The following is a 72,089-nucleotide window of genomic DNA, read 5'->3' on the forward strand; positions in this document are numbered from 1 at the left end:
GGGTTGAGGTTCTGTTCGGGCTTTTTAATAAACAGCACCATGTCATCAGCATAGAGTGAGATAACTACCCTATGATTAAAAAGTAGGATGCCCCTGTCTATGTGGACCTCTCTAACCCTCTCCACTAATGGCTCCATCGCTAGGGTCAAACAGTAATGGGGACAGGGGACATCCCTGATGCATACCCTTCTTCAGTGAATCTGAGTAGTGAGTTGCCCATTCACCTGTATCTTGGCGACTGGTGACTCATATAGTAAATGGGAAGGGATGTGTAGTGGTTCCACACTCCAATTCTGATTAAAACTGCGAACAGGAATGGCCATTCTATCGAATTGAATGCCCTGGTGGCATCAAGTAGTGCCGCCACGACATGGTCCTCTCGGCCCACCGACGAGATCAGTCCAAACATCCGGCGAATCCCCAAGGAGGTGGAGCATCCCGGGATAAAGCCAGCTTGTCCAGCTCTCACCATTGTGTTAATCAGTGGTGCCAGTCTAGAGGCCAGTATCTTAGCCAGGATCTTATTGTCCAGGTTGATGAGGGAAATTGGCCTGTATGAGGCACAGTCCTTTCACGGTTTACCCGTCTTGGGGAGGACTGCCACCAGGGCCTCCCTCAGAGATTAAGGGAGCTTCACTTCCAGGGCACAGTGATACATTTGCAGGAGGTGGGGCCCTATCTTTGCTGCATAGTACTTAAAATATTCTGCTACAAATCCGTCCGGCCCCGGGGCTTTCACAGAGGGAAGGGACCTGATAGCTGCATGTACTTCTTCCAGAGTTATTGGATGGTTAAGTCCCTCCCTTTCATCCTCTGTGCACCAGTGTAAGGCAATCTGGTTCAGGTATACCCCCAGGTCAGCTTGAGTGGCATGAATATGGGACGTATACAGGTCTTCAAAGAAACAACTGAACTCCTTCATGATCCCATCGTCATCAAATCTCTCCTCCCCTTCTCATTTATTATGGACACAACCCTCTCCCTTTGTGTGTCCTGTCACGCAGCCCTCGGCAGTAGTCTCCCTGGCTTCTGTCCCTCCCCATACTGTCTCATTGCGGTCCTCCACCCCAGCAGTTTCACTTCCCTGTGTGCCAGGGTCTTAAACTGCTCCATCAGTTGTTTAATTTCTGCACGTGGACTGTCGGGGACTAAGTTACCCTCTTTCTGGAGTGCCCCTAAGCATGCTTCCACATCGCTCAACTCTCTTCTAATCGGTTTTAGCATGTCCACTTTTTTAGCTATACATTCATTCCGTATCACACACTTGAAACTTTCCCAGAGGGTGCAGGGTGACTCCACCGAGGCAGCATTGACCTCAAAAAAGGCATCTATGGATTCTGATAGGCCGTCCCAGAACGCTATATCCACCAGATTTTTGAATCTCCATGGTTTCTGTCCTCTGAACTGATCCATCAGTTCTATTTTCAGTAGTACCGGGGCATGGTCCGAGAGTGAGCAGACCAGAATAGTGACTTCTGTCGCGACTCCCGTAAGTGCCTGGAAGATCAAAAAGAAGTTCAGGCATGATGCTGAATTGTGGACCGATGACTGAAAGGTCTTTTGCCTTACCCCAGGATTTTTAAGTCTCCACACATCTTCTAATTCCCATGTCTGGGTCACATCTACTAATCCTCTGCGACCTTTAGTTAAAGGACGACACTGACCCGCGGTGCAGTCAAAGTATGGTTCCATCAACTCATGAAAATCCCCAGCCCATATTATATCTCCGGTGGGGGCATCCCCTAGGTACAGGTCAAGCTACTCCAGTGTAGCTGCCGAATCCTGGTTAGGACAGTAATAGTTTACCAGGGTGTATAGGTGGCCCTGTACCGTGCCCCCCACCACTAACACTAAGCACCTCCCCTCCCGTTCCTCGTTACGGAAATCGTGTTGAACCCAGCTTGATTATGGATGAGGATGCCAACCCCCCCTCACTAGAATGAGTAGGGCGAGAAGTAGCGGTGGGTCCCCAAACTATTACCAAAAAGCAGCTCTGTTGCCAGCATTAAGTGCGTCTCCTGCATGAACGCAATTTCGACTTGGTGGCACTGCAGATAAAGGCGAACTCTACAGCACTTTGATGGGCAGTTCAGTCCCCTCACATTACATGTTAGACAGCTAATCGATCCCGCCATGTTCTAGGGTGGTGCCTTGCAAATCCCTGACCGTCCCGGGGACCCACATGTGTTGTGATCTGTATATGGTAACCCTTCCTTTTATGTGAACCGTACTTGCCAGTTTGATGTGATGCTTCTCTTCCCTTCCTTCCTTCCCCCCTTTCCCACCACCGCCCCCACCAACATCCCAAACCTGTCAGTCATTAAACAATCCCTCCTCTCCCGCATGCTGTCTCCCCAACATGCCAGCATTTAAACAGTTGGGTTGCTTTTGCTTGGGTAGACAGCTGTGGCCTGACCAGGGCTCCACAGACACCTTCATAGATACCGTTCTCAGTCATTCAGTGTTCTTAGTCCCCATTTGGCGACAGCTGCCGAAAATGGTGGGCGTACAGATGTTCAGAACTACTCAATCATTGTTACCTCTGTGTCGCAGGTTTTGGGGCATCTGTTCAAGGAATTTGTTCGCTTCCGTTGGGGTGGTGAAGAATAGAGTCTTTCCCTCATGCTCCACCCACAGCCTGGCTGGGAACATCATTGCATACCGGATTCCTCTCTTCTGCAACCTTTTCTTCACATGAATGTAGGTTCTGTGGGATGTCTGGACATTATCAGAGAAGTCCGGGAAGGTTTTCAACGTGTCGCCTTTATACTGCAGGTCTCCCCTCTCTCTTGCTTTACGGAGGGCCAGGTTTCTGTCACGGTAATTTAACATTTGAGTAATTATGGGTCGTGGGGAGGTGTCAGCTTCCTACCACTGGGGATCCTGTGCACCCTCTCGACCACAAACATATTCGAGAACCTCTCCTGCCCCAGGATTTCCCCCAGGATCTGCTCTACCTTTAATTCCATGATTCTCTGGTTGACAGCTTTAGAAACCCCTATTATGTGCAGGTTATTCCTCCTTCTAAGTCATCCTGCTTCTCAGTCAGTTCTTTCAGCGCCCTCTTCATCTGTTGGAGGTCTTTAGACATCGAAGTCGCTTCATCCTCCACTGTTGAGATCCTACCCTCCACCTCGTCCAGTCTTTCCCCATGTTTGTCCAAGCGGATCTGCATGTGATCCACTTTGCATGTCAGCGTGTCCATCTTCCCATCGAGGAACTGAATGCTGCTTTGAAGCTGGCTGAACATTACTTTTATGTCATGGAATGCTGTGGCATTGTCCTGGGCAGATTGTTGGCGGGTCCCTTCAGGAGGATCCATGGTCCCTATGATTTGGGAATGAGAGGCAGCTTCAAATTGGAGCTTAGACTGTTGCTTTTTGCTCTTGTATGCCTTGGCCATTTTTGTCCAGCCTACCTGCCCCGGTGGTCCACGCGACCCCAGTCTTGACTACCCCACACATTATGGACTTCTGGCGTCCCACAACACCACCCCCTTCCGTGTTGTGCAGAGCTGAGGAGAATTAAATGTACAGAGGGGACCTCGAGTCCGTCAAAGTGGTCCCACCGCTCAACCATGGACCACTGCGCAGTTGGCCCGCATGTAGTCACCGGACTCACGTTCCTAGTGTGCAGTATGGGCCAGGAGGAGTGCACTATTGATCATCCCCTGCTTTCCTCACGCAGCTCATCATATGGTAATGTTCCCAGGTCTGCAAAGGGTTATGGCCTCCGGATCTATGGGGTTAGGATTGCTCCTCAGGGGCCCCGAACGGGTCGTGGCGTTAACCATCAGTGATTGCTCCTCCGGGAATGGCGAGCATGGGACCTTGCAGCAATTTATTCAGCGATTTGAGGCAGCGCAGAGACTGGGCACAGGTTCTCGTCCCAGGGTCATGCTGACCTTATGTGCTATCAAGTCTGTAACTGATACCCCGATGTCCTTTGGAGGATGGTTCCCCCTGCATTGATATCAGAGAGGGGGAGACCCAAGCGCTGCATATGTTGAGCCAGGGCACCGGGCAGTCGGCTCCAGTGGTGCCGCGGTGCCCGTGGGCTCACCAAAAAGGGGGATAGGGGGGGCCAAATGCCGGAGCAAAGGCTGAGCAGCTATTGTCTGCAACACCGCCAGCCGCCACCAATGAAGCCTCAGGCCCCTGCTCAGCTCCAGGCAGCCAACTGCGCTCTTGTGTTGTGTGCCCACTGATCAATTATAAGGTTGCCCAGCTCTCCATCGGTGCATCATGAAGGATCCCTAATATGGTAACTACCATGCACTTCCCTGGGGGGTACATTTGGAGCAGCCCCCCCACTGGTGGCAGCCTCCACCTGTACCTTATCCGTTTGTGTCCCTGCTCCACTTCTGCAGCACACCTTCCGTGTGTTTCCGAATGGCTCACGGGGGAGTTTCACCGGTGTAATCCCTTAGTTGTAGCTGGGTGTGCGAACTGGATCGTGGGCCCACTCTCTCTGGCATCTCGCAGGACTCACCAGCCACTCTGCGCCTGCCGCTCAAGCACCTGCAGCAGTGCGCCTGAGGCAGCCGCAATGGGAGGGAGAGGGCTTCAGACATGTAACGGGTTCTGGGGTGGTCCTCTCTGTCCCTCCAACCCGCCGATGCCACCCAGGGCCGGTTTCCTATGTGGAGGGCAGTATGGACCACTCTCCGAATTTCCACGCTGAGCTGTGCCCCATCGCTGCAGTCCTCACCAGTCCTCGGGACGGGTCATGCAGCTCGGCGACACCAACCAGCAGCACCTCACTCCACAGTGGCTTGCCGTGTGGCTCTCCGCACCCAGGCAGCGGGGTCGTCTCTTCGAGCACCAGGTCTGAAATGTACTCTAGGTCCCCCTATATTGTCCCATGCCACTGGTCTGAGACGGGGACTGGCCTCAGGCACGCAGCGCCGTTTCTGTCATCTGACAGATCTCCTCACTGCAGGGCTCCAGGGCCTTCAGATTTTGGGCGATGTGCCCAAGATGCTCCGACACCCTGGCGCACCTCCAATTATTATAAAATGACCTGATGAATGGCCCGATAATGTTCCGATATTAATGTGTTGTGGCGAGATCACAGGCCTGCGGCCATCTTGGTCGAGCTCTCTGGCACCCCCCTACCAGGATAAAGTTGACATATTTAAAAAAAGGTAGAAGGAAGGGGGACTGGTAGCATTTGTAAATAGTAAATATTGTTAGGCGAGAGAATCATTTTGATTGTTTCAATCCACCCCACCAAGACAAGTACAAAGGTGACCAAATTGATGTTGATTGACTAAGTATATCTAGGAGGACATCTGTGTTTAGGCAGAAGGAGTTTAATGTGAGAATCTCAAATGTATCTTTGCTTATACCCCGAAACCAAGGAAAAGGAGTCTAATACTGCCAGTACTGCCAGTAAATTTGTGAGATGATCCTTAGGGTTTTTTAAGAGAATGAGAATGTCGTCTGCATAGGCAGCTATCTTGGATTTGAATTTACCACATCCTATAACCCGGATACTTGTATCAATTCTAATATATTCAAGTAATGGTTCAAGGGATAGGATGTATAAAATTGGGGCTAAAGGACAGCCCTGCCTAGTACCCCTCCTAAGAGTAACAAATGCTGATGATTGCCCATTGATATGGATAGAGGATTTAGGATCAGAATATAATAGATTAACAAGGGACACAAAACCATCATCACACCCATGCCAATGTAAGGCCCTAAAGAGATAGTCCCAGCTGACACGATCAAAGGCCTTTTTTAGGCATCTAGAGCAACTGCCGCATATCCACGCCTGTCTGTTTATTCTTGGCAACAAGGTGTACAATATCAAATAACAATCTTGCATTGGAGGAAATAATCCTCCCTTTCACATATCTTACTTGGTTAGATATTATTAGTTTTGGTAGAAAAGATGAAATTCTGTTTGCTAAAATTTTGGCGAAGATCTTGCATTCTACATTAATTAATGAAATAGGTCTATAATTCTTTGGAAGGTCAGAATCTTTTTGAGCTTTGGGGAACAGAATTAATAATGTTTCAGTGAATGTTGCAGGCGAGACATGCCTGTTACTGAAACAAGAAAACAATGCCTCTAGTTTAGGGGAAATAGAATTAGGGAAGTAGTCAAAGAATTTGATGGATAAGCCATGTGGGCCGAGGGCCTTGCCTGTTTGTAAGTGAGAAATCTTATGTGTCATCTCAAGTATAATAATAGGATCATCTAGGCCTTTAAGAATGACTTTGGATTATGAATCCATTTTAATGTTATGGAAAGAGGAATCCAAATCTCTTGATGCAGTATTTGATTCCGGGGAGTATACATTTGAGTAGAATGTTTTGAATACATGCAGGATATCATTAGATTTGGTGACAGTAACACCATGCAAGTTTTTAATATGTGAGATTTCAGTTTTCTCTTTTTGGGCTTTGAGATACGAAGCAAGAGCCTTGCCCGCTTTATTGGAGGTTTGATAGATTTTAGAATTACATTTCAATATAGTACCAGACACCAGTTCAGTTAGTTTCTTATTAATTTGAATTTGCAAAGACAACACCTCATGATGTCCTGTTTTGGAAGGGGATAGATAGTATTGTTTCACTGCTTTATTAAGTGAGTTAAATAATATATCTAACTCTTTTTTGTATTCCTTTTCTTTTTACTCACGTAAGCTATGACATGTCCTCTAAAGGCTGTGTTAAAAGCATCCCAGTTTTTTGGCGTTGACGTTTCATCATCCTTATTATCCCGTAAAAACTGCTGCATAAAACTAGTAACTGTCTGCGTAAAGTGTTTTGTAATAATATATTGTTGAATCAACTCTCTGGTGGGGTGTTTTTGAAAATCAAGGGAATCAAATGTCATTATTACGGGGAGTGATCTGATATAATAATATTGGCAATTTGGGAGTCGATGATTGTAAATGACAAGCCTTTAGCAGCAAACATATAATCAAGACATGATAGAGTGTCATGTGGGAGAGTATGAAAGGTATATTTAGCATGTGTAAGGTGAGAGAGCCTCCAGGTAGCTAGCAGGCCCATTTCAACAATACACCAGATGAATGAGTCATTGGATTTGGAGCGTTTAAAGATGTATCTAGACCTCCTGTGGAGGAACGGATCAAGAACCTTATTAAAATCACCACAAACAATAAGGTTGTTAAGATTAGACTGCAATATTTTTTCTTTGTAAGGTATCCCAAAAAACTGGATTTGGGGCCGTTGGTCCATAAATGTTCATTATGGAGATTACATCAGGTCCAATTTGCAGTTTTACCCAAACCCATCTTCCTTCATTAGCCATGCCCTGATCTAGTAACTTATATGGAAGATTGTTGTTGATTAATATAGCAACCCCATTGTTTCACCAAGGGCAGGACAAGAGATAACCTCCTGAACCCAAAATGACTTAAAATGAATCTATGAAACGGAAGTTTCATAGATTCCATTTAGGACAAATGCAACTCTTGAATGCAGGCTACAGAAGGATTACATTTCTTAAGGTGCGCAATTATTTTATATCGCTTGATTGGGTTATTTATACCATTAACATTCCATGGCACACAACAGAATCCCATCATAATGACTCAAGAGCAATTAATGAGGCATATAAACATCACAGAAAGAAAATTAAGCAACAAATGATGAGAAAAAGACAATTTAGAGATCTGTACCCTTGCAATTGTAAAAAGTGCACCATGACGGGAAGGGTGGACCAAATGGGGTAGACACAAAAGGAAGGGTGAGGAAATGTAATAACTTGACCTTAATGTAATAGATATAAGAGGCGGATACGAATATAAGGAGGCTGAGTGAGGAGAGACAATGTAGGAAGAAATAAACACATCAAGTTTACAAAAGAGGGAAGTATAGAAAATAGCAGAAGACTGTGTGACACCAAGAAGGACCAAAAACAGATCCAGTAGGAAGATGACTACCCAGACCTCGTCCCAACCCGTGAACTAGAGAGTTGTTGATGTAACCGCAATGTAGATAAATAACAAAATATGAGGTGAAGTGAAACACCTTACCAAACTCATGTGCCAGAGGCAGCATGATAAGGAGGCAATCAAGTGTCCATCTTGTGATTTTTTAGGGATCTAATAAAAGCCTTTAAACCAGCCACATCAGCGAAAACCGAATTCTTCGGTTGATGATAACCTTAAATGAACATGGATGGTAAAGGCCATATCTCATGTTGCGTTGTTTTAACGTGGATGATACGTGAGGAATTTCTTTCTCTGCTGGACAGTCAGCTTCGCTACATCCTGAGAGATAAACATTCTGTTGCCTTGCCAAATGAGGGAGCTATTTTCTTTGGCTTTGGTTATAATAAGCTGTAGTTGAGTAGATTCCAACAATAAAAAGTACGTGGCATGGGCTGAGCAGACTGAGAAGATCTCACAGGTGTCTTCTAAGACTATCTAAAGAATGTACAATAGTAATACCTATCTCACTATCTAGCTATCCATACATCAAGCTGGTTAGGTATCTATCTTAATATTTATGAAAACCAAACTTGCACCCCAAAGAGTGCTGTGGCTCTGAAAGGGCATGCTATGTGCAGATTGTAACACAGGACTGAATGTATAACAAAACAATAGTGTTCTACAATGTTTTCTGAATTTAAAAAAGGTTAGCCTGCTTTGCGGTGGTCCAGAGGAAGGAAATCCTGAGAATTCATGTACGGAAAGAAAACTCAAAATATGCATATATTTTTTTTAAAACCATCAGCGATTATGTAGCAATTCCATTATTGATTTTTTTTCAATTTATTTATTTGTAATGCGCCGGTAACTCGCAAGTTTCGGGGCGCAGAAACATGGACACGAAGACCAACAGAAATGGGACGAGACAGTTCCTAGAAATCAAAGGTTTAGAGGGTCAAGAGTGGCGAGGTCAGTTAAAGAGATACGTTTTCACTAACTTACGAAGGCGTAAGTAGTTGGGTTCTTTCCTTATGTGGACTGGCAGATTGTTCCAGATACCTGCTGTAATGACTGGGACAGATTTTCCAAGTCCAGATTTACGTTTGTGAGGCATTACTGTGATCCTACTTTGATCCGAGGATCTTAAGGCGCGGCTTGGGGCATAAGGACGTATTTTTGATTTTAGATAGCCTGGTGCCTTCCCGTGGATGCATCTGTGGTCTATTGTAAGAGCCTTGAAGTGGGTTCTGCTCTCAACTTTGAGCCAGTGTAATTCCTTCCTGGCTGTACTGATGTGGTCTGATTTGGATTTGCCTTTGATTATCCTGACTGCGTTATTTTGGATAATCTGGAATGCCTGTATGCTTTTTTTGTTGGCTCCTAGCATAAGTGCATTCCCGTAGTCTAACCGAGAGAGGATGGTTTCTCTGGCCACTGTGGTACAGTTGTTCTCTGATAGATACGGTCTAATAGCTCTGAGGAGTCTCAAGTAATAGTTGCATGTTTTTTTATGTATTGAGTCTGGGCTTCTGCTCCTAAGGATGCTTCCATCATCATGCCCAGGGTTTTTACTTTCTCAATTACTTTAATGTTGATGTCTTTGATCTTGAAGTTTGTGTAGTCGTGGGGCAATGTGTTTCTGGCTTGGGTGGATCCGAAAACCATTAGCTCGGTTTTGCTGCTGTTCAAGCACATCCAATTGGAATCCATCCAATGTTCTATGATGTTATAAATTCTGTTTAGATGGTCATTGTCATTGTCAGTTTTATGGTCCCCGCATTGTAACAATTCATCTACAGGAATAGCAGGCCATTGCTAAGTGGGTAGCTAATACTGTACACACCTACCTATTTCTGAGAATGTGTTAAATATATCTTCCAAGGCAAACATAAATGATTAACCACCATAATATTTACAGTTTAATGCAGTGGTATTCAAAACATGTTTATGCTGCTCCCCCCACCCCCTTGAGTAAAAATATTGTTGCTGAGCCCACCTTGAGCACACATAGGCCTTCATTACGACCCTGGCGGAATCCGCGGTGCTAAATGCACCGCGGAGCATGGCGGAAAGCCGCCGATAGCGCCATGGGGGTTGGCGGATTTACCACCCCATGCCGACCTTGGCGGAGCGGTAAATCCCCAATCCCCATTTTACCCTTCCCCATTCCCATTCTTGCCCCATAGGGTATAATGGGAGTGGGGAAGGAGTTAATTACGCCGCCGTAAAGTACGGCGGCGTAATTAACAACGAGGTCCCTTAGCGCCATGGTTTTCTCTGCCCGGTAAAACCAGGCGGAGAAAACCTCCATGGCGCTAAGGGAACTCGTAGTACGGCGGACGGGTCCGCCGCGATTAGCGCTGGCGGAAACCCACTCCGCCAGGGTCCTAATGAGGCCCATAGTGTTTCCACCACCCAGATGCCATATCTGCTTATATTGTCTATTGAAAGCAATCACAGTACTAGCCCCCCTGGCCATCCTTCAGACCACTCTATGGGGGTAGGAGGCCAGCCTCACAGTTTGAAGACCACTGGTTTAATTGAGGTATTATTTTAGCTCTCAACCATTTGTCTCGCAAAGGCGGGTGAAATCTCCCGATTTTCTTTTTGGCGGATGAGACGCCCATTGGAATGAATGGGCGTGCAGGAGGCTTGGCGGGTGAGTCAGCCCTTTGCAAGGCGGGTGACACCCGCCAAAAGCGGGTGAGTTGAGAGCTATGGCTGCCATGCACAGATCTTATCTAGGTGAAAAAGTATAGGTTCCATAATTCCGAAAATGTGTGTGCATCGTGCTCTATTGTCAAATCTATGCTGTTAATTTTCCCTGTTTATAATTTGAAAAGCAACTAGCTGAAATGCCCTGCTTGAATACTAATGACATAGGGAAGAGGTTCTTATAAATCTGCCCGGTCCATGGTTAGCTTTACATCTCCTACTACCATCGCCAGAACATGTTATTTTCCTCCTCTCCAAACAGCATTTACTTTCTAATTAAGCAACCGAAAGAATGAGGAGTTCTGGGTGATTGCCTCATTTCCTAACCCAATTCCTTCACTGCACATTTAAACAGCAGAAATAATTCTCAGCCTGTTTAATGCTGGAAGTTTGCACGCATGCTCTCCTAAATGGCATTCTACGTGCTTTCCCGAGGACTGGTCGAGATAATATGATAACATTTAATTAGCAATCTCCAAACTATTCTTTTCCAGAGCAGACACGCCTGCTATCATCGAAAACGAGAGAGTTCTGCCCGTCATTGAGAGCATTTTCATGGGGCACAAGAAGGCATTTTAACGAATGTGTGATGTTTCCTTATGATTATCGATTTTTCGGTGCTTGGCCTCTTTATCATGCTAACTGCATGAGACTCTGCATGCAGCGTGTCTATCCCGTGCCTCTGGCAGTACACAATATCAATAACCTATTCACTGGTTGCCTGTCATGATTTTTTTGTTTTGTAGCAGCAATTCCCTTATGGGTCTAGCATGGAATTTCGTAGAAATATTTTGGGGCTAAATCAAAAACAATTATACAGTTGTTGGCAGGCCACCTGCAAACGTAGTAACACGCTGCATTCTTACATTATTTGTAATTCACAAAAGTAAAAGCACTTGCCTTTCCTTGTGTATATTGACAGTAGGAAAGGGGGCTTTTGCATCTGATGTGGCTCTTTTATTGACACGTCCATTATGTTCCTTGGTAATGTAATTTATTGCGTGTGGAGTGTTTACTAAATTCCATCTAGATATTGAAAAAACAGCCTTTTGTGCCTAAGGACGGCTGAATTAAAAATAAGTATTTTGCCATATGTCTACACCTCCGACGCTAGCAATGGGCGCTTTCCTTTTTCATGAAAGAATCGGAAATCATTGTGTTGAAACCCTATGGAATGTTCGAGATGGTGAGCTATTTGGCTGACGGGCAATGAAACTAAAGTCCTCGTTAAGTTATTGCTTACAAGAACATGATTTTGGCTCACCATTTCACTCACACGCCTAAATCCGGTGCTGGCATACAGTTTCATGGGTGGAAGAAGTATTAGCTCCTAATTAACAACTTTCAGATTCAAAACAGAACTAGAAAATCAAAGATTCTTGATGGAATGTTCTATTAAGTTGGAAGATTCAGGTTGGACATTGCTGGTAAAGATATATCAGATTGTGCCAAGCACGCCCATGTGCAACCATTGCCTTGTGAGTTCTCAGGGCTGTTACTGGACCTGCCTGCTTCCTAACAGCTAGCAAAGTGTATCATCGGGGTACTGTCAGGTGTATGCGGGCGCTTGCGTTTGAAAGTATGTGCTTATCAACTTGCAAGTAAGTGCAACAGCTGCAGACGCTGGCACTGCTAGGCTAACCCCTGCCTAGAAAAGTAACAGACACCGGAACTATGTGTGCCAGTATCAATGTGCTTGTGCAAGCAGTACAATGTGTCAGCTAATTATGGTGTCTGTATAAACTCATACATTCACGGTTAACCCAATAGACAAGTGACCATATTTTATTTTTCACCCTTGCAACAATTTGCCCTTTATGCCAACACGTGTTTCGACCTCTGCGGTCTTTTTCACGGCAATATACAAAATTGATAACAGACTGTTGCTCAATATAGATCTCTCGGGGTATCGAGCTCCCAATATGCCAACGGATGGCTAAGTGCCAATGCACAGTAAAAAGTCTGTTCAATCACCAATCCACGCGGACGCCAGGCGGAGGCCGGGTCTTGCACTGTCAGGCACCCAACAGGAAGGAGAGACTCATTCCAACAGGAATTGGACGATGAGGAATTAACTTAGCGGGAAGCTCGCATTATGGGGACAAACCACAACATGAACAAGGACTTGAACATACTTTTTACTGCGCATTGGCACTTAGCCAAACAGCTATTTTGTGTACTGGAAATCGGTTTGCACATCGTATGCAAGCCCAACCTACTTTAAAAAACCTGCAAACTTAGATGGGTAGCATTAGGAAAGGTAAGGGGAGCTTGTCCCTTTAGTATTCCTAATGCCGATATGCAGGCGAGCAGACAAACGGGGAGTGAGAAAGAGGAGCATCTGCCTGTGAGGTAATTTGTGGGTGAGGAAAGAATTGAGTCATCTTGAGGGGGAAGAATGCAACAGATACAGGATGGGGCATTGGCTAAATCTCAAAATGGCAGCCAAATGCTATGAGAAAATGTGTCCAGTAACTGCTAGATTTCACCTATGTTCCGGAGTTTTATCAATGGGTGGAAATCTGGCCCACTGTTGCTTGACAGAGAATCCAAGCAGAGATGTCTGCTCTCATTTCTGCTTAATTTGGCAATGTGCAACTGTTGATTGTGATCTGCTTGCACTCTGAAATGTACATTGATTGAAGTAGACTGCAAAGCAATGCTTATGCTTCTGTTGCTATACAAACTCCAGCAACCTATTCCAGCTTTGCCCAATTTGGCACAGGATGTAAACATTCTTGCAGGATACAGAACAGACTTGGACAAATCCACACTCATGCCTTTACTTAGTATTACTTCTGGGAGTGATTTCAAGGATTGGTCCTTTAAGTTGGCTGGCAGGAGAATCAAATATGTGGCCATTCTCTTCAATTTAAACCTGCATCATAAATCTACTCAAATCAGTGTAAACTGTTGACACATCTGTATTTACAGTCTGAAAGACAATAAACCTAATGATCCATTTAGGCCTAAGATCATTTTTTGGAGATGGCTAATTTGTTTTGATGTATGTAAATACTGAATAATTAATTAACCTGTGACACACCTAGTGGGGGATCTAACATGATTCAATAACTAAACATTTTTATACTGAGCCCCTTCAATAAAAATATTTGTTGCGCCCCTACAAGCTAAAACACCTTATATTTTAAATACAATACAGTCACTGTAATTCCTTTTTAAAGAGCCTTGCCGCCTACCCAGACATCTTTTGTGCCCCCCTAAGGGGGCAGCTCCACACAATGACCAATGGTCTAAGTTAAAGGACAAGAAATCCAGAGCCCAATCCCTTATCTAGTTTACAACACAAACTCCTAGTCATCCGGCCAGGGCAGTATTCAGCAAGCCACCCACAGTATCTTGGTTTTGAGTGTCCCGGCACACTTCTTTCACAAAGACTTAATTCTTGTGATAGCTTGGCTCTTTCTCAAGGCTGTGGTATTTGCCTTGAATTAGTCCTGGATTGCAGAATGGGACAACACCCTCACAGAATGTAGCTTGCACAACCGGGTATGGGTGCCCTCTTGCACTAGGAGTTTCTATGCAGATAAGGTGGGTATGTATCGTCACCCACACCTTGAACTTGATACCTGTCTATACTCAGCCCCGCCTGGGTTTGAAAGTGTTAGCAAGAATTCCTTCTTTAGACTTGCTGCTTTGTGACCCCTTCAGGGTCTAGGTATAAAGCTCAGAGCTAACGGCACTCTCTCTATTTCATGTTCAGATCATAGGGTTGCCACATTCAGGTCCCAGCTAAATTGGCCTCTCTATCAAGTCTGCCCCTTCAACCTGGATTCCTCTAAGCTTTGGTACCACCTGCTTAGCCAACTGCCCTTCTCACTGTGCACATTTTCTTGACCCAATTGGCCCTGCCATCTCAGGTGTCCCTCTTCTTGTTCTCCTCCTTGCATTATTCTCACAACTGAAATATATTGGCCAACACAAGTTCTTCTCTCCTGCGTCAGATCTCCTCACTAAAGAACCACTTCCTGTCAGGGAAAAGGTTCTATCACCCATCAAGTCACGTGTCTTCTCTTCTTTTTTTTTTATAAAGGATCTGGAAAAGTGATTATTACTATGAGAGCTCTGATTCACTGCCCCGTTTTGCCATTCACTTTGAGGTTCCTGACTGACCATGGCTTTATAATTCCTTCTCATCCTCAATTATGTCATCTGTGTTTGCACTTCCTTGTAGATATCAAACATGTGTTTATAATGAGGAATGGCGTGTGCCCCAGATCCGTTGGCCCAAATATAAAAATACTCTACCATGTTGAAAGTATGTGATATTAGCATGTTGTCTATGGATCAGAAGATCCAGATTCCCTGCTTACCCGTGAGTCTCTCGCCAAAGATCAATGCATTATGGATAGCAAAAGAAACTCATCTTGTGTCCGATTTCCCGCCAGAACGGCCAGGGGTAATAGTAAACAAGTAAGGCCAAATAAACTTAGCTAATTCGTCCATACAAGTAATGAAAGATCCTGTTCCATAAAAAAAAATTAAAATAAACTCTTCCCGGATACTGTCAGTGAGATGATATTGTGGGGCAGGCGCTACAATTTTCATTTCCCTCCCTCTCACATGCTATGTGGATAGTCGTAATTGTGCGAAGTAACATATTTTCCAGATGTTGTGTCCATGGCAAAATGCTTAACGCGCTGAGTGGAAAACCTTAGCCGAAAACATATTGAAATGTAACACAGTTATATGACCCTTTTGGTACCTCTGTGAAGCCAGACAAGGTCTGACTTTGGAGAATAAAAAGAAAGCCAAGAAAAGGAGCAGGTTGTTTTAGCTGGGGCATATAATCTTTACCATACCACTGGTACCTGTGGCCATTCTCGGCCTCGTTAAGAGCGAGCGTTGCATGCGCGACTTGAATCAAAGCTCTTGGAAGGCAGGCTATGAGTTAATAACAGTAAACAGGGCAGCAGCAGTGTTATTCTTTCATAAAAAAAGATCTATAAACTTGCATTTAGAGCACACCCGTGAATTGACATGGAAATCCGTGCAGATGCGTCTCTGCTCTGCCTATTCCCTGTTGTGCTTTCCAGAACACCTTCACATATGGTTTGACTCGTTTGCGGGAAAGTGCTTGTTGTTTATGTCATGCATGCAGCACAGATTGAGTTTACTGTCCGTGCAGCCGAGGAATTAGACTTCTCCACAAGAGCACACCTGCCCATGTGCTGCCGCTGTCTCTTCCACGACATTTTTACAATTTTGGCAAGAGCCACTTTACGGCCCATTGACTTTGACCCTGTGCTGTCAAATGGCAAAGTAGCAAAAATGCTGGCATTGTACGGGAAATGGTGGGTTGCACATGGGGAAAGTGATGCTGAAGATCAAAACACATACACTATTTTAAAACGTGATTTGTTTTTGATAAAATGAAGGGAATCATTGTGTAGGGCACCTGGCCTACAGGATCCAGGTCTAAATGTAGGGCAGAGATAACTAAAAACACAAGGGGATCGAGCCACGATGCTTTTGCGAGTGTGACTCCTTTTATGTGTGTTCCTAAAAAGCACAGGTTTTGTACATGAAATCTGTGGGTTACTCACAAAATGGAAACAGAAAGACAATGGGCCTAATTTGCAACAGTCTTTTCTTATGAGAAAAACCCCATGGGAAAACGATATGTAAATCAGGCCAGTGTGTGCAGACATTCTTGCACTTCATCTGCACGGATATCTATGTGCACTTAGTGAAGAGGCACACGCATGTATATGTTACTTTATGTGCTGCAGTGGCATGGTCCTCCACTTAGCCACAATTTGTTTATGCAAAACGGGAAGATTGGAGCAAAGACCACGCACAGGCTGTGCAAACGAGTGGCACTCCTGCAAACGCATGTACAACAAGCCGATGTTCAAAAAAAGGGAAAATAATACTTGATCCTTTTCTCGCAGGTTACAATTTGCACGGGTACCGCACTAAATAGGATACGAATTGGGAACACCTAAAGGACTATGGGCCTCATTACACGGATGGCGGTAGGTATTTAAAGTTACCGGTAATGGAATACCGGTAACGTTAAATGCCCATGCGGATTACGACCCGGCTCACCGCCATTAGCGGCACCGCTAATTACGGTGCCACTAATAGCGGTCAGTCCGCGTGCGCGCAACCTGCCAACCCGTAAATAACGACATGCTGCTAATAGCACACCATCACAAGGCCATTGCACACGGCAATAGCGCCATGGTAAATACCCCAAAACCTCTTACCGGCATGGCGGCAATACCGCCATCGCGAACCAGCCGTTAAAAGAACTAAGCAGTGTCAACATCTGCCACAGGTGGCCAAAACCAGCACAGGTGGAGGCAATGGAGACTGTGGCTGCTCAAAAGAAGCACACCACACCCCTTCCCGCACCCCTTCCCACACCAAGATGGTTCCAATACTGGGAGCATTACATGGCCTTAGGACCTGATTGCAGCGCTGTTGCTACAACAACAGGCTGCACAGAGGAGAGGCAGGAGGAGGAGGAAGACCAGACAGGCACAGCAAGCACCACCACGCCACCTAATCATACCACAGAGGCACCCACCAATTCCCGGATCAGAGCCAGTCCATTTAACCTAACACCTGAGCAGATACACACCCTGTACCGTCTGGACCGGGACACTATCACCAGCATCGTGGACATGATACACAACGACATTGTGAGCCTCATAGATATCCGAACTGCCATCCCCCCTTTACTCAAGGTGGTGACAGTGCTCCACTTCCTGACCACAGGAACCTACCAGCATACAGTGGGGCAGATGCATGGCATCTCCCAACCAGTATTCTCACCCATACTGAACCAGGTACTCGATGCCCTCCTGAAGCATGCACCTGAACACATATCCATGCCACGGACTGCCCAGGAGATTGCAAACACCAAAGTTGGCTTCTATTCACTGGCAGGCATCCCAAGTTGCATTGGGGCCATCGACTGTACACATGTGGAATTGGTCGTCCCACATCACAATGAAGTAGTCTACCGAAACAGGCAGCAATTCCACTCCATCAATGTCCAAATGGTATGTGACGCAAACAAGATAATCACACATTGCTGTGCCCGATTTCCAGGATCTACCCATGATTCCATGGTCCTGCGGAACTCAACTATCCCCCGCTACATGGAGCGACAAATGGGACAACGTTCGTGGCTACTTAGTGAGTTCCATGCTAAGCACATAGCAGTGTGATTGGGGGGGGAATAGATAGATACTCCAACTGGGTGTGCATTGGGGGGGTAGATAGATACTCCAACTGGGTGTGCATTGGGGGGGATAGATAGATACTCCAACTGGGTGTGCATTGGGGGGGGGATAGATAGATCCTCCAACTGGGTGTAGCCTGTAGTCCGTCGCCCAAATGCACATACAGATGTACGCCAATGGGCATCTGTGAGGGCAGCAACGTACTTGGGATGAACGGACATGCAAGTATATGCCACACGACAGAGCTGACAACCCAAATCTGGTGACATCAAACATCAATCCTCATCCACATTGCACGACACTCCACGCCACGAAATACACAAATGTCATCCATGCCGCCAACATAGTCATGCAGCGTTCCTACAGCACAACATCAACAATGCATTGTGCCCTTGGATGCATGCAAAGGTATACCCCCTAGCTATGGCAATGCATCACAAACCCATGGCACCACTGAAGCGTTGCCTCTCAGCATGGCAACAGCAATGTCGGAAGGACAGTACACCACCAGTGTGGTACCAAATGTGCCTGCCCACAGGGACACCAATGACCTGGCCTCACCCAGGACATAGCAGTCACTGTTGGAGGCATCCATCGGGCATGTCTACTTGCATGCTTGTGCTCACCTTTGCACAAAGCAGTCACACAGACCATATTCATTGATGCAGTTGAATGTGTACATGAATCAAAATGATAGGCCAAAGTATGTGACATGAACAGGCCACACATGTGTCAAAAAAATAACAGGAACCCATTCCTCCCCCCATGTAGGTGATGCCGGCTATCCCCTGAAGAGGTGGCTCCTCACACCTGTACGGAACCCACAGAACAGACACGAAGAAGAATACAATCATGCACATACCCGTACCCGCCTCGTCATCGAGCAGACTTTCGGACTGCTGAAGTCACGGTTTAGGTGCATTAGCAGGTCTGGTGGCGCCCTCCTGTATGGCCATGAGAAGGTTGCAAAGATCACCATGGCATGTGTCATGCTGCACAATATGTGTATGAGACGGAATGTGCCACTGCCCCCTGACGTTGAAATGGAGGCACCTGATGAGGATGATGACGGGGATGAGGATGGAGGTGAAGGGGATGCAGGTCATGCAAGAGGGGATGGCCAGGAGGGACGTGCTGTGAGGCAGCATTTGATTAACCAAATATTCTGAGTGACATGTAGTCATACTGTCACCTGTATATGGCTGGTGATGCACTGGTGTCTGTTTGTTAGCTCACAATGGACCTTGCCGTCAATAAATTGAACACACACAATGAAGGAGTCAAGGCCTGTGTTTTGCTCAAACAACAGTGTATTAATGAACAGAAAAAGGAAAATGTGCAAGGCCCCAACAATCCCGCCACCCTTCCCCCACCCACAACTGTCCCATCACACCCTTCCCCCCACCCCCACAACTGTCCCATCACACCCTTCCCCCCACCCCCCACAACTGCCCCATCACACCCTTCCCCCCACCCCCACAACTGTCCCATCACACCCTCCCCCCCCGAACTGCCCCTCATGAGTCTCCAACAATGTATGTGTCCAGGCATGCACAGAGGCCAATGGATATTCACGCCCTATTGTTCATTGCCAGGGCCAGCATTTGGGGGCTGGCTGGAGGTGCACCTGGTGGTGCGTGTAGAGCGTCTGATTGGGCTTGTCTGCCACAAACTGGTGGTCGAAGAGGTGGCAGACTGTCCTGGTGGAAATTGGCGCTCCATAGCATCTGCGATGCGTGTTAGCACCTCCCGGACGCGTATCAGCTCCCCACACAGCCTGTCTGTGCACGACTCCATTCCCTCCCTGGAGTGCCTGGATGTCTCCCCCAGGTCAGCCCTGAGACGGGCAACCTCCTCCACATGTTGACCTACGAGGTCTGTGAGAGCCTGCTGGCGCTGGATGACGCTGGCCAGGTCAGGGGAAGTGGCGGCCTGTGGTGGTGTGTCTGCTGCGCATCCTGATGCTGGCTGGTGTGCAGATGCCGCCTCTTTGGGGCTACTGAAGGCCTCCATAGACTCGTGAACGGTGACGTGCGAGCAAGGTGTGTGTAGGGGTGATTGCTCGGGGGTTACAGCAGGGCTTGGGGTGTGCATCGGCAGATCGATTTCCGTGGGCTCATCCACGTCGGACAATGGGGCAATGGCTGCTGCCTCCCCTGCCGAACTGGCAGCAGCTGAGGGTGGACCCTCGGTGGCAGTGATTTGGGGGGGGGAGTGGACCTCCACAGCCGGGGCAGTAGGGTTTTGCGTGGCACTGGCAGTGGCGCGCAGGAGTTGTTTTGGGCGCTGCAATAGGGGCCTTGGCCTTTTTCCACTTGATGTTGTTGGTGCGTCCTCGCTGGGCTGTGGCCTTTTCTTCTTTTGCACAGGGGGTGCCTGGGGTGCTCCCTCGCTGTCTGTATGCGACCCTGTCGGGGACAAGAAGGGGGATGTCATTGGTTATGTTCGCATGTACTCAATGCAGGCTACATCATGAATTCATTTGGGGCCGTTTGAACTTCATTGTGGATGAAGCAGGTGAGGTGTCATTTTGGTGCCTCATCCATGCAGTGTTGTGTGTGGCACTTGGCTCTGTTGATGTATGCATGTGTGTGTGTTGGAGTCTGGCGCTGACATGCGCAGGGTGGGATGCATGTGTGGATGCCGGGCCATCCATGCAGTGATCCAGGGCTGCCATTTGTGGGGACTTGTACATTCACATTGCATGCTTGCATCAGTGCACTTACCTCCATCAGAAGTGCCCGGCACGCCGTGCTCCATCCTCCCGACTCCCTCATAACATTCTACCCCGATGAGGTTTGCACATGTTTCCTCCCACTCCTTCAGCTTGATCGGTGACCCTGATCCTCCAGCGGTGGCAGTCTTGTGGTTCTCGGACAGGATCATCCTGACCCGGAGTCTCAGGTCGTCTCATCGTTTTCTGCACTCGCATACAGTGCGCGTGCTGGTGCCTACAGCACTCACTTTTGTTGCCACTTCAGCCCAGATTGATTTCTTCTTTAGGAGGGTCTCCCGCCGCATGTCATTTGCGAAAACCACTTCTGCATTGTCCGCTAAGGTTGAAGTCAGCATCACTAACTCCTCGGTGGAGAACTTCTCCTTTCGCTGGCGGACTGTTGTTTTTTTTAATGCCTTGGGCATGGTGACAGTGTAGCAATGGGTCTCAGGCAGCAAGGTAACACAAACAGGTCCAGGGGGCAGAGGTTGGCAATGGATTGTGTTTTTAAAGATGGCCGCTGTGCTCTTTCCCGTTCCTGTGCGATGATGCTATTTCCGGTTCCGGTATTTAACGGTCACCACTATTAGCGGTGGCTGCTATTTGCACGATGCGTCAAGGCGGAGTCGCTATCTGAACTGTCGTGGAAGGCGGTAAGTGACTTTTGGGGGAGATTAGCAGCAAGGCTGGAGGGGCATTACCGGCATGGCGCAAAGCTCGTGTCCGCGTACTCGTAATGGTACCCTATTAGCGCACTCCTACGAGGGCGGACACGTTAAGGGCGCCATGCCGGTAATTTGCGGATTTTACCACACAACGTGTAATGAGGCCCTATATCTTCTTATTTCAAACAATTTTCTCCAACATTGTTTCACTTCCCTTACTGTCTGACACCAGTTTCATTTAACTTTTACTCTTTTCACTTCTCGTCTTCAGATTTGCCCTGTGAATTTGCTCTTTTATTTGAAGTCATGATGCTATTTCTTGTAAGCAAAACATGCATCAGGTGCATATTCTTTACTGTTGATATGGGAATCGCCATGTACCCATTGTTTGCTCAGAAATGCAAATGTAGACCAGAGGTCTTCAGTGGCGAACCAAGAAAATGATAATCCAAAAGGAGGGTACACCCTGCAAGAAAAAAAAACAGCTTTATTGAACAGTCCACTCGGAGAACTAACAGCTCTGTGGACCTGAGATGTATACATTTTCAAGTCTGCCCAGATGTACTACAGTATTTGAGCAAGAAAATCACTCATTAGCATAATTTGTCAAGGAATACAATTTTAGGGATGTGCTAATACATAATTGATGGTTCGTCACATGACCCCTATATGTTCGTATACATTACATGTCCTGATTGGGTAAAAACATTTCGTGGAACACCACCCTCAACACCCCTTAATGAGGTCATGACCCTTAAGCGTCCCTCCCCTCAATTACATAATTATCTGCTGAGCTGCAGAAACTCTGGCCTGCCATTGGTTGGCATCTGTTACTGTACAAGTTGATACATCCCTAAATGCGATTGGACCCCTTTGTTGGAGACAGCGCGAGCCACAGCATCCGACCAACTCACTTCAATAGAATTATGAGGGAACAGCAACACGGTCAGGGGCATCGTTACATCCTCTGAAACATCCATATCCCAGCCCCCTGATTGGTTCCCGTCTTCCCTCACCCCCTGTACCTGTACACTCCTTGTCTCCTGTACCAGCTCCAGGTAGAAAAAACTGTGCAGGACACCGTTGGTGAAACTGAATTTCTCCAATTTAATTCTCTTTTGCTATTGTAATCACTGCCTTGGACCCAGCCTGATGTCCTTCAATTTATCATGTGGGACTGCACTTGGCATCTGGCTGCAGTTCTCTTCCCATGAGAAACATTTCCTTCTTGAACAATTACTTAGCTATTGTGGGCTTCTTGATGTCTCACCCTTGGTGAGCTGATCTACAATGTCTGCAAGTATCAAGAGAACTTCGATTCTACTGTGAGCTGTGGCCTTTCAAACCACAACAAAATGGCTTCTGTTTAGTCTGCCCTGGGCCTACTAAACTATGGCCAAAGTGTTATACTGTTATTCATTTATATACCTAACCCTTAGACTCATTACACTTCTAAGTTACGTTTAAAAAGTTGTACAAATATGACTCTTGCTGTACGTGTACTTTTTATCGTGGCTGCCATGCTTACCTATGCCTAGTTACCTACCAATTAAAAATACATATAGGTTCTGTGTTTTTGTGCATGTACTTCAACGCGCAACGCCCTACTCCTAAACGTGTGGCACACTAGCTGTAATGTAGGTGTGATGTACGTGCGTGATGGCATCCCCCTTCACGTTACTTTTGGCATTACTGCTTTAACTTATAAGTGCGCCCCCCCTTGTGAGCATTGGATCTGCATATTCACATTCGCCCATTTGATCAATGCATTTATCGACACTTCTTTGTCCTTCCTGCCCAACTTCTTCTGTGGTATCCAAATTCTAGAGACCCCCCCGCAAGTACCCTCCTGCAGCAACATATTTTTCCATAGTGCATCCTAAAAAGCAGCACCCTGCATCTCCATAACAATCATCCCAGTGGGCGGTATCATTTTCCAGATCAGAAGGTGGCATGGAAAGTGTCTTCTGGGGCCACAAATCTCCTACCCCCTGAGCCATATCCCTTTCGAGAATGGTTTGTGTTTGAATGTGTCTGGTCAGGGGTATCGCTTCCGTAACATTCACCATTCCTGGCATCATCATATATTTCCGCCTGTTTCTCGCCCCTTGGCACCAGGTCAATCCCAACTGACATGCACAAATGGCACTGAGAACCAATACGAGAATCTAAACCGCTATTTTCAAAGGCACTAATAACCATGTGCGTAGCCAAGCAAACATACTCTTAAACCATTCTTGTTTGGTCACTGTGCTCTTTTTTTCGTGAACCATAGTCCTGTGGAGGGTGTGCAAGGCATTGATTTCTTCTGACAGTGTGCTTTTTGCAGTGTCATTTGTGGGCGCATACAAGCAGCAACTGCTCCCTTTCTTTCCACAAAGACCATCCTCCATGGCAGTTAACAAATCCAGTAGGTAATTATTCTAAAGAGCAACTAACCTTAATGCCCTAATTCCTCCTTTACTCCCTTCAGCTCTTTCTCTGTCCCATTTGCCAATTGTAACAGCTCGTACCTTGTTATTTGCAGGCATTTGGTGCTGGCTGCAGTCTGAACACTAGCGGCAAGCAAACATGTAAAGAATATGACTGCCGTACTAAATAACCTAAATTCCTTTGGGATAGCACCCAGTTGGTCCTCACTGTGATGGGACCAGTCATTTTTCCTTTTTCTCCTGCGCAAGTTCCACGACCTTCTGATGCATGGATTAAATTTTTCTGTGATGCATGGACTTAAATTTGCAGTGATGCGTGGATTCAAATTCACAGTATTTATATATCTCATAACATGGGTGAAGGCCCCATTTTGTAGGGCCAAATGATCATCAAATGGCACAATCGCGGAACAGGGCACCTCATGGGCTGGGGAGTGTTGTCTGACCAAGGTATACTGGCCACTCCAGTTCAGTGGTTATTGGGCATATGCTTGGTACCCAGAGGCCCAGAAATAGTGGTTAAGGCCTACGGTTCCGAGCCATATCTTCGGCAGCTCAAGTGTCATATGGCAGGCAAGAGTGGTCCCAATTGGTTTGACCCCTTTGTTCCCACGAATCTGAAACATAAAGAACATCATGTCAGTGCCTTTATGTGCCAATGGCTGCTGTCAATCATCTATCCAGGTGAGGGCTTGGATATGAGAATTCCAAATAGTGTGACATTTATCATTCATCATTCATCATCACTGTTACTTCTTCAGTGAATCCTACCAATCCCTCTGCGCTACACCATGTTAGCTCTTCCCCAATGCTCGTGTGGAACACTGAGCCCTCTATGTGCAGCTGGGGCAGCATCCTGCACCCTGGTAACGGGTGTCCTGTATCATTCACACATGAGAGTGTGCTGTGTAGTAAATAGCTGCTCCCCCTTCTCTGGCCTTCGGTTTGGTATTCTAAAACAACATGTTTAGTTTCTTATACCTCCACTATCTTTTAAATCTTTATATAATTGATTGGGTCTACTTCCTCCACCCATTTTGCCTGTACTCTGTGTCCCTGAAACAACCCTTGAAGCTTGCAAAATGGCAGGTTTATAAAACAATGTGCCATTTCTATGGGCACTTCCTGTGGGAGGAAGAACTTGAGTAACCCCTTGGCATGTGGGATGAGAGAGCACACGTAACATGTGTCATTTGCCCTCTCTCGGCTGACCATCTTCAAATGGTTATATCAACCACTATCAGAATCAGTTGAATGCTACTTCCCCACACTGTCTACAAACAGGCCTGGATTCAATACTTCCCTGAGGTCTGGCCATTTCCTTGTTAAGCTCTTCATGAAAACTGAATAAAGTGGAAGCTGTAACAATAAGTCCTCTTCCTCCTGTAGGGGTGGTACTTCTCCTGCGGTGGTGGCCAGCCAGTTTTGACGAGGCTGTAGCTGTTGTGAAATATATTTCATGGAGTTAGTAAGCCATTTAAGATAACATTGAAACTCAACCCCAGAACCTGCACAGCGCTGTGCACATCAGAAATAGTATGTGCAAGAGTCAATGGTGCCCACATTCTCCTGCCTGTAACTATTTAATGCAGGGTGAGATGGTGGTCAAAGCCAGGCGTGTTATGTGATGCAAATAAAGCAAGAGGCAAAAAATGAAGACAGCTTTTGTGAAGTGAATCACAATGTTTTGTGACATGCTGCTTGAACAGGCCATTTAAGCGCTATATAACACTGTTGGGTTGAGGATGGTAAACAGAATACAACTTGTGTTTGATGCCCAATAAAGATGTTATTTCTCTGAACAGGTCATTGGTGAAGTGTGGTCCATTATCAGATCTTAATTCCTCACACACTTGCCACCTTGGCTATACTTTGCACACTAAAGATTTGGCTGCAGATTTGGCATTGTTATGAGCGCATTGATCCACCTCAAGCCAGTGTGAAAATGGACTTGCAACTACAATGACATAACAATAAGAATTACACCTGGGTGTCATTTCTTTGTAATCTATGTGTAAATGTCGAAACAGTCCTGATGGACCGATAATGTAGCTTTTATTGTCTTGAAAGTGTGACCTGTGTTATAACGCTGATAAATCAGACAATTATTTACAAATTTAGTAATATGCTCCTGTAAATTGGGTATGAACCATTGCTCTTTTATTTCTGCAGCATCATATTCCTTAGAGGTGTGCACTGGGTAATGAAATTGATCCAGTGCTTTGTGGAGCAGTGCCTGCAGCATCCCTGTTTTCCGTGTACAATTCTGACACTATATCAAATCAGTGGGTGATAGGTAGCACCCTCTCCTGGTCCACAGCTCCCGTTTCTCTGGAGGAGCATGCCCCTGCACATCTATTAGTTGGGTCACAGACAAAGGCCCTCATTACGACCCTGGCGGAAAGTAACTGACCCGACCGCTATAGCGTAAATAGCGTTTCCGCCATTGCACGATGGAGTAAAGTGCGGCTAATTCTGACCCATCGGGCACGAGCATTACGCCATGGCGGAAGTGCAAAGTCCGCGATGGCGGAAATCTCCCCAAAACGCCCCTCACCGCCGTCGTACGGCGCCCTAGGTGCAATACCGCCACCCATCATAGCGGTCACCGTAATGAGCGCTAATCGCAAAATACGGTGACCGTAAATATACGGAAACGGAAGTAAAAACATGGGGCCGGAACGGGAAACAGCACGCCGTACACCTATAAAATCAGAATCCCAACACAACCATTAAAAATCCGACCCTGAGACACATCCCAATCCGTTAGCCACCCTAGTTAAAACAATCAAAATGGGAAAAGTTGCCAAAAAAGCATGCGACCGCAAGCGGCAGGTCCACTTCTCCCATGAGGAACTCACCGTGCTCACAGAGACCCTCCAGGAGAATGCTGGCGTCGTCTTCTCGACGCAAATGACCAGGACGGCACTTGCGAACAAGAAGGCCATATGGGCCCTGGTGGCACAGCGGGTAAGTGCGGTGGGGACCGCACCCCGCAACCCACAGCAATGCAGAAAGCGATGGGACGACTTGCGGATACGCGTACGGAGCATACTATCAGCCAACCGTAACATTGCCACAGCTACCGGGGGAGGATCGGAATCACCCATCAAGTTGACCCCATGGGAAGAAATCTGTGCCTCCACCATTGGAATGGAGAGTATAGAGGGAGTCGGAGGGATGGAGAAAGGAGTGCAGACATCCGAAGAATCAGGTAGGTGGGCCAAATAAAACAATGCTAAATCCACAATGTCCAATCATGTGAAGTACCATGTGTCCACATAGTGCAACAGAAACACATGTCCAGGAGAACGTCCACATACATAGGCCTGATAGCGCACTTCAAAAGTCACATTAAAAACATAAATAATTGAAAATCCTAAAAACACCCTCTACACGTGCAGCATTCACACCCTAACTGCAGGCTGCAAAACAACTGCATCCTCAATCCACACAGAAATGAAACCACCTCCAAGGCCCTGACCCAAATCACCCTCAGGTACCACCCCAATGCATGTGACACATTGCCATTCCAATTTCCACAGACCCATAAATAACGCTCGCCCTCCTTTACTCCACCACAGGGTCCGAGTCAAACGACGAGCTGCAGGACACCCCTACCAGCACACCTGCAAAGAGGGCCAAGACCAACGGCCAAAGACCCTCCACCTCAGCTGCACAGATCAAGACACGGCAGCAGCACAAATCAAGTGGCAGCACACAGGAGGGGACTTCAACAGGCACCCCAGCAGCCAGCATGCCCACACCAGCAGCACTACAGGTCCCCCCAATGGATGCCACAGAAGGCACTGCTTCTGATGGCAGCAGCACCATAGGTGACACTGCATTAATGCCAGCATGCTCCGACACAGACAACGGTGCTGTCGATGTAGGACCCATCCATGACCTGTCACAATCCCCCTGTTTGTTTCATCCCGTACACCATGAGGATACCACGCAGGGGCACCCACAAGACGACGACTGGCCATCCCCCACAAGCCCTGTGGCAAGGCAACATGAGTTGATCAGCCCCTCTGTGACACCACCGCAAATGGCCATGGCCCAGCAGAGGCAACAGTCCCTCGACCAGGTGATCGTGCAACAGCAGCAACTGGCCACACTCCTCAAGGAGCATGCTGATGAATGTGGGGCATCTAAGGCAGCCATAGAAACATCTACTGAGACACTTAGGGCACAAATGGAGCGAAGTACAGAGACACTAAGGGAACAAATGGAGAGAAGCACCGAGAGCCTGAGGGGGGAACTGCATGCGACGTCCAAAGACGTATGTGGTGAACTTGCCGCTGTGCGCCGTGTGCTCACTGAGCTCTCACAAACCCTTAGGGACATGCATGGGCGTGAGCAGGCAGAGACATCATCCGTTGCAAGTTCCGTCCAGGGCAGCCCCCAACGTAGATCTGGGAGGAACCTGCGCTCCGCAGGCAGGGGTGCCCCTGATACCCGGAGAGGGGGCTTGCAATAGCGTCTGCCCACTGACAATGAGCATCTTTGGACACTGGTGTTCGGGGAGGAGGTAGGAGGGTGGAGGGGGGGTTTTGGGCTTTCTTGGGTGGCGGGTCAATGGGGTGTGTAACATAATTTCACATATGCTATAAACATTACATAATCATCCAATGAGATGTGTGGACATTGTTCCTTGTGTACGAGGCCTTTATAGGCGTACAGTCCACATTGTGCATGTTCCCGACACACACAGTGCCACATGTCCCGTGTCCATGCATCAGCCACCAGGCGTGAGTGCTAGAAGCATGAATCTATGATATTCTGACGAATTTCACGGGCCTCCTGTGCCTTGCGGACTCCTTGAGGTGCTGCCACATCCCCAGCCTCATCATGACCATCTTCAGGTGCTTGCAGTTCTGCGTCAGGGGGCATGGGCACATTTCTACGTACGCACATGTTGTGTAGCATGACACATGCCATGACTATCTTTGCAACCTTCTCATGGCGGTACAGGAGTGCCCCGCCAGACCTGCTGAGGCAGCGGAAACGAGCCTTCAGTAGGCCGAATGCCTGTTCTATGACTACACGGGTACGTGAGTGGGCATGGTTGTAGTCCTCCTCATGCTGGTCCTGTGGGTTCCGGAGTGGTGTAAGGAGCCATCTCTTCAGTGGATACCCGGCATCACCTGTATGTGGACAAGAAAGGATGTTTGTGGGATGACATTGCTACGTACGCATCCCCCCCCTTCCTGCCAGGTCATTGCCGCATCACATACCCCACATTATCATGCATGGATTGAGACTCACCGAGTAGCCAGGATCTGTTCCCTGCGTGTCGCTCCATGTAGCGTGGTATTGTAGAGTTCCTCAAGACCATAGAATCATGGGTTGATCCAGGAAATCGGGCACAACAATGTGTAAAGATCCTGTTGGAGTCACACACCATTTGTACATTAAGAGAATGATATTGTTTCCGGTTGCGGTACTGGACCTCCATGGCATGTGGGACAACCAATTCCACATGGGTGCAGTCGATGGCACCAATGCAACCCGGTATGCCGGCAAGTGCATGGAATCCCACTTTTGTGTTTGTAATCTCCAGCTCCGAGCGTGGTAATGAGATGTAGTCGTCTGCGTGCTTCAGGAGGGCATCGAGCACTTGCAATAGTGTCCGTGAGAACAGTGGCTGTGAAATGCCATGCAACTGTCCGACTGTGTGCTGGTAGGTGCCTGTGGCCAGGAAGTGGAGTACAGACACCACCTTCAGTAGGGGTGGGATGGCGGTTGGGCTATCTATCATGCTGACAAGGTCAGCGTGTGTCATGTCCACAATGGAGATTATGGTGTCCCGGTCCAAACGGTAGAGGGTGTGGATCTGCTCAGCAGTGAGGTTGAACGGATGAGCTCGGAGGCGTGGGATTGCGGGCTGCCTGCGTGGTGATAGTGGCTGTGCTGGTGGGCCTTGCTGGCCCTGCCTTGCCCTCCTCCTCCTCCTGCGTCTCCTCTGTGCGGCCGGTTGTTGTAGTAGTTGGTGTTCGTCTTCTTCTTGGAGTTGGAGTACTTGCAGTGCTATCAGGTGCCCCAGGCCCAACATCGCTAGTCCTGCCGGTAGCATTTTGGAGTGGGTGTGGTTGTGGGAGGGGGTTGGGTGTGCAATTTATGTGTTTTCAGGCTGTGTAGCCTCCACCTGTGGTGATTCATTCCACCTGTGCCAGCTGCAATCCCCTTTGGGCGAGCACTGTACCGAGGTTCACCGACGGGCGGTGCGTCCCATTTGTGAGTGAAGCCAGTTGCCATTTTCACACACTGCCGCACTACATGGATGAATTTGTGATTTCAAGCGGTCACGGATGCCTTTTCGACGTGATGTTGCAAATGAGGAATTCGAAGGACAGCGCTTTCGGTTTTCAGCTAGCGGCGAGGAGACGCCCACAGGTCTGACTGCAAATATAACGTTCTATTGTTTAATGTCCTTGGGACAGGGGCCATGGCGAGAATGCAATGATTGATATGAATAGTATGGGATGCGCAATAGCGTAGTGGACGAATAGGTAGGACGTTCCCACATACATGTTACTTCACAACACTATTATTCCGGCCTGGAGCACAGTGGATTTTGCAGGCTGCATTACGCACAGACTCAATGGAGATTTCAAATGTTATGTGAGTAAATAATCAGGCGTTTTAATACCGGGATGAGGGAATGATGTATGGATGCATGGACAGATGATTTAATTGAGAGTTTGCCATGTACATGGCTTATTGGAATCTATCCCCTTCCCCTGTGCTATGTGATGCAGAGCTGCCATAGTGGGACCATCGTCTATCTGCCCTTGTTGAACCCTCCCAGTCTCGACGAGCCTTCCAACACTTGTGTCTATGCACGTTACTAATCCCATCTCATGGATTCTGTTTTAACAGACGCATGCACACAAACACTCGTTTGTAATAGTGTTTTCACCTCGATTTATATGGTTATGATTGGCAAGTGATTTTTGGGTGGAAATAATCCTTTTGAGTGGGCTAGCATGCATATGGCTGTAGATTTAGTGTGATCATTGAAGTGAGTAATACTAATGAAGTTCTGATGGCCATACAAATCTTTTTCATTTCATTTGGGTGACAGGTATCTCCTCCCCTTTTGCCGCTGCCATCTGTATGCCACTCCTGCAGATGGCTTTTCCTCCCGACACCTGCTGCTTCGAGTTAATCAGTGGAGCACCATTACGATCTTATGGGACGATCGCCAATGGGCCACATGCCCTTACGCAGTACTAGTGGCTAGGAGCAACATATCTACCTTTCAGCTGGACTAGTGCCTACCTAATGGGACGGCCCTGCGTTTCTAGGCGCTTCCATGTTGCCTTTTTGAACGTGAATGTAGCCCCTGTGTACCATGAAGGAACAGGGCGTCACACAAGGAGTAGCTGGTCATTTATTGCGGATGCAGCCCACAGTAATGTAGATATTTTGGGGTTTATGACCTAATAGCTGTATGGGCTTGGTGAATTTGATGTGCATTAAAATTTTATTCTGATGTTAACCGTGTAGCGTTATTCTTTGCAAGTAATGTAGCATATTCCTATTTGTGGAGCGATGTATTGTGAGTAGATCTGCATTGGGTTCCGGCTTCTGAGTATAGTTGCGTGGTAGTGTACTGGCCGTGTTTGCCTACGAAGCCCACTAAGGTCAGGGATGGGGCTGCCATTATGACTGTTTTAATGATGTCATGCTTAGGGGCGGGGGATTAGCTTTTGTGTAACAGATGCCGGTCAGCCAGGTGGATTGGTGGAATGACGTGATTATCAAAATATGGCTGGTCACAGGTGCCTGTGTTTGCGTGCGTTTCTTGGAGGGAGACTGAGGTCATGTCCATTGGAATAGCTTCTGTATTCGTGCCATCTGTGCCCTGCAGCTCCCATTGGCCCCTCTTGAGAAGAGCCTGGCTGCTCAGTCACTCTGCCAACTTGTGTGGTACATGCTTATGCTGATGGTTGGTTTGTTTACTGGCATGTGTACAGGGCTGGTGCAGTCTGCCTCGGGATACTGCTTTGAATGTTGCCTTACACTGGTGTCAGGCGATGGGGGCCTGTTGTTGTTTTGTCTCATCTTTCAGTTCATTTTGCTGTACTTGAACCTTCACATGCCTGTGCTGCATCAGTACGGCAATGGTGACATGCCAAATATGGATGGCCACTCACAAAGCACTTGGAGCCCCTACATTCATTTGTTCGTTGGCATGCATGGGTGACTTGTGCATTTCACTGGTTGCATTGTGTATCTTCATTGCACCTACGAGGAGTTGTGCAATGTGGCCAGGGAGTGGTGTACAGGCACTCAGTAGGGCCATTTACGGTTGGTTCACGATGCCGTAATTCTCACCATGGCGGAATGGTACTTTCCGCCTTGCTTGATGGCGTTAAGTAAATGTCCGCTGGGGTCAGAATTCGCGTACCGTTGCGCCATGGTGGTAATTACGGTTTTGCATGGCGCGCGTGCGCGTACTTGGTGCAGTTAGCGTTGGCGTTCACTACGGTGTCGCTAATGGCATCGTACTTTACGGTGACGGGTCATAGTCGCACCGAGCGGTATTCGATGGCGGTATTACATTTCCGCCATCGTTTTTCGATTTCCGCCAGGGTCGTAATGAGGGCCAAAGAGTTGTAGTACCCTGTCTGTGGTTTGGGTGGGGATGTTGTGTGTGCAAGCATTGATACTTTGTGTGGTGAGGTATATGTTCTCTTTTGTCCAATAATGTATATGCTGCTTTATTGGCCACTGCATTTGCCCTGTCGTTCCCTTTGGAAATTGCGTCTGTCCTGTTGGTATGGGCAGTGCATTTCACCACCGCTAATGCTACAAAGAGAGGCAGTGCCTCTATCAGTCTTGTCAATAATTCAGCATGTTGTACTGAGGAGCCATCGATCCTCTGGAATCCCATCCTTTTCCATCTTGCTAGTCCTGAATGTACTGTGGACGTGACATATGCTGCGTCAGAGTAAATGGTCAAACAGTGACCCTCTGACATTTCCACTGTTGCTATTAGCACCACAAACTCTTCTGCTTGGGCAGAAAAAGTGCATTGGCAACCTTATTTGTGCCCCAATCTTGAAATCTGCCTTGTGGTGAAACACCACCGCTGCACCCACATGCCAACACCCCAATTTCTGATCTATCATTGATGACCCGTCAAAGAAGAGCATGTCTCCCTCCCCCAAAGGGTCTTCATGAACCACTTTGTCCCCTTCCATGTTGTCCATATATGTAGTGGAATCATGCATGCAATCTCCTTCTTTAAGTGGTGGTGTTATGAATGTTTCTTGATTCACGAGATGGCACCTCACAATTTGTATAGTGGAATAGGGGGATTTGAAGCACTGTTGGTAGTCAGGGTCAATTTTGATTTGTCCAATATGGCGAACACTGCATGCTCTACATAGAACATCACTGAACATCCCATTGTAACCATGGCTGATTTCTCTGTTGCGAATGCTGCTGCTGCAATTGACTGTTTGCATGAAGAGTGTCCCTTCATTACTGAATTTAGGGGACTGCTGTAGTAGGCCAAAACAGTGGACCTCATTATGAGTTGGACGGTATCCCCACGAATACCGCCCAACTGAATTACTGTTACCACCACTAGGTCTGGTGGAATTACCGCCTGATTAAAAGTGGAGGTGGCGGTGTAATTCGCCATTAATTTTGAATCCATTGCACCCAATGGGGCTTTCTTCGTGGACTTACGGTGGGGGAATTTGTGCCGCAGTAATTCCGTAGATTCTGCCGATATTTCAGCAGTGAGTGGCAGAATTTACCTCCACTCCAGGCCCAAGCTCATAATTTGGGATAGTGGTAAAACTGGCTGTAACTGAGTCTCTGCCAATTTTACCACTTACCACCACACTCATAATGAGGCTCACCTTTTAATAATCTGATGTTGCCAGAAAGGGGGCAGTGAAAGTGACTCTTTTAATTCCCTGAATTAATAAATCATCTCCTCGTTCGAGAGCAAGGGGTCTTTTGCTTTCTGTGCTTCCTTAAATCCCTGGAGAAGGGGTTTAGTATACATGTAGTAGTCAAATATCTGCAACCTACAGTAGTTGCACAATTGCAGAAATTGCAGCATTTCTTTTACTGTGTTTGGTTGTGGGTTTGTGCTATATTGCTGCTGTCCTTGTTGGTGTAACCCTCCTACCCGCTGCTGATATTATCTGTCCCAAATAAACAACACTTCCTTCTGACAATATTATAGTTTGCCCTTATCCACTTTGTATTCCTTTCTGCCAATAATGTGAGTAGTGCAACCAAATCCTCCATACATTGGTCCTCTGTTGGATTGCACACCAAAAGATCCTTAATGTATGTGTCACTGTCCTATGCATCTGTATGTTACTCAAGTCCATTTGAAGCACCCTATTAAACAGATGATGATTCACAATATCCTGATTCACAATATCCTTGTGGTAAACATGTGTGTTGGAACCTAGGCCATGGTAGGTAAACGCAGAGAGATACTGTTAATCTGGATGTAATTGAATCAAAAGTAATGCATTTTTTAACTCAATCACTGTAAAATGAACTGCTCCAGTGGGGATTTTACATAAGATGGTGGCCAGATTTGGTACCACAGGACCCTCTCCCCCCACTATGTTATTCAATGTTATTCAATGGGTGGAGATCCCGAATCATCCTCCACGAACCCACTTTTACTTTTTTTGAAAGGTTCAATGGCCGTTTTACATGGGAATTTCTGAAGTCTTGATAAGGCCCTGTCACCACAGGGCCAATATTGTTTTTTATATTGCCTCATCTGCCTCTCTTGACAGGGTGTACTGTTTTGATGGGGTAATATAGCTCTTTCTTTTAACTTTATCTGGACTGCCCTATCCCTTTCAGCAAACCTACATCGTGGGAGCCACTGGACAGTATTATTGCTGGTACCTTGCTCAAATCTGCTTTTGTGTGTGTGTAGCTATAAGGTCCATAATTTGTGTCTTCTGGGGGACTTCTCTGTATTCTACCGTCACCTTGTATGGCATGCATATTTGAAATATAAGTTGCCCCTCCTTCTCATAGTCTGCAAAAGGTTTGTCATCGGTCCAGTCAGTCAAATGTTGTGTTGGCTCAATGCATAAAACCATGCGCCAATCCATTCCCTTGTCATCTTCCCTTGTAAAAGTACCATGTCCTTCCTCATGAGTGCTGCTTCTAAGTGTATGGTGATGACGGTACCTGATACTATTTCCATCTGTGCTGCTGGTCGAAGTACAAATTCTGCAGGCTGTTGAAACGTGGGATCCTTGATCTGTGGCATCCATCCTAACATACTTGTACCCCATACAAAAATAGTTGTGGGTAAAATTGTCTGCCTCGCAAAGTGGTATGGGCACAGCAAGCTTGAATGAGTGCTACAACCCGTTTGTAGTATATGCCTGGAGTGGAGCACACTATGCCATTCTCAGTGAATAAAATGGACATGTTCAGTTTGCTCATACTGTCTCTACCTTATATGTTGATGACCGTGTGCTTTGAGTATAAAGCTACAATGTGTTGTGTGCCTATGATAAGAGGCAATTGTTTAGTTATAGGAACCATTAATATAGCCTCAGAGAATCCCTGCATGATCATTACTTTGTCTGACAGGGGAAAAATACATTTCTTAATACCCTCCTTGGTTGCTCCCGTGTCGACCAGAAACAACACATTGTTCTGGTCTACCTTCACTGCTACCTTGGCTTCCTCCTCTGGGTCTGCAGTTACGGAAATAACTGGGCACACCAGGGCTCCCTGTGGACTGGCCTATTGGGTATTTGTGGTTGACCCCAGGAATGGGAAGGGGTTCACTCCGAACACTGCCACCTCTGTGTAGTGGGGTACTATATTCTGTACTAACAAGTTGCTGTCCAAATGCTGTGCTTTTGCGTGTGATTATGCCTGGGCCTGTAGGGTATTCAGTTGTGACTGCCGGGGCACCTGGTATTGTAGAGTAACTGTCTGTGGTACCTGGGAAACAACAGTTTGCTGCAGCATTCCCAAAAAATGGTGCTTGTATCTGCATCTGTTGTGGTATTTACGTCTGAGCATGTGTGCTCTGCATGAGGGTCTAATACACTGAGTGCCCACCCTGGCCATCACTACATTCTCATGCCATGTGTCCCATCTGACTACAAATAAAAGATGGCCCCATGCTTGGTCTTGGCTGTCCATATCCGTATCCCACCTCCCTTCCTCTTGGTGAATAAGCCCTGTGTGGAACTCATGGTGGCAACAAGTAAGATAGACAGAAGTGATCATAGTTCAAGGGTGTTTATTGAACAATGAATGCTGTATGCAGGTTGGAAAAACACCAAATCTAAACCTAAATCTAAGGTAAGAGCAAGCGTCAACCATCAAACAAAAAATAAGGCAGTCCTAGTGGTGTTGTGTCAAAATAAAAAAGGCCTATACTAAGAAACCTATTGCCAAACCTTACAGCTACTACAAAAAGGGTTGTGGGTTTGTTTTCAAGAAGTGTTTTCAAATAATATATCAGGATGCGGTAGCTTGGGTCTCCCTTCCTCACGTTTTGAGCACGGGGCAAGGTGGGATCTTCGAGCACAGCACAGTCTCGAGCTTTCCCCAGCACGGGACGACAGTTCCGGATTTAACTTCTCAGAAGCTCAATGGCAAAGTCTCTTTTCAACAAAAGTCTCTTGCCTTCGAGGGTCAGTAAAATAACAAACAAACACATCGTTCCTTTTCTACAGTTCACGTTGGGTGATGGCTTCACCCCTGGGTGCCCTCTTCTGGGTTCTGATCCCTCACATATTGCACTCCACAAATCAAATAACAATTCCTTCATAGACTTTGGGTGATGGCTTTTAACCCCTGTATCTCCCTCGGCTGGGCACGGACCCCAAATGACAAGCAGGATACTTTACTTCTCGTTGCCTTTCTATGCCATTTTTAAACACAGTTTACTGTGAACCTCCCCTTCTCGGCTTCACTTGATTAGAGTGATAATGGCTTACCCCTGGCTCCCCCTCTTCTGGGCACAGACCCTCTCTCTATTTTCAGCCACCCTCTGCCGGGTTCACTCTGGCTTTTCTTGGGTGATGGATTCAACCCTGGATCTTCCTCATTCTGGCTCATACCCTTCTCAAATGTCAATGGGCCTCATTCTGAGTTTGGAGGTAATCATGGCACTATTTGCGCCATGACTACCTCCAATTCCGGAATAAGTCCACCCTGGTTCATTGGGGACTTAACGGTCTATTCCAACCTTTGCGGGACCGGTAAGTCCCCATTGAAAAAGCCATTCCCCATTCCCATTTCAGCACCCATAGGGCTCAATGGGCAGGGGAAGGCGCTAATAACGGTACCACAATTTGCGGCTACCAACGACCGTACATTCAGTAAGCCGCATTTTAAGTCAGCCTGCTGTTTAACAGGAGAAGGCATCGTATGGGGTGGTGTAATTATAAATCCCATTAGTAGTTTGGTCTCAGGAGGGGCCAGTGAGCTTAGAGCAGATCTTTCCCATGTGCGTGGATGTATAGCAGTGACCTGGCGCCCATCCAGCACTATTCGTGCAGGTTGACGGTGTGCCTGCTGCGCCCGTCCACTGCGCAGGCGGACTCCTCAGCACATAGATGCCGGTAGGTGCTCGGAGCGAGGCGGGGGACCGCCCATTCAAGATAAAGAAAGAGGACTGTAGAACTGTTGGTGCACACGTTCGTGAGAGGGGAGAATCACTTCCCGTTCTCTTGGTACGTGTTCCAAAACACCCCTAACCTAATCACAAAGAAGTCAGACGTCTTACGCAAAAGTCATCAAGTAAAATCACAGCTAAAATCATACAAACAGTAATTAAAAAGTCTCAGGTCCATCAAATAAGAGGGTTTATAATGGAGATCCCGCAAGGGGAAGACCTCAACCCGCTGCTTTTGTCCTTCTGTTGAACTGCCAGTCTGGATTAGCTGTCCCCTCGTGCATTCGGTCTTGCTCATTGTGTGCTCTTCTGCTCTGTCTTTTATCCCTGTGGGAAAGGTAAAGGGCCGCCAGGTGTGTGTGGTTCTGGTCAATTGCCTAACTATGCCTGACCCTTGTGTTCGGACATGTCAGGTAAACGGCTCTGCTGTTAGTCCGTTGTCTTTCTCTGTGTTTGCGTCAGAAGAGGGGGCTAGAGCTTCTAAATATCCTATGTGGTTGGATGGGGAAAATGTGTCACAGGGAATGGGGTACCGTGTCTCGCCTGTTGATGTCCCACTTCCACTCCCTGAAGACCCCCCATCCATGTGATCCTACCCCATTGGTCCACCCCCAGGAACTTGATCCAATAGTGATGGCAGTTTCCTGGCCACCTGGACCGCAGACCCCCGGGGACTAGTAAGTGAGACACCTTCAGGTTTCTCACACCACTTTAAGCAAAATCTTTCCCAAAGACTATGCGTCTGGTGTAATTATAGTGCATCGCTGCGCCTCCCTTTTCTGCGCTGCCTTTTCTACTTCCTTCTCCACTTCTTTTAGCATTTCTTCAATCTGTCAGCGTGTGCCTTCTTCTGCCACAGGATTCAGACTTTCAGACAAAATGGAAACAACCACATCAGTGGCTCCTAATAGCTGGCAGGGAAGTGAAAGTGCAATAGTTTGTCTCTAATTGGAGCATACATGTTTATGAAAAGTGTCATGTAGGGATCACTATGTCCTAAAATCACCCACAGCAATGCCATCTTTTTACACTGCCCACCAGTGTGCATCATGCTTGCCCAGGAAGGTAAGAAGGGATCTTAGACCTTGCCCATGTGTTAGGAAAGATTTCTTAATTGTAGGTAATTTTCCTTCCATGTGGCAACCCCTAAACATTTTGCTGTTGTTTTCCCCCTGATCTAGATTTTGCCAGAGAAGTGCAGCCTTCCGCCGCACTCCTCTAGGCTTTCGCTCCATTATTACAGGGAAACTGACATGCCCTTAAGACAGTCAGTACCGGGAAGCGTTGTTTTACGTAGTTCTTTTCGCATGTTGCAGCTTTCGCGCAACATGACACAAGAGTGCACCGTAACTTACATTACCGCGCTCTTGGGTCTCTAGTCATTCTACAGGCCCTAGAAACTCTCGATGGATTTATTACGAACTGAGCAAGTATGTGACGGACGGGACTGGTGGCAGCGATCGTTTCTTTGTGTTTTTGAACTCCCTTTTGCCCTGTTAACCACGCTTCTCGCGTTTGGCCAAAATGGGTGGCCTGGCTTCCAAAATGGCCATGCCACGAGGTTCTTTGTCCTGTCCGTTGTCCGTGTTGACCCTTCACCTTCCCCAGGTCGAGGCGACCCGGGGCCATCCTTATTTGGGCATGTGCTTTCCCGCGAAATACAGATGCTTTCGCGGGCTCCTGCATGCCTTGTGTGCGCCTCCAGGATGTGGGCTGGGACGTCTGGTCCCAATACACATCCTGGGTGCAAGAGAGTCTAGTGTGTCTTGAATGCCTTGGACCACCGTGGTCCATGATAGATCCACGTATGGTGTGAGTGTTTTGTGAGCAGATCTCCCATTGGGTCCTCTCCGATTTGGCGCGAAGAGAACTCTGGATAAGAGGAGGATGGAAACAACACTACCATGTCGATCTCCTGAGTTCTCATGAACGACGGATACAGGAGCCAAGTATCCTACAACTAAGAGGCTGAACCGAGGAATCGCTGGTGACCCGCTGAAGGACGGCTCCTCTGCACTGCTGTTGCCCTGTGAAACCATTCTGCCCCTGATCGAACGAGAAGGCCTGTACTGGTACTTCGACCCTTTGGAATAGTGGGAACAACTATTCTCGGCATCTTCATCATCTCCTGCACGTAAGCCTTCGGAAGCGTCTCTGGGCCATCCAGTGGACTGACCAGCTTACCCAGGAGTCTTGCCCTGCAACCACTGTCAGGTTGCTGCTGTATTCCGAGTCCTTGACACTCTCACACGATTCGTACACTTGGCATTCCCAGGTCTGAAGTGAGAAGTGTATATTGGGCTGAAATACACACAGCCGCTTCGTTGCCCTGCTGTGGTAACAATCTGTGCGGGTTCACTGCATTTGGGACATCCTCAATTCTAACTTCTGCTGCCGCCGAATCTACACGACGCCGAGACATCCTCTGCTCGTATCTGAACCTGCCAGCACTGAAACTGACGTGGAGAAGCCTGGGTCTGCCTGCATCGGGGACCGGTGAGTAGCAACGCTAGGAACTGGTCGCCCTCCTGCAGTAGCCCATAGCTTTTCCTCGCTGTGTTAAACAGCACACCTTTTTCGCACTCGCGCTCTGCTTCTGCCCGCAAGTGGAGGCCGTGCTTGAGTAGCGGAGATCTGTTCGCCCTCCTTTGTTCACCACTCTGAACTGCTTGACTTCCTTGAAGAGACTCCCCTTGGCCCATCAGCACCAGCGTGTGCAGATACTTTTGAGCACAAGGCTCCACTCTTCGTAGGGCTCAGACTTCCTTCTAGTTAGGTGGCCTCTGAAGGCGAACTGGGACTAAACGATTACTTGCACTGCCTGTTTTCCTCCCCATCTAGGTGGTCTGCATATTTCGTGCTTCGAACTCTTTAGACCCTTCGGTAATTGTATATATATTGTATTTGATTGTGATGTATTGGTTTACTTGAGTTTTATCGTGATTCTTTGCTATGGTCAATATTACAAAGGCCTTGTAATAAATGTGTCTATATTTTTAATATAACACCTGCTTGGAGTAATTTGTAAGCGTCCTTGCTTTGTGTGCTCATTGCAGGCTTTCAGTCACCCTCACCCCTCTTGAGACGGACAGGGTAATTCATAGAAATTCACACAAAAGTGGCGCACGCGACTGGGGCACAGCGTGCCCGTGCGAATGTCTGCGCCAGCTGTGTGCACTAAAATCGATTTCCGCGCACAGCGTATTCATGGATTTTCGCATCCAAAACCAGCCGTGGCGCAGCGTGGCGCAGCGACCCTGCAGCAGCGCCAGTTACGCCCCCAAGAACGTCCTCGCGCAAGGAAAAGCCTTCAAAATCCCCAAATAATCACAAAGGGCTGCGCTAACCCTGGACCAGTTCACAGGGCTGGCAAACAGCAAACGCCAAGCGGGGAACATGTATTTCAGTGGTTCGCGGGAAGTTCCACACGCGATTGTCCTGTGTACGTGTGCATCAGGGGTGCGCGGGAAGTATCACACGCAAAATCAGCAGGGTACGTGTATTTCAGGGGTGCGCGGGAAGTATCACACGCGATTCCAGCAGGGTCCTGTATTACAGGGGTGCGTGTGAAGTTCCACACGCGATTTCAGCAGGGTACGTGTATTTCAGGGGTGCGCGGGAAGTATCACATGCGATTCCAGCAGGGTACGTGTATTACAGGGGTGCACGTGAAATTCCACACGCGATTTCATCAGGGTACGTGTATTTCAGGCGTGCACGGGAATTTCCACACGCGATTGGCCCCGTGCGAGCAGCGTACGTGTATTTCAGGGGTGCGCGGGAAGTTCCACACGCGATTGGCCCTGTGCGAGCAGGGTACGTGTATTCCAGGGGTGCGCGGGAAGTTCCACACGCGATTTCAGCAGGGTATGTGTATTTCAGGGGTGCGCGGGAAGTTCCACACGCAATTGGCCCCGTGCGAGCAGGGTACGTGTATTTCAGGGGTGCGCGGGAAGTTCCACACGCGATTTCAGCAGGGTACGTGTATTTCAGGGGTGCGCAGGAAGTTCCACACGCGATTCCATCAGGGTACGTGTATTTCAGGGGTGCGCGGGAAGTTCCACACGCGATTGGCCCCGTGCGAGCAGGGTACGTGTATTCCAGGGGTGCACAGGAAGTTCCACACGCGATTTCAGCAGGGTACGTGTATTGCAGGGGTGCGTGGGAAGTTCCACACGCGATTGGCCCCGTGCGAGCAGGGTAAGTGCATTTCAGGGGTGCGTGGGAAGTTCCACACGCGATTTCAGCAGGGTATGTGTATTTCAGGGGTGCGCGGGAAGTTCCACACGCGATTTCAGCAGGGTACCTGTATTTCAGGGGGGCGCGGGAAGTTCCACACGCGACTTCAGCAGGGTACGTGTATTTCAGGGGTGCGCGGGATGTTCCACACGCGATTTCAGCAGGGTACGTGTATTTCAGGGGTTCTGGGGAGTACTACACGTGAATTGGCCGTGTGGGTCCTCCCAGGTGTTCGCTCTACAACCTCCCTACTACCCCTGCAGGCAGCCCACACCACGGGAGACTACCCTGCACCCCTGCTCATGTCCCGCAGGCAGCCCATCCACCATGGGCATGCCCCCCAGCCAACCCACATGTCACCTTGCACTACTAATCAACAATGCATGTCTCCCAGCAACCCACCCCCCCCAGCAGTCAGGGGCACCCTCCACCAGGCCCCCACTCATGTCCCCTATTACCCCCACCCCCCAGCAGTGCAGGGGCAGCCTCCACCAGGCCCCCACTCATATCTCCCACCACCCCCACCCCCCAGCAGTGCAGGGGCAGCCTCCACCAGGCCCCCACTCATGTCCCCTATTACCCCCACCCCCCAGCAGTGCAGGGGCAGCCTCCACCAGGCCCCCACTCATGACTCCCACCACCCCCACCCCCAAGCAGTGCAGGGGTAGCCTCCACCAGGCCCCCACCCATGTCTACCATCGCCCCCACCCCCCAGCCACCAGGGGCAGCCTCCACCAGGCCCCCACTCATGTCCCCTATTACCCCCACCCCCCAGCAGTGCAGGGGCAGCCTCCACCAGGCCCCCACTCATGTCTCCCACCACCCCCACCCCCCAGCAGTTCAGGGGCAGCCTCCACCAGGCCCCCACTCATGTCTACCACCACCCCCACCCCCCAGCCACCAGGGGCAGCCTCCACCAGGCCCCCACTCATGTCTTCCACCACCCCCACCCCCCAGCAGTGCAGGGGCAGCCTCCACCAGGCCCCCACTCATGTCTACCACCACCCCCACCCCCCAGCCACCAGGGGCAGCCTCCACCAGGCCCCCACTTATGTCTCCCACCACTCCCACCCCCCAGCAGTGCAGGGGCAGCCTCCACCAAGCCCCTACTCATGTCTACCACCACCCCACCCCCCAGCCACCAGGGGCAGCCTCCACCAGGCCCCCACTCATGTCTCCCACCACCCCCACCCCCAGCAGTGCAGGGGCATCCTCCACCAGGCCCCCACTCATGTCTACCACCACCCCCAACCCCCAGCCACCAGGGGCAGCCTCCACCAGGCCCCCACTCTTGTCTCCCACCACCCCCACCCCCCAGCAGTGCAGGGGCAGCCTCCACCAGGCCCCCACTCATGCCCCCCTGCACCCCCACCCCCCTACAGTGCAGGGGCAGCCTCCACCAGGCCCCCACCCAAGTCTACCACCACCCCCACCCCCCAGCCACCAGGGGCAGCCTCCACCAGGCCCCCACCCATGTCTACCACCACCCCCACCCCCAGCCACCAGGGGCAGCCTCCACCAGGTCCCCACTCATGTCTCCCACCACCCCTACCCCCCAGCAGTCAGGGGCACCCTCCACCAGGCCCCCACTCATGTCCAACTCATGTCTCCCACCACCCTCACCCCCCAGCCACCAGGGGCAGCCTCCACCAGGCCCCCACTCAGGGCTACCACCACCCCCTACCCCCCAGCAGTCAGGGGCACCCTCCACCAGGCCCCCACTCATGTCCAACTCATGTCTCCCACCACCCTCACCCTCAGCCACCAGGGGCAGCCTCCACCAGGCCCCCACTCATGTCTCCCACCACCCCCACCCCCCAGGGGCAGCCTCCACCAGGCCCCAACTCAGTGCTACCACCGCCCCCTACCCCCAGCAGTCAGGGGCACCCTCCACCAGGCCCCCACTCATGTCCAACTCATGTCTCCCACCACCCTCACCCCCCAGCCACCAGGGGCAGCCTCCACCAGGCCCCCACTCAGGGCTACCACCACCCCCTACCCCCCAGCAGTTCAGGGGCAGCCTCCACCAGGCCCCCACTCATGTCTACCACCACCCCCACCCCCCAGCCACCAGGGGCAGCCTCCACCAGGCCCCCACTCATGTCTCCCACCGCCCCCACCCCCCAGCAGTGTAGGGGCAGCCTCCACCAGGCCCCCACGCATGTCTCCCACCACCCCCACCCCCCAGCAGTCAGGGGCACCCTCCACCAGGCCCCCACTCATGTCTCCCACCACCCCCTACCCCCCAGCAGTCAGGGGCACCCTCCACCAGGCTCCCACTCCTGTCTCCCAGCACCCCCACACCCCAGCCACCAGGGGCAGCCTCCACCAGGCCCCCACTCATGTCTCCCACCACCCCCACCCCCCAGCAGTCAGGGGCACCCTCCACCAGGCCCCCACTCCTGTCTCCCTGCACCCCCTACCCCCCAGCAGTCAGGGGCACCCTCCACCAGGCTCCCACTCCTGTCTCCCAGCACCCCCACCCCCCAGCCACCAGGGGCAGCCTCCACCAGGCCCCCACTCATGTCTCCCACCACCCCCACCCCCACCCCCCACCAGTCAGGGGCACCCTCCGCCAGGCCCCCACTCCTGTCTCCCTGCACCCCCTACCCCCCAGCAGTCAGGGGCACCCTCCACCAGGCTCCCACTCATGTCTCCCAGCACCCCCACCCCCCAGCCACCAGGGGCAGCCTCCACCAGGCCCCCACTCAGGTCCCCCTGCACCCCCACCCCCCAGCAGTGCAGGGGCAGCCTCCACCAGGCCCCCACCCATGTCTACCTCCACCCCCACCCCCCAGCCACCAGGGGCAGACTCCACCAGGCCCCCACTCATGTCCCCCTGCACCCCCACCCCCCAGCAGTGCAGGGGCAGCCTCCACCAGGCCCCCACTCATGTCTACCACCACCACCACCCCCCAGCCACCAGGGGCAGCCTCCACCAGGCCCCCACCATGTTCCCCTGCACCCCCACGCCCCAGCACTGTGGGGCACCTGCCAGCAGGCCCCCACTCATGTCCAACTCATGTTCCCCTGCACCCTCACCCCCCATCACTGTGGGGCACCTGCCAGCATGCCCCCACTCATGTCCAACTCATGTTCCCCAGCCAACATGTCATCACAATCTAGATCCCCGGTCCCTATGGTCAGCCTCCAAATGCAAAACACCCACCCGAGTATTGCATCCACCCACTCAGAAATGCCAATAACATGATAGAACTGCAATTGCAAGTTTGGAAACGAACACATGTCCCTCACATACACCCAATGGGTGTCAGTGAATCTCAAAACCCATATCATGATATGCATGAAACCAATGAGATGATACTACACATTGAAGTTTGATCAAAAAATATGTATTAAAGAAAACATGAATTGAATCAAAAATAAACTAACAAATGGGAATGTAAAAAAGTAAAAAGAAGCATGTCCATAAAAAAATGCAAAACCAAAAATCTGAATCCAAAGGAATGGTGTCCAAAGTCCCAGTCCAGAAAAGAAAATCCAATGGGAAATTATAATTGAAAGCCATTGCTCCATGGGTAACTTGTAAAAAGAAAAGAAAATCCAACAGTGAACTATGTACAGGTGAACAAGCCAGGGTCCATGATCCCAACAAAAGAAATGAAACCTATCTAACAACACTACCTAATAAAAAATAACTATATACAAAAATGTGGCCCATTGTCCAAAAGGTCTAAAGAAAATGCAAAAACAAAGGGAACCTAACACTAACTACATAACTATTTACATGGGCAGCGGGCTAGACCAACGGCTCACTGGATGTTGTCATGGGCCAGGGCATCATCAAACTCCTGTTCAATGGCTTGGAGGCGGGCATGTTCCCTGGCCCCGAGGTGACGCAGGGATAAAGCAGTGTCCAGCTCCAACTCCCTGCGAAGACCCTCGAGGCACTCAGCCCGCCTCAGCGCCCTCCGCATGGAGTTCTCCGCCCTGACCATTGTGAGCCGTTCCTCCTCTGCCCGCTGCCGCTCCGCACCTATCTGCTGGCCCAACCGCTCCCACACAGAAGCCACTCCCATTCCAGGGTTCTCCTGCCCTCCAGCCGATGCCTGCACCCCTGATGTTGATGGCTCCGAGTGTCATATATCGCCCTTGGAAAGTATGGAGCAGATGGGCGATATGGAAGAAGGACTAGAATCCGAGTAACTGCAAGGTGCGGTCTAGTCTTTCTGTTGTACTGCCTACAAACACCTGTGCGTTGCAACTTTCTTGCTGCCGACTTGAGTACACCTCGCTTGTGCTCTGCCTCCAGTGGTTACTCTGTGTTTCCTGTGTCTTCCTTACCTGTTAATCTGCCCGTGTCTTTCCGTTACCGCTGTTCGCGGTTCCTACTCCCGTATGTTCCGCTTTCCTGTCTATCTGCTTCCGCTGCTTTACGCGCTCTGCGCTGCCTTCTAATACTCACACCTGCTTCAGCGTCTTATTATCCATCGGACACCTTTTTGCTGGGAACTCTTCGTTGTCCAAGTTCTTTGGAGTACTGTACTGTTTGTGCTGTTCCGCACTGGACCGTAATACCTATCCACAAAGAACATTTACTAGTGCATGCTGGTTATTGAAGTACGGACACACGCCAACAACTTCCTGCCAGCTACAGCTACATAATCTTCCAGGGTTTTTCGGCAAGGCTTTTCCCTGGTTTGGAGTGGGCTCCCCGGAGTTCCCCGCTGCCGGGTTAATTGCTTATAGGCAAGGTGGCCTCCGGGGGATCTCGCTCCTATTTCGTCAAACAGAAGAATAAGATCGTCAAGACAAAGACAAAGACAGTCTGGAGGGAAAAGCCGGAAAGCTCATCAGACGAATCCGTAAAGACCCCAACAGAATCATCAGGTGAGGAGTGGGCTAGTGGGAAAGAAAGTGCGAGTGGCAAATCTACAGATTCTGAGACCGAGCCATGATGCCTCCCACGTCGAGCCTGCCGCTGCCTCCGACGCAACTGCCTGTGCCAGCACGACGGCATCCAGGCTGATGGTATCCACCGACACCGTCGTGCACGTGCCCTGCCCAATGATGCCGTCACATCCTCCATCTGCTGGGGTCCAGTTGCTGGTGTGTCCACCCCTGCTGGACCTCCGACTCCCGACTGTGGCAGGGATGGGATCCCCACCGAGCCGGCTGCATTGGTCGGGGCAGGTCCACAGGGGGCCCTGGTGGCATCTGGGCCAGAATACGGCATGGAGAACGACTGGTGCATAGTCTCCACAGAGGAGAAGAGGGTCGCCAGATTGGCCGACACATGTAGGAAACCCCCGACCATGGCCGTTCCCAACTGGGCCACGTCGGCACGGTGCTCTCCGTGATGACGTGCATGCTCCTCCTGGGAAGCACGCACCTCATCACGAATTGCACCTGTGCGCAACGCGACACCAATCAGGACCTTCTCCATACGGCCAGGGGTCCCTTCGTACGCAGGTGGAGGGGAGTCAGATGACATGGACATCCCCCCTACCTGCGGACGGGCCTAGGATGGGGCATCCCTGCTGGTGCATGGTGGTGCAGTCACAGTGTCAGGGACAGTGACATGCACAGGCCCCTCCACGGCGACCTGTGCTGCCTCCTGCCCCTGCCCCTGGACTGCAACACTTGCACCAGCAGGGATGCCCCCACCAGGCCCCATGTGCGCCTCAGTAGCGGCCTCCTCCTCCTGTGTGGAAACCACCAACCTGGATGGCTCCACCCTGTCTTCCGCCATTGCAAGCCCCTGTGGGGGCTCACCCACCCCTTCCGCTGCACCATGGGGGCATCCCCACCGCTTTGCTCCACAGAGCCGTCTCCGCCCTCTTCTTCACGTGGCGCTGTGTAGAGGGAGACATAGAACACAAGCATCAGGGTACTGTACAATGGTCCCCTAGACAGGAAGCAATAGCAGATGAGTGGCACTGTCAAAGATCACTTCCATCATGTCCCCCCACAACACATGGCTCAGTGCAGGTAAAACACATGCGGTAACAGGCATGGCGCATGCTATGGACATTAGCATACATGTCCAAGTGATTCTTGAAACATACACTGTTGTTTTGGAACTCACATGCATCATGTGCCATGCCTATCACATGCACACACTTCACCCTAGTTTCATCCATCTGGCCTCGTACACCACAGACACAGTGGATACAAGGATGACTAGGCTGCATCAGTGAACCTGAACATTGCGACAGACATGTGTCATGCATCCCTGGCATTCACAAGTCACAGACACGCAGGTCAGACACACAGACCTGGACAGCATACATGTACATGGCATCAGCACCCATCCCTCACCCATGTCCAGGAACAGAGACTGCCATGCTTTCATGTGGCCATTCCGCATAGGGCAACCCATGTTGCATTTGAACACATGCACCAACCGTGTGGTTCACACATTACTCGTCTCACATGCATGACGTCCCTGCACACACACATGCATACATGGCCTATGTCACACATACAGGCAAGTATCAGACAACCAGCACACTGCAACATGCCCTGTCTCACACAGCAATGCTTGGCCACTTACCGCTCAACTCCAGACGGGTCTGCCTCTCAAGGATCTGGGCGTGGAGCGCTGGGCCTATGCATTCCAGGACCCTCATCTGGATGGTACTCATGCGGCCCCGGCCCCCCTCCACGAGGCGCCGGGCCTTCAAGAGGGTCCTGGACCTGCAGTCATCCCAGCGCTTCTTGACATGTTGGTAGTCGCGGACTGCCACCCCCTCCGGGTTGATGGCAGTCACGATGTCCGTCCAGATCCGAGTCCGTCCTTCCATGTTGGCGCGCTTACTTCCCAAGAGGGCATCATACTGCCCCAGGACTTGCTCCACCAGGACACCAACTTCGGTGGCAGTGAAGCTGGTGCCCCTCTGCCTCTCTGGCCGGGGGACTCCCAGGACCCCCCTTGTTAAATCTGCATATTTAAGTAACTTTGGGTCTCACCCTAAGTTACTAGGGGAATCCAGACGTGGACCCCTTGCTCACTATTCTTAGAGAGGCACAGATCCACCCTACTGATGAGGTCCAACCAGACCGAAACACGTGTCTGGGGTTTCTGTTGGTACTCTTGTTCAGAGGAGAATTGCCTCGCATTTCGGTGCTGGACTGCCCCAGGGCAGGACAAAGACTGATATGTTTGGGATATTTCTTCTCTGTGAAAGATAGTGAGCTAAAGACTCTGGGTAAGTCTCTCGTAACCAGGACTAATGTCTGGCAGAGGGACTCCCAGGACCCCCCTTGTTAAATCTGCATATTTAAGTAACTTTGGGTCTCACCCTAAGTTACTAGGGGAATCCAGACGTGGACCCCTTGCTCACTATTCTTAGAGAGGCACAGATCCACCCTACTGATGAGGTCCAACCAGACCGAAACACGTGTCTGGGGTTTCTGTTGGTACTCTTGTTCAGAGGAGAATTGCCTCGCATTTCGGTGCTGGACTGCCCCAGGGCAGGACAAAGAATGATATGTTTGGGATATTTCTTCTCTGTGAAAGATAGTGAGCTAAAGACTCTGGGTAAGTCTCTCGTAACCAGGACTAATGTCTGGCAGAGGGACTCCCAGGACCCCCCTTGTTAAATCTGCATATTTAAGTAACTTTGGGTCTCACCCTAAGTTACTAGGGGAATCCAGACGTGGACCCCTTGCTCACTATTCTTAGAGAGGCACAGATCCACCCTACTGATGAGGTCCAACCAGACCGAAACACGTGTCTGGGGTTTCTGTTGGTACTCTTGTTCAGAGGAGAATTGCCTCGCATTTCGGTGCTGGACTGCCCCAGGGCAGGACAAAGACTGATATGTTTGGGATATTTCTTCTCTGTGAAAGATAGTGAGCTAAAGACTCTGGGTAAGTCTCTCGTAACCAGGACTAATGTCTGGCAGAGGGACTCCCAGGACCCCCTTGTTAAATCTGCATATTTAAGTAACTTTGGGTCTCACCCTAAGTTACTAGGGGAATCCAGACGTGGACCCCTTGCTCACTATTCTTAGAGAGGCACAGATCCACCCTACTGATGAGGTCCAACCAGACCGAAACACGTGTCTGGGGTTTCTGTTGGTACTCTTGTTCAGAGGAGAATTGCCTCGCATTTCGGTGCTGGACTGCCCCAGGGCAGGACAAAGACTGATATGTTTGGGATATTTCTTCTCTGTGAAAGATAGTGAGCTAAAGACTCTGGGTAAGTCTCTCGTAACCAGGACTAATGTCTGGCAGAGGGACTCCCAGGACCCCCCTTGTTAAATCTGCATATTTAAGTAACTTTGGGTCTCACCCTAAGTTACTAGGGGAATCCAGACGTGGACCCCTTGCTCACTATTCTTAGAGAGGCACAGATCCACCCTACTGATGAGGTCCAACCAGACCGAAACACGTGTCTGGGGTTTCTGTTGGTACTCTTGTTCAGAGGAGAATTGCCTCGCATTTCGGTGCTGGACTGCCCCAGGGCAGGACAAAGACTGATATGTTTGGGATATTTCTTCTCTGTGAAAGATAGTGAGCTAAAGACTCTGGGTAAGTCTCTCGTAACAAGGACTAATGTCTGGCAGAGGGACTCCCAGGACCCCCCTTGTTAAATCTGCATATTTAAGTAACTTTGGGTCTCACCCTAAGTTACTAGGGGAATCCAGACGTGGACCCCTTGCTCACTATTCTTAGAGAGGCACAGATCCACCCTACTGATGAGGTCCAACCAGACCGAAACACGTGTCTGGGGTTTCTGTTGGTACTCTTGTTCAGAGGAGAATTGCCTCGCATTTCGGTGCTGGACTGCCCCAGGGCAGGACAAAGACTGATATGTTTGGGATATTTCTTCTCTGTGAAAGATAGTGAGCTAAAGACTCTGGGTAAGTCTCTCGTAACCAGGACTAATGTCTGGCAGAGGGACTCCCAGGACCCCCCTTGTTAAATCTCTGGCCGGGGGTTGCCAGTGGTGCCAGATGTAGCAGTGCCCGACATGGCAACCCCAGAGGCAGGAGTGGGTGGGCAACTGGGTCCTGGGGCTGGGCTGTGGAGCGATGGTATCCCAGTCGGGAGTCTTCTGTTCCAGCAGGGGTGGACACAGCAAATGGACCCCTGCAGATGGCTGATGTGCAGGCACCAAATGGCAGGGCACGGTGGCAGCAGGCAGGCAGGCAGGCAGGCAGGCAGCAGCAGGTGGCTCATGGGAGTCTGCTCGGGTCTCTGGGGGGCAGTAATTTGGCCTTTTGGGCAGGAGCGTGGTCTTCCGTGTGCTTACGCGTGGCCAGCTTGATACGGAGTGATTTGGCACGTGAAAATCCTGCACGTCTGCGTGTAAATCGAGGAAAGGCCCTTAGCGCGTATGCACGTCAGCACGCATATGCGATTTCATTGGACCAAAGGCCCTTAGCGCATGAGCGCGTCTGTGACGTGAGGCGCGCGGGTGTTTCCCTCATTACACGTGATGACAGAGCACACGTGGATTTCCACCAATCGCCTGTGGAACTTCCTGCGCACCCCAGAAATACACGTACCAAGGCCAATCACGTGTACGCTCACTTCCCTCCGATTACACGCGATGACACTCGGACGTGCAGTTTTACCATGTGTGCTCGCATATGCGATTTCATTGGCCCAAAGGCCACCATGCGCAGCTGTGACATCACGCGCATGGCCGTAGAGAATGGCGCGTGTAAAAATGAAGAGATACACGTCCGAGTGTCAAAGCGCGTAATTGGTGGAAATGGCCTCATTGCGTATGCGCGTCTGTGACGTGTGTATAAAAGGTACGTGTAGAACGCCATTTCCTTGTACGTGCTTTTCGTGGAGAGCGACTGGGTGAAATCTGTACTTCTTGTCAGTTCACACGTGATTTACTTCACGGCGTTTCCAGTTCGTACTCCCTGTTACCTCTGCCAGCTTTTTCTCTTTTCTTCTTTTTCCTGGGCCTGTTTCCTCAAACAGCGTTCCCTACTACTGTTGTCCAGACTCCTCAGACAGCGTACAATTCTTCTTTTGGCGGGGGTGTTGCCAACGCGCACACGCGCATATTTTTCACGCTTTTGTTCCTGGTAGACGGTGAGTCGCGCACGTATTTAACATCTGTGCTTGCCCCGTGTGTCGCGTACCACTTCAGAGGTCATTCTAGGCTGCGTGTGACACGCATACGTTCATTCTTGTGTTCCTGGGTGCCACAGCGTAGTGCAGGTTTATTTTTCCACGCACGTGGTCTAGGAGGGTTTGCGTGCACCTTACTTCACTTTTTTGGGGTGCCTGTGCGTTGCGTGACCCGTCATCTTTCCCCAGGGGTGACATACAGCCTTGCTAGAGCATAGGGTACGATTACCATCTGACCCCCAATTGCCCAGGACAATAGCTCACATCGACTCCCATACGCACAATAACATCAGTGCCATGGCTGGGAGGCGAACAAGCCGTAAGGGTGGCAAAGGTGGCCGAGCCCCAAGTGGTGGCCGTGGTCGATCCGGTAGGGGACGTGGCCGTGACTTGCAGGGTGCCCCTAGCCCCCCATGTGTGGAGGAGCAGTCAGGGACACCCATGCCCCCCCCCTGGTTGAGGTTACCGTGGCTGACACCATCCATGCTCAGCCCTTGTTGGACCAGCCCACTGTGGAACCAGACCTGGCACAGCGTGACTCCATAGCTGACTTCCAGGTCAGCAGGTCTAGGCCACGTGCGCCGGTGAACGTTGGTGTCATCAGGCCACATGGATCAGGGGAAGCTAGGTCATCTGCTGCCCCGCATAGGCAGGCTGGGGAGGCTGCAGGGGCAGCTGCGGCTCCATCCACCCCACCTCTCACACACCCATCCAGGACAGTGTCGGTCCAAGTCCATCATGCTGACATTCCCCCTGACACCATCACACTTGAGATAATGCCTGCACCAACTCCCATGCTGAGTGTGCAATCCCACGCTCCTGCCCCTAGTGTCCAGAGCGGCGCAGGACACTCCGGATCGCCACCACCTTCCAAGCAGAAGAGGAAGAGTGCTCCTCCAGTAGAGGCTGATGCCCCAGACACGGCTACACAGTCCGGCCCGTCAAGGAAGCCCAGCTTCAATGAGGCCGAACTGAATGCACTTGTAGAGTATGTGTCCGCACATGACCGCGAAATGGTGATTGTTGCAGGATCCAAGACCACACCTGCACAACGTCAGGCACACTGGCAGACCATTGCAGACATCATAAGTGCCCTTGGAATCGTGAGGCGCACAGCTAATGAATGCTGGAATGACCTGAAGCGCAGGGCAAAGAATAAGCTGGCCTCAAGTCATGCCGCAACTCTAGTGACTGGAGGTGGGACTCCAGCAGACGACATAGAACTCACTCCACATGAGCAGGTTGCTGGGACCTACGTCACGGAGGAACAGATCCAAGGCGTGGGAGAAGTGGCAGATTACGAGGCATTGTCCAGTGAGTGCACATGCATGTGTGTGTCATCCATGTGCATGGTGTGTGTGGGAGGGCTTCTGTTTGGGTGCCTGGGGAGGGTGTGTGTGCCTGAGTGGTTCGGCTCACCCATGTGCCTCTTCCTATACATTCTTGGCAACAGCATTTGGGTATAGCAGCATCCCTTCGGCCAACATTAGACATCCAGCCCAACACCACGCCAGTTGCCCTTGGAGTGTCATCTTGCCACAACACTGTTGCTTATTTGCCTCTGTTTATTCAGGCAGATTGTTTGCATACCACCACTTTTACTCAGGATTTCTCAGTCCTATTGTCACATGTCTGACATGGCTATGGTACAGTGGACTGGCTCAGTTTCGTGGACATGATTAGTTTGGACATGTCCCTGTGCTATAGGACCATTTTTGACTGGCAGCTGCAGGTTAAACATTTGGACCATTACAATGGCCCTCATTAGGACCCAGGCGGTAAGGGGTTTACGCCGGCGTAAACCATGGCGTACCTTACCGCCTGAGTATGAGTTCCCTTAGCGCCATGGTGATTTTAACGCCTGCTTCCAGCAGGCGTTAAAATCCATGGCGCTAAGGGACCTTGTTGTTAATTACGCCACAGTAATTTACGGTGGCGTAATTAACGCCTTCCCCACTCCCATTATGCCCTACGGGGCCAGGAATGGGAATGGGGAAGGGTAAATGGGGATTGGGGACTTACCACCCTGCCAACCTCGGAATGGGGCGGTAAGTCCGCCAACCCCCATGGCGGAGTTGGCAGCTTAGCGCCATGGACCATGGTGCAAATTGCACCATGGTCCTCCGCCAAGGTCGTAATGAGGGCCAATGAAAATAATCAATTATATGAACAAACTGGACTGAATGAACAATTGGTGACCTCCTCTCCCTCTTCACTTCATGGCTAGGGTACATGCCATCTGTGTGATGGCATGTGTATTTGACCTGCCAATCACTGGCCAATGTGTGATGCCACTGCAAGGCAGCATGCAGCAAATGTGTTCATCTTCCATCTTGGTGTCATCAATGTGTGCCATCTGCCTCCCCATCACACGCAGTGACGGTGCATGCATGTGAGTGTTTTAGTCATGTGGGACATGTGTCAATTAAGTACTGTTTCTGTAGCCTCTCAGCCCTAATTGTGTACCATAGTGCTAATGCCTGTTTCCATTTGTTTTCTTTTATGTCTTTGCAGGGGAAGACGCACTTGATACTGCTGGGGTTGTGGAGATGGTGCAGACCCAGGAGGGGTCTGAGGGCCGACCGACCACCAGTGAGGGACGTGGTGTGGTGGTGGGTGAGAACCCACAACTGCTGCAGGTCGTGCTCTCAAGGGGTGTCTCTGGCTGCACCTCCCCCGAGCTGTACTCAGGTGTTGATTCGGATGAGACCTACGTGCCGTCGCAGGTGAGTGTTCCTGGGAGGGATTCTGTTCTGTCCGACCCACCTGCACCAGGGTTAGAACCCTCAATGGGGATGTCAGTGTTGGCAGGTACGCCTTTGGTGGTTACCGATGCAGGGTCACACTCCGCGACATCTGATCCTGTTCCTGGGCCAGCAGATCAGAGGGGGAATGCAGTCCTGCAGCCTCAGGCAGTGCCGGCACAGCAAGGCGCAGTTCGCCTTGCCCCAGACAGGTGTGGTGCCCGCCGATGTGGTGGCCGTACGCCACCTGGCAATACCGCATGGGAGCAATCCATTTACGGTATGGCAACCCAACAGGCAGCATCATCAGAGATGATGGCTCAGGCCATGGGTAGGGTGGCCACTTCCATTGTCCCCCCCGAAAGGCTGATGGAGCGACTACAGCAGGCAACCGACTCCATCTGCCAGTCACACAGGGAGGACATGTTGGCGTCCAACAGGGACAGGCGGGCGGCACTGGCGACTCTGCAGGAAGCCATCTCCATAGAGTCCCAGGGCCACAGGGAAGCCCTGAGGCTGGAACTCCTTCACCTCAGGACGACTCTTGTTGAGCTTGATGCTTCAACAAACCGAAGGACAGAACAGCAGCTGGAGCGTCTCACCCGTGCACTCTCAGCTGAGATGCAGGCAACTAGGGCGGAGGTCCGGGCATCCTGTGAGTTGTTGCATGGGGACCTCCGCACACTTATCCTCCAGAACGAGACCTACCACACCCGCATGCTTGCAGCCATGGAGGAACAGACTAGGGCTTTGCGTGGGCTGCCTCCCACAGTGCCACCACCTCCGGATGCAGCTGCAGAGGGTGAGAATAGCGACAGCAGTGATACTCCCACAATAGGGTAGCCGTGTAGGCCATGAGCCCATGGAGGTGTTTTTTTTCCGCAAGATCCACACAGGTGGGTTTTGGTGTGCACCCTGTCCTCGGACCTCCTGGGTGGCCTACCCAAACCCCCCCCCCCCCGGGCCCACTAATGGCCATTTTTTATTTTTATTTTTTATTTTTTTTTAATTTTTTTATTTTTTTTGGGGACAGTGTGTTGCCTTGTGTGGCTCCCGTGGGCATACGCTGCATTGTGACTGGGCACATGCAGGCTTGTCATGGATTTGGTTCAGATGCTTGGGTTTTTGTCGCACACACCCCTCCTGCTTCCCGTTTCCATGGGCTTGCAAAGGGTGTGCCCAAGTGACATTGACGTACATGGTGACATTGGACTCCCATGAGCTGTGTGGGCAGTCTGTAGTCAATACTGTGTATACATTCATAGTGCATATTGTTGTTGTATGGTACACTGCGTGGTGTATTGATATGTGCCTCTGCATCCATCTCATCCTCCATATTTGCGGGTCCATTCCTCATGTCTTCACAATGCGGTCCACCTTGGAACTGGAGTCCATGTTGTAAGCAGTGCACCTACACTCTTGCGTGGCGCTAACACTGAATACTTGGAAGTGTTCGGAGGGCTGTCATCATCAGGTGGTGAGGCTAGCTAATTTTTAAGTCTGTAATGTCATGTTTAAGGTAGGTTGGAGGTTGTGTAAGTGATTGGTATTCTTGGTAAGTATTTGGTAATGTGGGTTGTAGGTCCTGCATTACTGTGAGCATTTCATGTGTGGACATGTTTCCATTAGGGACACTGTAGCTGCTGACACTTGGTGCATGTTGTGGGGATTAATTTCTTTCCTCTCACATTGCATGACATGCCATGGTGTGTTGTGTGGCCGTGCCGGGGAGGGAGTGGGTGACATGGCACTGTTTTCATGTAGTATTTTGCAAGAGGGTATTCATTTCTGCAGCATGGAAGTGTCTTTTCATGACACTGCATTGGTGGTGTTTGTGTAGGTAGGGATGCACACATTGTGACACTTCCACATGAACAATCTCAGGCTGCTATGGTTCTGACAGTTGACAGTCCCTTTGTTCGTCTTAATTGTCAGGTCGAGTCATCATTGCTTATCAGATGGTATGTGCCAGGCCTGTGTGCACTCCACTGGGGTGTGATTTCTATGTGAAGTAATTAGCCACCAGCTGCGTACGGGCTGCCTCACCCCGTGCCCTCTCCCCTCCCATGCGCAGCGGGCGTGCATGTGGTTGGGGATGTGGGGGCACCACCATGTCCACGGCCAGGCCCCGGCGTGTTGCAACATTGTGCAGGACACATGCTGCCACTATGATCCTGCACACTACTGGGGGCGCATATAACAGCTTCCCGCCAGAACGGTCAAGGGAGCGAAAGCGTGACTTGAGCACTCCGAATGTGCGCTCCACTATGCTCCGGGTTGCAATATGGGCTGTGTTGTATCTTACCTCTGGAGGAGTGATGGGGTTCCGAATTGGCGTCATCAAGTGGGTGCTCAGAGGGTAGGCACTGTCCCCTGGTGAGGAGGTGATGGGTATCATTAGTGGGGTAGTGACATAACTCTGCATCTGACATGCATGCATGTGCAGTGGCATTCATACTCACCAATCAGCCATGTATCGCCATGCCGCCCAGCTTCTAGGTCCCGGCTTAGGGTAGACATTCGGTAAATGAAGCTGTCGTGGGTGGACCCTGGATAGTTGGCATATACTGAGGTGATGATTCCCTTAGCATTACATACTACCTGCACGTTGATGGAATGCCAGTGCTTGCGGTTCCTATAGATGTGCTCAGATGCCCTGGGGGGACGTAGTGCCACATGGGTGCAGTCAATGGCACCTAGCACTTTTGGGAATTGTGCCACACCGTAGAAATCGAGGGTGGCAGCCTGCCTTTCTGCAGGTGTCCTGGGCAGGTATATATGCCTACGGACTGATGGGCGTGCAGTGATGATGTTCAAGACCTGGTGTAGGCAGCGTGACTGCGTGGCCTGTGACGCCCCACCCACTATGGCACTTGTCTGCTGAAATGATCCTGTGGCCAAGAAGTGCAGTACATTGAGGACCTTCTCCAGGGGGCTGAGTGCTTGGGAGCTCAGGGTGGGTGATGTGAGGTCATCCTTCCACTCACTGACCAGGTCCAGTATTATGTGTGGGGGAAACCTGTACCTCCCATACACCTGGTCATCAGGCATCCCAAAAAGGCTGGTTCTGGGAGTGAAAATTCGGGCCCTCACTATCCGCCTCCTCCTCCTTTGGTAACCCACGGCCACTGCTGCTAGGAATGGTATATTCATCCTGGCGTATGAGCTTGTTTGTTGTTTGCGCGCACTTTTATGCTGCGTGGGTCGACGTACGCCTGCTTCATGCTGGCGTACGTGTCTCAGGATTGGACCATTTATTTTTCGGCACGTCGTAGGCGAACGTGTGAATCTTCCCGCCCACCCCAGGAATACACGTAGCACACTCTCACAGGCACAGTCGCGGGTAAATATTCCCGCACACCCCTGGAACACATGTACCCCACTCTCACAGGCCCAATCGCGTGTGGAAGTTCACGCACACCCCGAAGTACACGTACCCAGGCCAATCGCGTGTGGGACTTCCCACGCACCCCGAAGTACACATACCCAGGCTAATCGCGTGTGGAAGTTCACCCGCACCCCGAAGTACACGTACCCAGGCCAATCGCGTGTGGAACTTCCCGCGCACGCCGTAGTACACGTACCCAGGCAAATCGCGTGTGGAAGTTCACGTGCACCCCGAAGTACACGTACCCAGGCTAATCGCGTGTGGAACTTCCCGCGCACCCCGAGGTACACATACCCAGGCCAATCGCGTGTGGAACTTCCCGCGCACCCCGAAGTACACGTACCCAGGCAAATCACACAGCTGGGGGGCATGAGTGGGGGCCTGGTGGAGGCTGCCCCTGCACTGCTGGGGGGTGGGGGTAATAGGGGACATGAGTGGGGGCCTGGTGGAGGCTGCCCCTGGTGGCTGGGGGGTGGGGGTGGCGGGAGACATGGGTGGGGGCCTGGTGGAGGCTGCCCCTGTACTGCTGGAGGGTGGGGGTGGTGGGAGACATGAGTGGGGGCCTGGTGGAGGCTGCCCCTGGTGGCTGGGGGGTGGGGGTGGTGGGAGACATGAGTGGGGGCCTGGTGGAGGCTACCCCTGGTGGCTGGGGGGTGGGGGTAATAGGGGACATGAGTGGGGGCCTGGTGGAGGCTGCCCCTGCACTGCTGGGGCGTGGGGGTGGTGGGAGACATGAGTGGGGGCCTGGTGGAGGCTGCCCCTGGTGGCTGGGGGGTGAGGGTGGTGGGAGACATGAGTTGGACATGAGTGGGGGCCTGGTGGAGGGTGCCCCTGGTGGCTGGGGGTGGGGGTGGTGGGAGACATGAGTGGGGGCCTGGTGGAGGCTGCCCCTGCACTGCTGGGGGGTGGGGGTGGTGGGAGACATGAGTGGGGGCCTGGTGGAGGCTGCCCCTGCACTGCTGGGGGGTGGGGGTGGTGGGAGACATGTGTTGGTGATCAGTAGTGCAAGGTGACATGTGGGTTGGCTGGTGGGCATGGCCATGGTGGATGGGTTGCCTGTGGGACATGAGCAGGGGTGCAGGGTAGTACCCTGTGGTGTGGGCTGTCTGCAGGGGCCGTGGAGGGTGTAGAGGGAACACCTGGGGGGACCCACATGGCCAAATCACGTGTAGCATTCCCCGGCACCACCGGAATACACGTACCCTGCAGAAATCGCGTGTGAATCTTCCACACACATCGGAATACACATACCCAGGGCAATCGTGTGTGGAACTTCCCGCGTACCCCGAAGTACACGTACCCAGGCCAATCGCGTGTGGAACTTCCCGCGCACCCCCACCTACCCATGCCAATCGCGTGTGGAACTTCCCGCGCACCCCGTAGTACACGTACCCAGGCTAATCGTGTGTGGAACTTCCCACGCACCCCGAAGTACACGTACCCAGGCTAATCGCGTGTGGAACTTCCCGCGCACCCAGGAACACGCGCACACGCTATTTTTCACACAGCGGGTGTCCGTGTTTGTCGGTGCCCCTTTGCAACTCATTTGTCCTAGAGGGCCACTGTATGGGCCATTCATCATGGCTGTATATGGGTGCTTTTGGTTAGCGCACATTTTGGCGCAAATTTTTTTCAGTCGCAGGGGCGCTACTGCCTGCTTTCTTGTGGTGTACTTGTTTGGCCCTGTGCGCGTCTTTGACCGTGCGCTGGTTTGCCCTATTCGATTCCATGAATACGGGTTGTAGGCGAGTGTGTGGGCGTTCCGCGCACTTGCCTCCTGTACTTCCCCCGTGACGCCCATATTTTCACACGTTGTTCCCCATTCCGAGTGTTACGCCCCGTGTTCCGCCTACTTTTGTGAGGTGCGCTGCTCTATGTGCGATTTCGCAGTGGCCGTGGCGCACGCTGTTGGATGACCTGTGCGCCGGCGTGCGCGGCGCACATTTTTAGCGCACATCCGATGTTTTTCTCGCGCACGGACTTCAATGAATCGCTGTGCGCTGGTTTTCCTGCGATTTTCGCACTTGCACTGCGATTTTCGCACTTTTCCTGCGATTCGCACGTTTTGGCACCTCTGCGCGGGAATTTTCGGCGCACATTAATTCCATAAATCGACCCCCTAATCTTGACCGCCACGATCGCTACCTTGATTGGGCTGGCTTGTCCAGAGGTTACCCTGTTCCAAGAAACTAGGCTGGCCTTCTGAACCTCTGCCCCTCCAGGACAGAGTTCGGAAATCCATCTTAACAAATTGGTGCCGATGCGTGCGACCATCATTTAGAATGAAACAGATTGTCACTGGGGATCATACCCCGTTATTACTACATGGACATTAGTCCTACGAATTGGTTACATCTAATTTCGGCCCGGATTTGAAAAAGGCTCAGCAGAGCCGAAACATGTTATCGCATATGGGCTCAACGTGTGATGTTTAACAAAGGAATAAGATATAAAATATATATATATCTTGATGGCTATATACTTGTAATAAATGTGTCTATATTTTTAATATAACACCTGCTTGGAATAATTTGTAAGCGTCCTTGCTTTGTGTGCTCATTGCGGGCTTTCAGTCACCCTCACCCCTCTTGAGACCTAGGGCCTCATTACACGGATGGCGGTAGGGATTTACCGGTACCGGTAAAATACCGGTACCGGTAAATCACTACCGCCTTACTACGAGGTCCCTTTGCGGGTTGGGGGATTTAACGCCTGCTTTTAGCAGGCGTTAAAATCCAACCCGCTAAGGGACCTCAGAGCTAATTACGGCACCGCAAAATTGCGGTGCCGTAATTAGCGCCTTCCCCATTCCCATAGAGCCCTATGGGGCAGAAATGGGAATGGGGAAGGGCAATGGCGGAAAGGGGATTTACCGCCCCTCCAACCTTGGAATGGGGCGGTAAATCCCCTTTCCGCCAAGGCGGTGCCGGTATTTTACCGGCATGAGCCATGGCGCTAATAGCGCCATGGCATACCGCCTACCGGGTAATGAGGCCCCTAGTCTTGACCGCCACAATCGCTACCTTGATTGGTCTGGCTTGTCCAGAGGTTACTCTGTTCCAAGAAACTAGGCTGGCCTTCTGAACCTCTGCCCCTCCAGGACAGAGTTCAGAAATCCATCTTAACACCATGGATCATGTTAGCTCTCTGCTGGCACAGAAAAGTACTGGTACTGTGCTAATAAATGCACAAGAGCATTTCTGAAAGTGCAGTTATTGTCCAAATACAAAACATGTCAGTACTGTTCAGAAATGTGCATTACACCGCTCAAAAGGCATTTTGTATGCATGTTTCGTATATGCTCTTCTTCGAAACTCAAAAAGCAACACATCTTCATACTCCACTCTCACAATTCTCTAGCATTGCCCTAACTTTCCATTCAGAAAAAATAAATGCATCTGCTAGACAATAAATAACAGTAATTTGCCTGAAGAATGCACTCCTTAGACTTGTATATAACTGCTAAAAACGCACATTAAAAAGAATGAAGAAAAAAAAACACTTAAAAAGCAGCAGACGTTGTTATTCTGCTACTGAACATGACTAGTAGGTCAGGAGGTGCTGCAGCACCCCTACTTCCAGCGCCACTGATCTGCGCTCAAGAATTCTTTTCACTTTATGCATTTTTTTAAGAGTTGAGGAGAACCATTGTGGTGAGTGGAGTACTCTGTTTGAGAAGGATCTGAGGGGCGAGAGGGGGTCGAAGGCATCAGAGAGCCAGATACCAACATTTGAGATGGAGGACTGGTATGGGGAGAGAGAGGAGGTGAACCAGGAGTGTAGTAAGATTTTCAAGCTATGACCATGCCCAGGCCATGGATAATATCTAGGCCCAGAAATATCACTGATAAGTGTTTAAAACTACACTACAATACAATGTAAGTATGTATGTGCTGGCCAAATCCGAACTCATCCAAGAAAAAGAAAACGTTAATGAAAATGTAAAGTGGTAAAGTAAGGAGCAATCACCTGGAGGTTTTGTTCATATTTGACTTATAATACATTTATGAAAAAGTGACAAGCCATCACTGAAAGTAGTAATTGTGTGGGCCTCATTACAAGATGGGCGGAATGGGATTAATGGCGCCGGCACCGTTAATCCCATTCCGCCTTATTACGAGGTCCCCTCATAATGGTTTTACCAGATGTCCAGAGCGGGTCCAGCGAGGGGACCAGGGAGCTAACAACGGGCCCGTTATTAGCGGGCCCGTTGTTAGCTCCCTCCCCATTCCCATTGAGCCCTATAGGGGCTCGAATGGGAATGGTGAAGGACCGGGTCTGGGTTCCCTGAAAGAGGAAATACCGGGCCCTCCAAAGTCAGAATGGCCCGGTATTTCCCCATTCAGGGAACCCGGACACGATTTTGGAGGCAGCCATGGCGCTAATAGCACGATGGCTACCTCCAAACTCGTAATGAGGCCCTGTGTTTTTTCTTTAATTCATGTAATACAGCTCAGGAATGTTTGTAATAAAATGTCAAATATCATTCCATGAAAACTGAAGTGATGAATATCCAAATATGCTCTTTTTGACAAACCAAATCACGTCACAATATGATGAGGTGAACAGAAGCCTCAAAATGGCTGCCAGTTCTGTAACTGACATGAGAAAAGAGGCAACTAGTGCCTTCTTTGTACTTCTAATTGGTGCATCATCTATGTGTCATTCAAAAGAGACAGGAAGGAGCTTCCATATGGCTTGTTTTGAAATAGTAACTTTTTTATAGTGACGTTCCATATATGAAATCTTTGCAAATAGCATCTTAAAATACAAATTGCACATTGAAGGTACAGTAAAGTCAGAACGAGGCATGCCTGTCCCTCTGAATAGATGTCATTGTCTAGGTGTCATAGACAATAATTGCGGCATTTGATACTGTTTAAAACAAGGTAATAAATATAGCTTGTGTGCTAAGAAAAAAAGCCTTACATCGACAGCATTGTGTAGTTTGTTTTGTTACGTTATTGTTATGCATGTTGAGGGAATTAATTTAGACCCCTGTCGCATCTCCGATAAAGATGCCACAAAGTGACAAAAAATTAGAGGTATTTTGTTGAAATGCACGTTGACTTACCTGCAAATGGCTTTTTCTTTTCGTTTTTTGATAAACAGCAGATAGATAATCGAATTAATCTCACCAACCTCTCCATTTATTATTTGTATTGTATGTATTGCTTTAGTGGATACATGTTACAGAGGTGTATGAAAGTGATGTATATTTTGCCGCAGGATAGAGAGTAAAAATACAGCCTTCAGGAACATACAGCAACACAGTACATCAAATATTACATATTCTGGTCCCAGTAATGCATAGGCAAATTCCTCAAAGCTCTCTATACAGAAGAGCTTGCTAATACACCAGATATTTTACAAAATATCAAATAATTATGAGTGCAGAGGATTACACACGGATCATGTACATACCATAGGATCATACCCATAGCTGTGCCTTGGAAACACAATGAGCATACCATCGAGGGTTTTTCAGAATTTAGGTGGGAGTTTCTAGCTTCAAAACATCAAGAAACCTCTTCAGGCAAATGCAGTAAATATTTATCATTGATGTCCAAGGACCCAAAGCAGCAGGAAGTTATATTTTTCCAGGGGTCAAGACGGAGGCAAAACACGAACCTTATTGATCACATAGAGCAATTTAAAACAAAAGTGAATAGTAAAACAAACAAAAAAAAACACTGTTCTTAGGCAAAAGCCTATTTTATTGTGCAGCTTTTCACAATAACTGCTTCAGTCTTCCAAAAGTCACCCAATCTATTTAGAAGCAGCCATGTCTGAGACCAAGGGATATAGTACGTTACACTGAATGCAAACTTTTGACATTCACCACCTAATTCATAAATCTGCATTGTTTTTAAGAAGCTAAATGATACATTTGCCAGACCGACAGTGTTGCTGGTGTCTCATGCTGGATATTTGTCATTTTTGTTTTCTTCCCCTGCTTCGTTCGGATGTGTTTATTGTAGGCATTGGGGGTCTTCATTCACTATTAAATGCATTTAACATATGTATAACGTAGACACGATTACATTGAAAGCATGCCTTAATATGCATTGTTGTGCATCGTTTCAGAATCGTTGCAGTGTTGCAAGTGCAGTTTTGGATGGTATTAACACAGTATCAGGTAATAAAATTGTGGCAAAAATGCCGTGATTTGACCCGGTAAAGGTGTACATCATTATACCATTTAAGGGAAGGAGGAGTATCAGTGGTGTTCCCCGCTCCCCTTAAATGGTATAACGGGAGCGGGGTTTGCGGGGGTGTCCCCTGCATCCTTTACATGATTGTGGCGGCAAAACCACAGAATTTTTGCCGCAATATTTTGTATACATGGCCATTTTTGCCGCGATTTTCATTAACACTAGAGCAACAATGGCTATGCTGCAAAAACGTATACAAAAACGTATACTCTCACTGTGTTTGCACCAGGAAATGTTAGCCTTTAAGCATTAGCATTCAGGCAAACTTCAACCTGGTACAAAATGCATTGAAAGAATTCATATTTTCTGTAGGTTCATTTTTGCCCCAGTGTAAACTCCTTGCACAAATCTCCTTTGAACCTGTGCAAAGTTGCTACCTGAATAACGAAAATCACATTTCAGAAAAGTGTTTTTGTGCAATGTCAAATGCCACGCAGCATTGAAATGGTGCTAGTGTTAATGGCTTTTGTATTAGTGCTAATTTTCTTGCGTTCCGTTTCCTTAATCTGAGCCATGCTCTTAAAATAAGGCTCTTTTGATTCCTTTAATCAGTTTCTATCATTTAACATGTTTGGAAATACAGTACATTATTTTTAGGAACCAAAGAGTACATATATATATATATATATATATATATATATATATATATATAGATATATATAGATATATATATATGTTTGTGTGTGTGTGTGTGTGTTTGTGTGATTAGACATATTTTCAACAAGCAATAAATGAGTGCACTCGTAATGCATTTATTTACAAACAATTCAGTGATATGCATGGAATGTTGCGGAAGAGTTTTTACGCAGAAGTTCTAATGAGTGTAAATATCGACCTATTTTGTGCAAAAACAGTAATTTCTTTCAATGCACTATCAACAACAACCAGGTTCAATTGCGTTCTGTTGATACCGGACATTGCTCGATGCATTCTGAATCAGTTATAAGCATTGGCGTGGATGCAATAGTGGTCACTCAAATCCCCTGTGCACAAACGTGTACTGTGGACACCGACAATATAGAAAGAGGAAAACGTTACAGTCTTTAAAATAACCCAGTGTGGGGAAAATAGCGTCCCCACAAAGTTCAGTTTGTTGGGCGCTGCCAGGAATTGAACTCTGCCAATTCGCAGCTATGTATGATGTTTTGCACAGGCTAACCGTTTCAGAAATCTGGACTGCTATTGTTCGGTGATACCAAAAGGCAGTGCCATAGTTGAGCAAACAGTGCTGCATTGTTAAACTTCTGCGGTTCCCACAGCACAGCGCAACACTCAGTGCCATTTCCCAGAGGGCTTTTAGGCAGTGGAAACATTTGTGAATCAGGTTAGAAAAGGATACAGATATTTTAATGTCGTGTCCAGGATCAAAAGCATGGGAATAGAAATAGGCTGTTGCCCACACACAGCTAGGAACAATTGGCAAAGGCATGTGGTTGATTTCATGACCAGACTATTGATAAACACAAGTAATGAAGGTATTACAATATTTAGAAAAGGGCTATGGATCTAGTGACATTTCTAAAATATACAACTAGGATGGACTTCAGTGAAATTATCTCTTTGCAAGCTATGCAGCTACCTTTATTTTGTTTATACATCTGTACATAGATCTCACTTCATCTTTTCTCTACCCCTCTCGGTCTCTCTCTCTCCCTCCCTTCTTTTCGCTCTATCTCTTCCTCTGCAATATAGTCAAGATGACATTATACTTTACAAAGGAAAATGCAAGAATGCTTTCCTCTGTAGCTTTTGTTCTCATAAAAAATCTCCTATGCAATTTATGTGTCCAAATTAAAAAGTTTTCATCAACATGTTGCTCCCCTGTCTTGACGTGCAAAGAGATCCCCTTCTCAGGAGAGCAGCCCAGCCCCGAGGCTCAGGCACCCTCACCAGCCTCCTCCGAGCAGTCGGATGCACCTCTGTGCAAGAGAAGAAGCCATTGGCTACCTGCATCCACTAATCCCAAGGACCGGCTGAACTGGAAGACGGAGCCGGCCCTGACCAAAAGCCTGAACCATAGGCCACAGGCCATTCTCCCATGTCTTGACCTGTCTGGACTGGGAGGGGCTTGGGCCCTTTCTGTTGCATGCTCCCATCACTGGAGTCCACATCCAGCACAGACCGCTTCTTCACTGCCATCGTTATGCCATCCGGCAGGTAAGAATGCTCCTTGCAGCCCAATCCCTTACTTCAGCTCCATTACTGCCCCATGTATATTCCTCCTCACCAGCCTCCACTCCGCGAGTGATATGGGATCGTCGGCAGATCAGCCATTGCTCTTGCTCCCAAGTCGCTCACTCTGCTCTTCACTCTCTTGTACTCTTATGGGAACTAGCTGGAGGAAAAGTGGACTAGCCTACAACTGACAACATGCATAGCTCAAACACGGCGTGGCTTTCCCAACTTGTCTCATCTCTTCTGGCCCTACTGTAGGACTCTAAACTGCAATATGTCACAAAGGCACCTGTTCTGACTTTTTGGCTAGTGCTAAACCTGCAACAAATCTAGAAATACACTGATTCTGACTTCTTGGTATCTAACTGTGTAAAATATCTGAAACACACCGTTATTGTTGTCTGTTAGCATAATGCTAAAACTTGCAATATATGCAGAAACCTTCCGATTTTGGGTCCAATTCATGGAATAATGTGCAGAGATCCTGCAAAGCCCACGTGCCGAGTATGACTCCATGTGAGCCTATGCGCAGACGTTTTTCTGCATGCTCGCCATATTCATGCAATTGTTATCGCAAAGCAACCGTATACGCAAGTCACGGCCGGAATGCACCGACACGCCCCCACGCAGAGCTAAAACAGCCAGAAATGGCTACCTTTGCATGCTCCCCGGGCGCAGACACATTCACCTTTGAAACAGTGCATTGTGTCCCCCGCAAGCAGGCCTGCATCTTGTGGATACTGGGTGAAATGCCCCATAACTGTTACTGACACCCCGACAGCATGTGTACGATTTATTGCAACTCAAGTAAAACTTTGAAATTGTGCGTGCAAACCCCCATAAACCGTTCCTGCAACCCACTAGATTGCGTACACGCACCCCAAAGTTAGTTGAGAGCCCCGTCTGCTAAAAACTCACCCCTAAATCTGACACCCGATCTTACCTCTGCACATTGATTCACATTCGCAAGTGTCTGTACGCCTGCCTTCGGGTGGCGGATCGAATGAGGCCTTTGCGTGGCCATTTTCCTGCCAAGAGGTTGCATGGTGAGATCCATGAATACGTATCATTCCGCTCAATAGTGTGTGTGCCATGGACTGCCTGTGGCTGTTCCTCGTAATGCCCACATTTTCCCTTGTTCTTACTCATTTTACAAGTTCCACCACTTCCCTGCCCTTTGCGCAAGGCACACCCACGCTATGCGTGGTGTCTTGCGCACGGCACTCGGCCGCTTGCAGAGACGTGCCAAGCATGCGTGAAGTCCCCGCAAGGTTCGAAAAAGTGCTACACAGTCGTTTCCATGAATCAACAAACGGGATTTTGCATGCAGTTTGGCGCACAAAGTCCCCATTTTCCATGAATCAGACCCTTTATCTTTAGTGTATTGCTCATCCTGCCGTATGTCCCGATTACACCTGATTTTACTTTTTTTTGGCTTATGCTAAACCCGCAAGATATTTGAAAACCTATAGCCAAACCTGAAACATTCCTACAAACCTACCGATTTAGGGGCTGATTCATGAAATTTGTGCGCCGAAAAACAGGGATTTCTGCTCCATTCTGCCCGCAAATCCCTGTTTAACAAATGGGGATTTGCAGACAGAATGGCGCACAAATCCCTGTTTTTTGGGGCACAAATTCCATGAATAAGCCCCTTAGCCTGTAGCCTATTGCTAATCGTGTCATATCCCTGGAATGCACTGGATGTGACTTCTTAGCCTATTGCTAAACCGGAAGCTTATTTGATGTCGGTTCAGCCTCGTGCTGTACATATTACCTTCCTGTAACTGAAGCTACCTGATAATGACTGTTCAGCCATGTGCTGCACTTTTAACTTGCCTGCAACTGCAACCACCCTACCTGATTTTGTCTGTCCAGCCTCTTGATGTACATTTTACGTGCCTGTCACTGTAACTACCCGATAATGACTATTCAGTCAGGTGTTGCACCTTTAAAGCGCCTGCATCAGCAAGCAACCTAACTGATTCTGTTTGTCCAGCCTCGTGCTGTACATATTACCTGCCTGTAACTGCAACTACCTAATTATGACTTTTAAGCATGGTTACAGATGTAACTCGCCTGGTAACACCTGATAATATCATGTAACATATACACTGTAACTAGTGCCTAGATGCCTCAGGGCTTTGTGTGCTGCTATAAATGTAAAAATAAATACAATCTATAAATAAATTGCAGAAAATATAATGTGTTAGCATTGCAATGTCTGTTGCATTGAAGAATTAAGCTGTCAACCTCCAAACCTCAAAATGTTCCACTTCAATTGACGAGATTTTGTTCTGCACACAAAAATATCTACACAATAACATTAGTGAAACTCAAGGTATGCTCTTTTCAACGAAAGGATGGTACCCATCTATCCATACATGCACTGTAGGGCCAGAGGGACACAATGGAATGACAAATATACCACAAAACCCATACATACAGCCGCAGGTACTAACACACATACACACAGACCTAGTTAGCAATGAAAAGCGGGGTCCATCAAACAACAAATAATGACAAATATACTGGCAAACAGACAAATATTCTGCAAAATGCACATGATGATCTCCCATGCTCAACACAAAATAAGTTTGGTGTACATGTGCAGAAGGATCAGTAGGACAAAACAAAATTAAAACAAATCATAGAATTCCAAATGTTCAGCAATCAAGCGAGATGGATCAAATGAACAAAATGAAATGAAAAAAGTTATAGAAAATGAAAAATATTGCTCCAAACACAAAAGAAGATCAGTTGCACAGAACATGCAGTAACGCCCTAAGGCAGGCACCCATAAACACAGTGCCCCAGACCCAGGTACCCGTTTTATTTTTGTTTTTTTTTTATCTACCTGATGCCTCATGATACGGATAGACATATGTTGTTTCTATGGAGGATATACTGGTGCATGGGATTAGAGCTATGGTGGGTGTCCTCATCTGGTCACTGCGAAGGGTCAGATGCATATCTGTATCAAAGAGAAGAGGGGCATGGGTCCAGTAGACTGTGGCTTGATGGGGTGGGGGCCAAGGGAGCACAGGCAGGTAAGTGGAGATGGATGTGTCCTTGAGGAAGTAGGCCTAGGAGGGGCAGAAGTGATGTGAGTGCCGAATGTGGAAGAAGGGAAAGTAGGGTTAAATGAGAAGGGGTTAAGGGCATACAGGAATATTTAAGGTTCTACGTTCTATGTTTGGTGTTGTCAGTATATTTGTTGGTTTGTTCTGTTGAAATGTTCAATGGTTCATGTTTTATGTGTCCGTCATGACAATGGGCCTCATTCCGAGTATGGCGTTAAGGGATAGCGGCCACCGGTAACGAGACCGGTGGCGGTGATCCCTTACTGCCATACTCCGAGTTCCCTTTGCGCCCTCGCCCTTAACGCCTGCTTTGAGCAGGTGTTAAAGTCGAGGGCGCAAAGGGGCCCCCAAGCCAATAACGGTGACCGTAATGAACGGTCACTGTTATTTGCATCTTCCCCATTCCCATTGAGCCCCATGGGGACTCATTTGGGAATGGGGAAGAGTCTTGGTGAATGGGGAATTACCGCCCCGCCAACCTTGGAATGGGGCGGTAATTCCGCCATCCACCAAGGCGCTGCCGGTCCGGGTACGGCGTCAACCAAGGCGTTAATAGCGCCATTGGTTAGCGCCGTACTCGGAATGAGGCCCAATGTATACGTAATGTTTTGAAGTAAAAAATTGAAAATTGTGATTGGCACACCACAGGTTCAAGTTTGAAGGTTAAGAGGAGACAGAGTGAGAAAGAAAGTTCATTTGACAAATATGGGAATAGACACACCACTCTCACACATGTGTACGCACCTCCCCTTGTATACCGACCAAATAAAGAAATACCATGGGCAATGGGTAACTGAAATAAAAGGAGAAGGGTCCCCTCATGCATGGCCAGAAGAGGGGTCTTTTGACAAAGGGATATTGGACCATGTAGCAACTTATTTAATGGCAAAATACAAAGCGAGACAGCTCCAAAACAGACGAGAATTGCTAGATTTGTGGAGGATGTTTGAGGAAACACCCCTACAAATAACAAGTTTAAGGAGTAAGAGCCCCCCATAGTGCTGAATGAGAAAATGGGAGGTAAGGAGAAAGAGAGTGAAGAACCAAAGAAAATATACCCATTACTCACAAGACCTGCAGAGGGGCATGCTGACCCAGTGTACATGCCAGGAGGGAGTGCGGGAACCCAGCCAGTCACTGCACCACCCCCTCCGTACATTCCAACAAACACAACTCCTGTTACCCCAGGGCACACCACCCGAGATTTAGAAATTAGAAATTGTATTAACATCCACCCAGTCAGAATTCGCCAGATTACGAACACTTTGCGAAACCACCCTAGTACTATCCGGGGGAGGAAAACCACCATTACAACACCCAGTAAAGTGCTCTTCCCTGTTGCCAGAAGATGAATGGAAATTTGAGGATTTCCTTTTCTGTATAGACAGTGCCCCAATTAAAACAGTCAGGGTAGAACGAGAAGGGGAGATAGAAATTGTAGGATATGATACAGCAGCCTCAGAGAGAGAAGAGAAATTCTGGAGTGACCTTGAGGAGTCCGATGAAGGGGCAGTAAGAGGGGTACAGCAGATCCAGTGGGCAACTCCACAAATAACAGAAGGGGAAGAAGGATGGGAGGGAAGGCTCCAAAGCAGGATAGGGAGAATGGCATTGGCAAAAAAGAAAGGAGCAAAGGTAAGTAAGTGAATGCTGAGATCAAAACTACAGATGCCCCTCATCCACAAGGGAGCAGGACGACCCCATTACGTGCCTTGGGCACTGATGGATAAGAACAATCTCCTCAAAGCAGCTCCACCGCTTTCGGGCGGTGCAGGGGAATGGAAATATGCATTTGAAAAGAATACAGCAGGGGTCCCATTAGCAATCTTAGATATTAAAAGCCTCTTAATATCCGCAGTAGGAGGCCAAGCAGATGCAGTGTGGGTCAAGGTGGGGTTTCTGGGAGTGACCATGGGGAATGACATGCATGACGGGGCATCCTTTAATAACGTAAGAGCACAAGTATGGGTAGCACTGCACAGGACCTTCACTGACACCCCAGATGTACACTCTGTAATGTAATGCACTATGAAGGACGAGGAAGATGCTGCACAGTTTATTCTTCGGGTGAAGGAGAAGTGGCGTGCAGAGACGGGCATGGCCTGCGACCAATCCAACTCCCTATTCTATTTCATCATTAAGAGAGGCCTCCAGAAGGAGGTACAGAATGACCTTGATAAAATAGCTGGGATGGAAGCCAAAGGGTAGCCAGAGATACAAAGCATCATAGTACACAATTGCAGGATGATCAAAGAAAGGGGAAAAAAAGAAATAGCTCAGAGGAGATTAGCGGATGAAGCAAAGCTTGTACAAAGTAAGTTAGTGAAGGTCGCAGTAATAACATCAGTGCTGCCCCCAGAATGGCAGGGGGAAGAAGGTGAGGGGTCAGTAGTCCTGCAGGCTAGGATGGACACAGCATGGGCAGACAATGGGCAGGAAGAGCATGGTTGAGAACATTATGTGGGACCCCAATGGCAAGGAAGACCCGCGAGAGGGAGAAGTGGGTACCAAGGGCAACAGGGAGGAAGGAGGGGATATGGAGGAAAGGAAACAAGGGGATGTGGACCTGGATCATGTTGGTCATGCAGGAGGTGATGGCATTTTGCAAGGGAATGTCACATCTGACCTGTGGCCAATTACCAAAATAATCAGAGGCACAGTAATGAACAACAGTATGGCCACCCATACCTGGGTAGCCCAGATGGTCTGCCCATAGGAAATTATGAAACGGATGGGCAGCCTGACAGTAGACCCATACCTGGGTACAACACAATCTGACACTCCCCGCACTGCCTGCAGACACGTCAGAACCAAGTGTCACACACACATGCAAACCCATTCGTCACCAATTCCAACGATGCACCAGCGC

This window comes from Ambystoma mexicanum, chromosome 5p (assembly GCF_040938575.1).
Source record: "Ambystoma mexicanum isolate Mex_15411 chromosome 5p, UKY_AmexF1_1, whole genome shotgun sequence".
Taxonomy (NCBI): Eukaryota; Metazoa; Chordata; class Amphibia; order Caudata; family Ambystomatidae; genus Ambystoma; species Ambystoma mexicanum.